Source organism: Myotis yumanensis, unplaced genomic scaffold (genome assembly GCF_028538775.1).
Source record: "Myotis yumanensis isolate MYYU_CA2020_CCGP unplaced genomic scaffold, mMyoYum1.0.hap1 SCAF_8, whole genome shotgun sequence".
Classification (NCBI taxonomy): Eukaryota; Metazoa; Chordata; class Mammalia; order Chiroptera; family Vespertilionidae; genus Myotis; species Myotis yumanensis.
This window is the reverse complement of record NW_027223759.1, coordinates 34,572,609-34,625,912: the sequence shown is the minus strand read 5'-3', so window position 1 is coordinate 34,625,912 and position 53,304 is coordinate 34,572,609. Positions and strand designations below refer to the sequence as shown.

The 53,304-nt window shown below is 47.4% G+C and overlaps 2 protein-coding genes across 7 annotated transcripts; one reads left to right on the top strand and one right to left on the bottom strand.

Moving 5' to 3' along the window:
- The first annotated feature begins 5,686 nt into the window (after window positions 1-5,686).
- ILKAP (ILK associated serine/threonine phosphatase) lies at window positions 5,687-38,194 on the top strand. 5 transcript variants are annotated; one of them, XM_070422511.1, is made up of 12 exons: window positions 5,687-5,802; window positions 16,903-16,968; window positions 17,417-17,473; window positions 21,709-21,828; window positions 23,196-23,322; window positions 24,926-25,032; window positions 25,858-25,951; window positions 26,261-26,348; window positions 27,732-27,853; window positions 35,765-35,884; window positions 37,608-37,689; window positions 37,936-38,194. In XM_070422511.1, exons 1-12 carry the CDS (start codon window positions 5,754-5,756, stop codon window positions 38,074-38,076), a joined length of 1,173 nt encoding a protein of 390 aa, XP_070278612.1. In that variant the 5' UTR covers window positions 5,687-5,753; the 3' UTR covers window positions 38,077-38,194. The 5 variants fall into 5 exon arrangements, with proteins under 5 accessions (XP_070278612.1, XP_070278615.1, XP_070278613.1 ...); XM_070422514.1 differs by lacking the exon at window positions 37,936-38,194 and adding an exon at window positions 29,843-29,885 and having other exon boundaries at window positions 37,608-37,694; XM_070422515.1 differs by having other exon boundaries at window positions 5,770-5,802; window positions 16,903-16,991.
- Window positions 38,195-40,963: 2,769 nt separating this feature from the next.
- ERFE (erythroferrone) lies at window positions 40,964-48,271 on the bottom strand. Of its 2 annotated transcripts, XM_070423374.1 has the most exons (8): window positions 48,079-48,271; window positions 45,790-45,909; window positions 45,251-45,338; window positions 43,810-44,006; window positions 43,629-43,737; window positions 43,423-43,513; window positions 42,650-42,728; window positions 40,964-41,619 (listed from the first exon to the last, which is right to left on the bottom strand). In XM_070423374.1, the coding sequence occupies exons 1-8, from the start codon at window positions 48,265-48,267 to the stop codon at window positions 41,521-41,523; spliced, it is 972 nt and encodes a 323-aa protein (XP_070279475.1). In that variant the 5' UTR covers window positions 48,268-48,271; the 3' UTR covers window positions 40,964-41,520. The 2 variants fall into 2 exon arrangements, with proteins under 2 accessions (XP_070279475.1, XP_070279476.1); XM_070423375.1 differs by lacking the exons at window positions 40,964-41,619; window positions 42,650-42,728 and adding an exon at window positions 42,898-43,212.
- Window positions 48,272-53,304: the final 5,033 nt, after the last annotated feature.

Here is a 53,304-nt window from a genome sequence, read left to right as displayed (position 1 = left end):
ATGGCTACAAACTTGGTGGATTAAAGCACCACACATGTATTACCTTGCAGTTCTATTGGTTAGAAGTCTGAGACAGAATTCACTAGACTAAAATCAAGGCAGGGCTGCACTCCTTTCTGAAGGATTGAGGGTGAATCTATTTTCTTTTCCCTGCTTCAGAGGCTACCTGCATTCCTTGGCTGCTGGCCCCTTCCTCCGTCTTCAAAGCCAGCAACGTTGCATCTATCTGACCCTTCTTCCATAGTCACAACTCCTTCTGGCCCTCCTCTTCTGTTTTTACGGTCCCTTGTGGGCCCTTGTGATTAAATTGAGCTCAGCTCGGTAATCCAGGATGCTCTCCCTTTCTCAAGGTTCTTAATCCTTCATCAGTTTTGCAAGGCCTCTTGCCATGGAAGGTAACATTCACAGGTTCTGGGAATGAGGATGTGCATAACTTTGGGGATCCGTTATCCTGTGTACCACATTCACCTTCGTGTCTGCCCAGGCATTCTGCCTTCCACCACGATGCACTGTGGCGCCGGGTCCCCTCCCCTTTGATCTCTCAGCGACTCTGCTCTCTTCACTGCATCATAAATCTCGCCTTGCACTAGATCATTCTTACCATCCTACAAACAAGCTGTAATACCTCCATCTGGAAAAAGGGGAGACAAAACCTCCCTGGTACCCTGTTAGCTTCTGCCTTGTTTCTCAGTTCTAAAATAAAATTCCTTAAAAGCAACATCTACATTCACTGTCTTCACCTTCCCACCTCTCACTCCCCTCCCTCTCCAGTCTGGATGTTGTTTCCACCTCTGACTGAAACTGCCCTTGTCAAGATCTCCAAAGACACCCATGTTTCCAAGTCCATACCCAACCTTCCAGTGAAGCACTCCTCATGGTACCAACTCAAGAACATCTGCTCCCCAGGTCAGCCAAACTCACTGGCCATCTTCGGTCCTTTATTAGCTGCTCCTCCCCTGCCAGACACGTTCAAGGCTGTGTGCCAGCTCTTCCCCATCACCCCTGCCCAGGAAACCCCATGTGGCCCATTTGGTTTCTTCCATGTGCCCTCCATCCAAAGCCCATTTCCACCCTTGGCCTCCCTCCATCCTGTGTACTCAATGTCTCCACTTAGGTGTCTGGTGGACATCACAAGCCAGGGGTGATTCTCACCCCCAAACGCACTGTCACTGTACTTGTTACCACTTCCAGGCACCCCACTGATTAGGCAAAAAATATAGAAGTCACCCTCGATTTATTTCTTTTTCTGTCATCCCACTTCCACTCAATCAGATCCATGACTCTAGTTCGAATTCCTATTTCCACGTGGGTCATTTTCCCCACCAACCGAACCCAGGCACCCTCATTTCATGCTTAACCCGACTTGGGCAGCAGACCTAACTCGCCTCGCCATTTCCACGCCGAGCACCTGGCCGAAGCCTTTAAGACTCCGCCTGACCTCCCTTCTGCAGCTGTGCTCTAGGCTCGGGCATTTGCCAGCGACCCGACAGCGCGATCCTGCCCGTCTCGCTCAGCGCGCGCACCAGCCCGCGGACCGGCCGGAGCCTGCATTGCGGAAGCCAGAGGGATTTCGGAAAGAGGGTGCCGAACTCCAGGGGCGCGGGATGTTGTAGAGTTTTGGCCACGCCCCTCTCTGTGGGCGCGCCCCCTCTGTCCCCATCCTGCCCGAGGTCAGCCACGGAGCCTCCTGGGAGATGTAGTTTCCACCCTTCGACTTCCCTTTCTCCAAGGCCGCTGCTGGCCAAGCCGGGACTGCGATTCCCAGAAACCTCCCCGGTCCGAAAGCCGCGCCCCCTCCGCCGAGGGCTGGGCGTCCTGGCGGTGTCAACCGAGTTCAGTGACCACCCCTACTCCCATCCCCACCAGGTGGCCTGTGTTCTCTCCAACATCCCAGCCACCGGGAGAGGAAGCCTTAAAGGCTAGTGCCCCGCAGCACCGGTCCTCCGCAGATGGAACCGCACATCTGCGCTGGCTCCAGCCCTGGGCCCCTGGGATGGGTCCCCTGTCGGACCCGAGCCACCGACCGCGGGGTACAGGCGGCCTGCAAGTCGCGGTGGTAAAAGCTCCCCAGAGGTTCGAAAGCCAACAGCGGCTGATGTCGAGGAAGGAGAGGGTTGTTTCAGGCAAGTTTCTCGAGGAGGGAACACGAAAAAGTGAATAACCGTGAATTAATCCCTGTCTTAAGTGAATGAAATATAGTTTTCTGGTAAATTTATTTTCATGGTTCAAAATTTCAGAAAATGTGAAAAGTCAAATCATTTGCGGAAAGTCAAGTATATTCATAAGTAAATTTGTATTGCTCACAGGAAACGCAAGGAACCAGGGGACTGGGCCACAGTCAAGGGATGGGCTGTGGGAGGTGGGACATCCCTATACAGGTGAGAACATAGAGGGCCACGTAAACATGGCAAGGAGTTTGGATTTTATTCAAAGTAAACGGAAAGCAATTGAAGGACATAAAGTAGGGGAGGACAATGGGCTGAGTTAGGTTTTCAAAATATTCCTCCTTTTTTTTTCTGGAAAATCAACTGTAGGAGGACAAGAGTCTAAGAGAGAGGAGGTAGTCTCGTGCATAGTAAGGAAACACGGTGGCACAAAGGGATGTGGAGGTTTTGAGGTGAACAGGCAAGGCCTTCTGAATAGGATGTCTGGGAGGAGGCAAAGGCAGGAATCAAGGGTGTTGCCTAGGTTTTGGCAGGAGCCCCTGGGTGGATGGTGATTTGAGAAAGGCTGGGGAGAACGGGATTTGGGGGAGAGAGCAGGAGTTGTAGTTGGCACATATTTAATTTGAGATGCCTATTAGACATCCAAGTGGGTATGTTGGTAGTCCCCAGAAGAGTCATGAAAGAGATATGCACAAATGTGTCATTAGAATACAGTTGTATTTAAGGCCAAAGAGGTCATAAAGATAACTTTGGAAGAGAATAAATGGAGGAGGCTCTAGGAAAATATGCCCTGGGGCACACCACATTTAGATAAAAAGGAGCCAATAAATTGAATCTGGAAACAGTTCAGAGTGGGCCTAATGTGAAGGGGGTTGGGGGAGCACAAGGCCTCTAGGGCTCTTTCTGCTGTGACAATAGCTGGGTCTGTAATTCTGTGAAATGACTATAGATACCAAACAGGGTGGAAGCAGGAGAGGGTGCACCCCACCCTGCCTTTTTGGAACACTGAGATTTTCTAACTGCAAAAAATGGCTCCCCCGTTGAGCTAAACACTGGTGAAATGATTCCACCTTAACTGTCTCACCCACCTAACTAGCTCCTCTCTGTCCCTTACAGAGGCATGGCAGCCCCACATCCATGCCTTTGTGCTCCACCCTCCACCCTAAACAAAGCCCTTGGTAGTGAAAGGAATTTTAGAGACAGGACAGGCAGTTTTAGGGAAAAGGGGGTTCATGGGAGAGGAATGCATATGTGAAGGACAGAGGTAGCTCCAAGACACCAGAATGCTTACCTTACTTTCACAGAGGATAGAGGAGGATAGAGAAATGTTACAAGAGGAAGACATACTTTCACAGAGGATAGAGAAATGTTACAAAAGATATAGGAATGTTGCAAGATGAGGGGGAGAGAAAGAGGGGGGCACCAGGTGGGCTTTGACCTTTGAAACTGATACTCTGCAGAATGACCAATTAGGAAAGCACCGGGATCATAAATGGGGAAGGGATCCAATTAGAAGGGAGCATAGATAAAGAACTTCCAGCCTTTAAAACCTTACAAAGGGGCTTAGTTGGTTACCAGATTGAGAACCCTGCTCTATGTGGGAATATATATTTGCTTCCAATAAATTTCCACACTTTTACTAACAAGTCCTTTTAGTCCGAGAATTTTATTCTTTAAACTTCATGAGGCAAGAACCCACAAGGTGGAGAGTCTGGGTCCTGAACTCCACGTATAATAGGAGGTTCTGGGAGTGTCCAGCCCAAGTGCCCTCAGAGTCAACAATTTCTTTGCATTCCCAATGTGCCCTGGGCGCATTCCTGCAAACAAACACACACACATACACACACACACACACACACACACACACACACCCCATGTATTATGAGGTTTTTCCACTCTAGTTAGTGGATATAGGAAGCATTCCTGATAATAGACTTTTTACTCCAGTGCTAATGGGATCTCACTTGAAGACTCCAGGGCAGTGGTTCTCAACCTTCCTAATGCCGTGGCCCTTTAATACAGTTCCTCATGATGTGGTGACCCCCAATTTCATTGTTACAAATTGAACATAATTAAAGCATAGTGATTAATCACAAAAACAATATGTAATTATATATGTGTTTTTCCGATGGTCTTAGGCGACCCCTGTGAAAGGATCGTTCGACCTCCAAAGGGGTCTCAACCCACAGGTTGAGAACCGCTGCTCCAGGGGAGCCCCCTGCAGATCTAAGAAAGGCAGCATTACTTTCCTCACAAGCTGTTGCGAGGTTAAATAAAATTAACATTTCCAAAACACCTAACCAGTGTCTGGCCCCAAACTGGCACTGACCGTGAAAGAACGTCCAGCCCTTAGAAAAGTCATAGAACTTTCATTTGAGCCAACTTTTGAGGACATGCCCGGAAGTGACATCTTACACAGGACTGAGATAATGCTCTGGGTAAGGGCAGGTTTGCAGTCTGTGTTTTAGACATTACAATCAAAGGAGGAAGCATAAGGGGAGCTACGTGACATCATTGGTGGTAGATGGGGGAGGCAGGAGAAGGCAAAGCAGGGGAAACTCTGAGATTGGATGAAAAGTAACATGGAGAGACACATACTTCATGTACACATACTTCAATCAACCCGTTCAGCACACGGGGATGGTATGTGTGGGAGACTGCGCCCTGAGGGTCGGGGAGAAGGTCTGCCCTGGTATATAATCCCGAAGGTGTATTATCATTGTCATCGATGCAGAAAGACAGCGGACAGGCTCAGTTGGGGTCAAGATTGACGTCTGTCAAGAAGATACCCACCTAGGAAGTTTTGCTTTCAGGCCACCCCGTGTGGTCACTTATGTCTGAGTTTATGAGGCCCCCGCGCAGTCCCTCCCCGGGGCTGCCCCTTCCCGTCCACACTCGGCGGAGAACAGAGAGGTCCGGCTGTGCGCGCCCGGCCCTCCCTGGGCACAGGCTGCTTTTCTGGGACATCGCGTCCTTCTGTCCCGCTCCCCGCACCTGCCGGAAGGAAGGGTGTGGGCAGAGCGGGGATGCCTCCTGTTCCTCTGACATCTTAGGGGGTTTCAGTCCTAACACACAGGGCCGCTCCCTTCAGCCTCGGTTTCTCGAGCTCTACAATGAATGATCTAGGAGCGAACGTCCGCCCCCCAGTGGGAGTGGGAGGGTGACGTGGCGGACGCCTGTGAAAAGCTCCACGGAGCCTTCCCAGACATCAGGGCTCACTACAGTTGCCCTGGAGCTTAGACACTTCTCTCTGGACAGGCTTTTTTAGAACGGATGCCCAGGGTACGGCACAGCAGGAGAGGCCGGGACTCCCCGGGAAACATGGCGGCCTCAGCATCAGGGCCGCGGCCCTAGAGTCCTGTGCGCGTGCGCGCGGCCCCGCTCCCTCGCCGCCCAGCTTCGCCCGCGCGTAGGATTCTGGGGCGGCCAAGCCTCGTCGCGCGCCAATTGGTGGCGTTCGGGGCCCGCCCTCGGGTGATTGACAGCGCCCTGGCTGCCACCGCCCAGCCGCCGCCGCTGCCGTCGCCGAGTGTGCAGGGCTCCGCTGCTTGCGGGCTGCGTGTCTGCCTCCGCCGACCAGCCTCCGCCATGGACCTGTTCGGGGACCTGCCGGAGCCCGAGCGCTCTCCGGCTGCCGGTAAGTGCGGGGGCGCCCTGCCGGCGAGGAGAAGGGGCCGGGCGGGCGGGCCGGTGGTGGCCTGGAGGCCGCGGCGCCTGAGGTGGTCGGCGGGAGGAGAGGGCGGGCAAGCGCGCTTGCCTCGGCCCGGCCCCAGCGTGCGCACTGCAGCCCCGGAGCGCTCCGCCATGTTCGCTGCGTAGGAAGAAAGGGCTCTGCTCGAGGCGCGGGCCGGGCCGGGGAGAGGGGGGCCCGCGGTCTTTGTGTGCGGCCCCCACGCGCCGGCAGCCCAGCTTGGGGTAGCTCAGCGTCCGCTCGGTGCAGAGTCCCTCCGCCTTCGCACGTGGCGCGGCGTCAGGGGCCGCTAGCCCGCAGCCCTCCGGCCTGGGTCTGAATCGCTTTTCCCTGAAGCAACGTTTTTCCGCGCGGGCGGGTACAAGTTCAGGGTTTTGTTTTGGTTTGTTTTGACCCCAGAGATTGAAGGAATCGCCAGCGTTATCTTTCGTGTTTTAGAATCATCCTCTGTGCGTCTCTGGTTTTTCGGTTGATAGTAGTTTCCCTGGTCTCGGGAAGTCTCCCTCTCCCCAGAGTCAGGAGCACCAGCCCAGGTCCACCCATGAGCCGGGCCCTGACCACAGGGGTGGCGGGGGCGGAGGGTGAGTTCCTGCAGGCTGGGGTTTGAGCCTCACGCAGTAGCCGTTGGAGACCAGTGCCTTGGTTATTGCTGTGTGTCCGGGTTTTAATTGGACAAATCCTGCTGACGTTTCCGTGCTGCATTTGCAGGTGAGACCTTACTTCCAAACCCGACTTGTTGGCAGAAAACCTGGAACACTTGAAAAACAAATACAGATTTCCAGGCTCATCCCCACTAAATCGGAAAGCCTGGGGCTGGGCCCTGAGTCTATTAAGTCCCCAGTGGATTTTGCCGGGCCTGCTCAGCCGGAGCCCGGAGACGGCGGGTTCAGAACTGCTACTGCGGGGGACACGAGGGTGAATAAGAGCCAGCCTTTACTTTCTAAGAGCTTAGTTCTGAATGCAAGTGATTGCAGTGATAACTGGCAAAAGTTAAGGACCGTGGGAACTGCTGAGTGTTGCAGGACAGAGTGGGAAGGAAAGCGGTGCTGGAATTGGGCCTCTGCTAGTAAAGACGGGTAGACTTGTGATTGGCAGAGATTCCAGGCAGGCAGCGATATGCGCAAAGGGGGAACATCTAGCCCTCCAGCCTGAGCAGACCAGTGTGGAGGAGCACTGCAACTTGGGGCACTGGGACGGGGGTGCTCTCTCCTTCACGTGGCCTGGATGCTGGCTTGTCACGTGGGAACAGCCTGGCCAGTCTCTGTCTGCCATTATTCCCTGTAATGGCACCATGCTTTTCCCCAGGGACCATTGTGCTGGTACAGAAGCATCTTAAGTACTCAACTCGGCCATTCGTTTTCTGAATTGTTCTAGTTGTGCATAAAAACTGTGGCTTTGTGTATGCAGTCATTTTTATTTTGTTGTTGGAGTATAACTTGTATCTAACTATGTTTGGGGCAGAGTTTAGATTCACAGATGTGCCTATAAGCTTTTCATTAAAAAAAAAAATATATATATATATATATATATATACATATATATATATATATATGTATATATATATATATATATAAAACTTTTACCTGAAATCAATTTGGGCCTGCTTAGAGGAAGGCATCCTTGAGATGATACAACAACCAGACAACTTTTTAAAAAATGGGTCTTTTTTACTTTCAGTTACAGTTGACAATATTATATTAGTTTCCAGGTGTACAACATAGTGATCAGACATTTATGTAACTTGAAAATGATCCCCCCATAAGTTTATTGCCCATCTGGCACAATGCACAGTGTAGTTATTACAATATTATTGACTATACTAGAGGCCTGGTGCATGAAATTTGTGCACAGGTAGGGTCCCTAGGTCTGGCCGGGGCCTTCCTTCATTTCATGCCGCCCCCTGGTGGTCAGCGCACGTCATAGCGAGCGATCGGACTCCTGGTCTCCAGGTCAAACTCCTGAGGGGACACTTTGCATGTTAGCCTTTTATTTATATACAAGGGACCCAGTGCACAAATTTTTGCACCTTGAAAGGAACTGTGGGCCGCTAGGCTGCGGTGGGCACAGGGGCGGGTCTCGGCCCATCATCTGCGCCCCCGCCTGGCCCCTCCTGCTGTGGTCCCTGGTCCCGCTGGCACTGCTCCCACTGGCTGACAGTGCCGGCCCCGCTCACACCTGCTGATGGCACAGAGCAATTGGGGCTGGCACCAGCAGCTGCTGTGAACAGGGCCAGCACCGTCAACAGGTGCTAGCGCGGCTGCTGCCCTGATCGCCCCTCAGGAGCAGGGGGAGGTGGAGAAGCCATCAAGGGTGATCAGGGCCGGCAGCAGGTGTGAACGGGGCCGGCATTGGCAGTGGGTGCAAGCGATGGCTGTGGCACTGGCAGCAGGTGTGAGAGGGGGCGACTGGGCACCGGCAGTGGGTGCAAGTGAGGCTGGCACTGGCAGTAGGTGCGAGCACCGGATGGGACTGTGGCATGTGGGAGCAAAGAGTTTTCAAAAACCACCAGAGGCTCACCCCAATGACAGGGACCGGCGCCCCACCTTGGTCTGGCATCCCCGCTCACCTCCTCCACCATCCCGCTGCTGCCAACGACCGCCATGGTCCGTGCGTGCCTCCTGGTGGTCAGAGCACATCATAGCGACCGGTTGTTTGATTGTTCCTCTGTTCGGTCTATTTGCATATTAGGGTTTTATATATATATATATATATATATATATATATATATATATATAGATATATATAGATATATAGATAGGTAGATTCCCTATGTTGTAGTTTACATCCTGGTGAAGATCCTAACAACTTTTTAAAATATGTTTTTATTGATTTTTTTAATGTATTTTTATTGATTTCAGAGAGGAAGGGAGGAGAGAAACATCAATGATGAGAGAGAATCATTGATCAGCTGCCTCCTGCATGCCCCCAACTGGGGATGGAGCTTGTACCCTGACTGGAAATCGAATCGTGACCTCCTGGTTCATAGGCTGATGCTCAGCCATTGAACCATGTCGCTGGGCTGTTTTTATTGATTTGGGAGAGAGAGAAACATCAATGTTTGGGATAGAGCCTGCCTGGCCGTGTGCCCTGACTGGAAATCAAACTGGTGACCTTTTGGTGCATGAGACAATTGATGCTCAACCAGCTGAGCCACACTGGTTTACAAGTTGGTAGCCTGTGACCAGCTACAGTGGGGGAGGGCATCTCCAACTCTGGTTGAGGAGCCAGGGGGCTGCATGCATGGTGTTCAAAACCCCCCTTCCCTGGAATGGATTAGTGAAGTCTCCCTGCCTTCCAGAAGGGCACTGACGTAGTCACAGGCCCTGCTTGGCTGTATGTATTTTTTAAAACAGCTTTATAAATAAAGAAGATGTAGATGATGGGAAGCTGAGAGGGGTAAGTACTAAAAGTGAGTGACAGCCGAAACCGGTTTGGCTCAGTGGATAGAGCGTCGGCCTGCGGACTGAAGGGTCCCAGGTTCGATTCCGGTCAAGGGCATGTACCTGGGTTGCGGGCACATCCCCAGTGGGAGATGTGCAGGAGGCAGCTGATCGATGTTTCTCTCTCATTGATGTTTCTAACTCTCTATCTCTCTCCCTTCCTCTCTGTAAAAAATCAATAAAATACATTTAAAAAATAAATTAATAAAAAAAATAAATAAATAAAAGTGAGTGACAGTATTGGGATCACAGTTCTCTTGACAGGCAGTTAGTTAAACCAACAAGGTGCCACACTTTGTTTCAGAAAATCTGTAGTATTGACTGATAAAATTAAAAATGGAATAAGTGAACAGAAAATAATGTTGGCATCATAAAGTGGATGGAAAGAAGGGTTGAACTGCACCATCGTGACCCTCACACATGGTGTGTGGGATCACAAATTTCTGAGCTGTGCAGGAAACAAGGATTGTTCAGGACATGTGATCTGACTAGTTTCACATCCCAACTCTGTTCTTTTTTTTTTTTTTTTTTTTAAGTATATTTTATTGATTGTTTACAGAGAGGAAGGGAGAGGGACAGAGAGCTAGAAACATTGATGAGAGAGAAACATCGACCAGCCGCCTCCTGCACACTCCCCACTGGGGATGTGCCCGCAACCAAGGTACATGCCCTTGACCGGAATCGAACCTGGGACCTTTCAGTCCGCAGGCCGACGCTCTATCCACTGAGCCAAACCGGTTTCGGCCCAACTCTGTTCTTATTAACTGCTTTCTGTGGCTGTTCCTGCCTCTGTCAGGTAGGAGAGCACTACCTATACAGGGCTTAGCGCAGGGTGCAGCACGTGCTCAGTAGAGGTGTGTAAGCTCTTTAACAGCTATTTAAAAGGGGAAAACGCACTCTTAACTGGATTTTGTGAAAACACTAAGTGTCCAATGGGAGGAAATATCACACTGCTCAGATACATCAAGTGTATTTTGTTCTATGATTTTTGTTTTAAATATCACACCTTTAAGCTTCTTAATTATTTATGGTTTGAAAAAAAATATAGAAAGAACACATTATAAGCATACCTCGGAGATACTGAAGTTTCAGATCTAGACCACTGTAATAAAGCATCTCGATAAAGTGAGTCAGTAATCTTTTTGCAGGTGGAGGGTCTTGCCTTCAGTTGGTAAAAAAAAAAGGTAATACCTGTGAAGCCCAATGAAGGGGAGCACAGTGAAGCAAGGTGTGCTTATAAATCTTTTCAGATTTTGTGCTAAATTAGTATTTTTTTTTGTCCCAGTATTTATGGATTTGATTGCTGAATCAGGTTTACACACACACAGTTGAAACGGTACAGAGGTTAGGGGCACCAACCTCCCACACAATGGAAATTTCTGTACCTACATATATGATTACAGCCTGCCCTCTGTGTGTATGGACTCCCAACTGCAGAGGTGACTCTTGACCTGTGCGGGTTAGTTAAAAATATCTGTGTGTAAGTGGACATGCACAGTTCAAACCTAAGTTGTGTGTATAGTTTACCAAAAGAGGAAGTATGTTTGTTGATATCAGACAGAAATAACTTCTCAGGTGTATCCTAGTTCTAGAAGTGCTGACTTGATGTCTTTTTTTTTTTTTTTGACTTGATGTCTTTTAAATTGACTGCTTTCCTGGGCTGGTGTTCTCAGCTGTTGAGCATTGATCCAGGAACCAAGAGATCACCAGTTTGATTCCTGATTAGGGCACATGCCTGGGTTGCGGGTTTGTGGATTTGATCCTTGGTAGGGGGCGTGTAGGAGGCAGCCGATTGATGATGTTTCTATATCCCTCTCCCTTTATCTCTCTCTCTAAAAATCAATAAAAACATTTTTAAAAATATTGACAGCTTATGTTTGATATTTCAAACAAGTTAAAGGTGTCCTGGTTTAAAGTTACTTTGGCAATAACTCAGTTTTAGTGTTATAGAGTAGTTCTTTCTCTTAAGGTTATTACACCAGTACACTTTGCCAGCTGTCAAGGACTAAATACATATTTGCTTGGCAGGCCATTTTCAAAATAGTTCTTTTAAAATTGGACATCTATATATAAAATAAATGTTAAGATATTAGAAATAACTTAGACTAATTGTAAGACTTCAGGGTTAAGCAAGAAAAAACTCTAGTCATAAAAATTAAAATGGGTTTAACTATGTAAAGATAAAAATTTCTGCAGGACAAAATACCACGACAATGCATATTACTGAAGTTTACTATCTCTAATAAGTGAATGGCTCATACAAATAAGAAAAAGGCAGATACCCATTAGAAAAATCATCAAAGGCTATATCCTGATAGGTCATGGAAGAAGAAATGGGAGTAGCCCACAAACAGGAACCAGTCCCGTGCTCAGCTTCCTGAGTCATGGAGGAAAGGAGCAGATCACTGATGTACCATGTTTTTCACTCATCAGTTTTAAGAATTGGCAGCGTAGTGGTGAGGATATCAAGGAATGGACATTTTCGTGAAGTATGTTGGGAGTAGAAGTTACCACAATATTTTTTGGAACAGCTTTTGGCACCTGTTAAATTTAAACTACTCAGACCTTAAGCATTCTAGCAGATGAAGTTGTTTGTCATGTAAAAAAAACCAAAACAGAATCAGCTTGCATGCCTGTCAGTAAGGGAATTTGACAAGTGATGGGCACTACTTCCCCTACAGAATAGTGTGAAGCTATTGGAAAGAATGACTGACCCAGGTGTGCTGGCCTGGACCATGCCCTGATGGCTTACGTGAACAACGCAACATAGAATATTGTGTACAGAATACTTCTACCTTTTAAAAATTAAAATGCACATACACAAGTGTGGGTGCTGGGTGTTAAAATGCCCTTGAGTTGGCTCCGACTTCTGGTGACCCTGTGAATGAGTGATGTCCAGGATGTCCTTTGCTCAACATACTCAAGTACATGAGCATAAAGGAAAATGGAACTTATGCACTCAACTGTTACTGTGGTCCAGGAGTGTGGTGGAGAGGTAGGGCCTTTTTCTAATACCTTGTGTTTGGAAAACATGTTTTGCATTTGTAGTTGAAGAGAAAATTCAGGCATAAAAAACTGGTTAGGCCCTAACTGGTTTGACTCAGTGGATAAGAGCATCGGCCTGTGGACTAAAGGGTCCCAGGTTCGATTCCGGTCAAGGGCATGTACCTTGGTTGTGGGCACATCCCCATTGGGGCGTGTGCAAGAGGCAGCTGATTGATGTCTCTCTCTCATCGATGTTTCTAACTCTCTATCCCTCTCCCTTCCTCTCGTAAAAAATCAATATAAATATATATATTTTTAAAAACTGGTTAGGCAAACTAATCTTTTTATTGTACACTAGGGGCCCAGTGCACAAATTTGTGCACCTTGAAAGGAACTGTGGGCCACAAGGCTGCAGTAGGCTTCGGGGCGGGTCTTGGCCCATCCTCCGTGCCCCGCCCGGCCCCTCCCGCCATGGCCCCTGGTCCCCTGTCTGCTGGCAGCCCCGCTCCTGCAGCTCCCACACACTGACACTCCCACACACTGACGGCACTGGTCCCATTCGCACCTGCTGACAGCACAGAGCAATTGGGGCCGGCACCAGCAGCGGGCACAAGCGGGGCCAGTGGTGTCAGCGGGTGCAAGCCACGGCTGCTGCCTTGATTGCCCCTCAAGAACAAGGGAAGGTGGAGAAGCCTTCAGGGGTGATCAGGGCCAGTAGCTGCTGCTCGCACCCGCTGATGGCGCCGAGTGATCGGGACCGGCAGTGGGTATGAGTGGGGCCGGCAGCAGGTGCGAGCACCAGGCAGGACTGTGGCGCAGGAGCAGAGAATTTTCAGTAACCACCAAAGGCTCACCCCAATGACAGTAACCAGCAGTGCCCCACCTTGGTCTGGCGCCCCCACTCACCTGCTCCACCATCCCACTGTGGCCAACGCCAGCCATGTTCCACACACGCCCCCTTGTGGTCAGCGCACATCATAGCGACCGATTGTTCCGGTAGTTGCACCGTTCAGTTTATTTGCATATTAGCCTTTTATTATATGGGATTATTATATAGGATAGCAACCTTTAGCATCTAAGACTTATTTATTTATTTATTTACTTACTTACTTACTTACTTACTTACTTACTTATTTATTTATTGAATCCAGATGCAAGGTATTACTAAGTTTGATCCTTTTATTGATGCAGAAGATATTCCAGTGATCTTTCAGAGCCTTGGGATTATTTTTATGGGATTGTTGTAAGGTTAAATGAGATGGTCCTTTAACTTGCAGTAGTTCCCTGGAACAGTGCCTATGTGTGGAGGTAATGTAGCACCTTACTGAGAGCATGGATTGGGAAAACCGGGGTGCCTGGCTTTGAGTCCTCACTCATCACTGGCTCTTTTGGGCAGGTATTTATCTTAAAGTGCCTCAGTCTCACCATCAGTAGGTAACAATAGTATCTAAGAGTATTACAGGAATTAAATGTATTAAAATCGGAGAGCACTACAACAGTGCCTGGAAGGCAGTAAATGTTAATTATCATTTTTATAAGTTATTCTCAGTTGTGGCCAACAAAAATGTGAGGTAATCTCATGTTTTTAATGGAAATACCACTCCGTATTCCAGAGTGAGAAAGATGGGGAGAGGAGAGGCTCATTCCATTCAGCGGTAGGAGATAGGCCGTCTTTGGGGTGATGCCCAGTTTGGGACACTATCTTAGTCCAGCGATTTCAACCCTTTTCATGTAATGGCACACATAAACTTATTACCAAAATTCTGCGGCATGCCAAAAATGTTTTTTTTTTGCCAATCTGAACCAAAAATAGGTATAATTTTGATTCATTCACATCGGACAACTATTGTGTTGACTGTCATTTTTTTATTTGACAATCTAAGGAAAAAGAGATCAGTGCCTCTGACTAGTAGTCAGGTATTGCATGTTTTAAAAATTCTTGCAGCACACATATTGAAAACTGTTGTAACCGAAGAAGAGGGGTCAGGCTAATTCTCAAGCTGGAAACTCTTGTGAGGAATTAATTCTTGCAAGACTGAAAATGTGTTACCTGGGTAAAAGAGGACTTCCTGCATTGGACACTGGCAGTGAAAAGACCTGATTTAGCTGAGAAGTTTAATTCAGAACTTAATATGTGACCTGACACAGGTGGAAGGCTTGGCTGTTCTTCAGGTTGGCCTTCTCCTGTACTCCTCGTGAGTAAGCGGTTACACTGAATGCCTTTTAATGGCCTTCTAATGCTGCTTTTGAATTCTTCCCAGAGTCTTTATGTTGCTTGTGAGAAAAATGAAAGTATTTGCAACTACTTAATATGTTAAGGGTAATACTGAGGAATTAGGATATACTTTAATTAGTAGTTATTTTCTTTTTTTATATTTTATTGATTTTTTACAGAGAGGAAGGAAGAGGGATAGAGAGTTAGAAACATCAATGAGAGAGAGACATGGATCAGCTGCCTCCTGCACACTCCCTACTGGGGATGTGCCCGCAACCAAGGTACATGCCCTTGACCGGAATCGAACCTGGAACCCTTGAGTTCGCAGGCTGACGCTCTATCCACTGAGCAAAACCGGCCAGGGCTTAGTTATTTTCCATTTGAGTTAGATGTATAAAGCAGAAGAGTTTTTTTGTTGTTTAATTTTTTAAAAATACATTTTGTTGATTTTTTTCCAGGGAGGACGGGAGAGGGATAGAGAGAAACATCGATTAGCTGCCTCCTGCATGCTCCTTACTGGGGATGTGCCCGCAACCAAGGTACATGCCCTTGACCGGAATCGAACCTGGAACCTTTGAGTCCGCAGGCCGATGCTCTATCCACTGAGCCAAACCAGTTAGGGCAGAAGAGTTATTTTTTTTATTAAATCAAGAATTTATCAGGTATTTAAGGTATTTCTGACCTAAAGACTCCTGAAGAAATTTCCTTCCTTGGAGTTTATAAATTTTAATTAAAGTTTTTGTTTTTAAAAGAATAGAATTGGTACCCAGTTCATATCTATAAGAAGCAAAAAGACAGTATGGATGGCTTTGGATTTTCAGTGAGCACATTTCTGTCCTTGAACTCCAAGGAATAGGAGATGGGACAGAGCCTGTCTTGAGACAGTATGTGGAACTTCATGGGACGTGGGCACCTTCATTTTGAGCCCTGTGGGTGCCAATTCATGTATTTAATAGCATAAATAGAGATTTGGGGAGAAGCTGGAGAAGAAGGAATTATAATTAAATTTTGTGTGGAAAGGGAAAATTGAGTATAAAACATTAAAGACAAGTACTCTGTTGTGTTATCATTCAGATTTTTAAATTTAAAAATTTGCCTGGCTCTCTCCTGCATTTGTCTTGGAGTTTCTGAAATTCCTTATCTTTTCCATGGATTTGTATTGAATTGGATACTGGGCTGGAGGCACCAAGTTAAGGTATGGGGTTCCCTCAGCCTCTTATTTCTGTGTTTGAGATTTTACTTTGTGGTTAACTCAGAATGTTATTGAAATGGGAATTTTTAAGATCTATAGATCTTTGGAGAATCCCTCTATCGCTGAATTTATATCTTTTTTGGGGGATGGGGTAGTTGGTAATCCTTGCCCGAAGATATTTTTCCATTGATTTTTAGAGAGAGGACAAGAGAGACAAACACACTGATTGGTTGCTTCCTGCACAAGCCCTGACCAGGGCCCAGGCAGGGGAGGAGCCTGCAACCAAGGTACGTTCCCTTGACCATAATTGAACCTGGGACCCTTCGGACCGCAGGCTGGCGCTTTATCCACTGAGACAAATCTACTAGGCACTGAATTTATATCTTGAGGTATACATTATTTTCTTACCCTAAAATCAATTTTTGTCTTCCCAGGGTTCATTTAAAAATTTTTATTTTTAAATGTTGATTACTGGCCCAACTGGTGTGGCTCAGTGGTTGAGCATCGACCTATGAACTAGGACAGTGATGGCGAACCTTTTGAGCTCGGCGTGTCAGCATTTTGAAAAACCCTAACTTAACTCTGGTGCCGTGTCACATATAGAAATTTTTTGATATTGGCAACCATAGTAAAACAAAGACTTATATTTTTGATATTTATTTTATATATTTAAATGCCATTTAACAAAGAAAAATCAACCAAAAAAATGAGTTCGCGTGTCACAGGTTCGCCATCACTGAACTAGGAAGTCATGGTTCGATTCCCAGTCAGGGCACATGCCCGGGTTGCTGGCTTGACCCCCCAGGAGGAGGCATGCAGGAGGCACCTGATCTGTGATTCTCTTTCATCATTACTGTTTTTGTCTCCCTCCCTCTTCCCTTCCTCTCTGAAATCAATAAAAATGTTTTTGTTTTTTTTAATGGTTGCTTTCAGTAATGAAATTATGGTATCAAGAAGAATGTTTTTCTCAAAATACCCATTGGCCCTTACAATGCCTGTTGGGTCATTTTTATTGCTTTTTTGTTGTTGATTGTAACTGTTGGAAACAAGTGTCCATATTAAATAGCAGTGAAGAAAATATTTTAAAAATAAATTTTTCCCCATGGGAGGAGAAAATTTGACCTTAACAGCAAACCTATGTCAAAGTCTCCCCCTTTGAAAAGCCATCCTGGCTGATGCCCAAGCGCAGTCTAAGCAGGTGTTCCGTGTCCTAGGGAAAGAAGCTCAGAAAGGATCTCTGCTCTTTGACGACCTCCCTCCGGCCAGCAGTACTGACTCAGGTACAGTCTTCAGGCTCTCCCAGGTGTGTGTCAACGTGTCATCCTGGGATTGTAGTTGTCTCAATCTTTTTCCCTTTCCCCCATTTTCAACACACAGATGTTTTAGGTGTTGGACTGTCTTAAGTTTTGAATCCATGGCATCAGGTAAGGCAGAAAAATCCACTAGTTGCTAGCTCTGAGAAACTGCGTGAAATGTTGAGCAGTTTTCTCTGGTTCATTTGAGTATATTATAGCTGAAATATGATGTAACTCCGTAAGGCAGGTTTTTGTTTCCTTTCAATGATAGGACTTTAAAAGACATTATTTACCGCAGTGTGAATTGCCACTGGATTGACACAGAGTTTTGAGTTTATGTCAGTGACCTGCATAGGCGTCCTGGTGGGATGGATTCTGACACTTAGCCTTCCCCAGGTTTTGTGGGCTCACTGAGTGTCCTGCTGTGTTTCAGGACCAGGCGGACCTTTGCTTTTTGATGACCTCCCACCAGCCAGCAGTGGCGAGTCAGGTAAGTAGTAGGGAAAAATCCAATGTGCTAGTGGAAATAATACATATTTTACTCTTTTGTGAAATTTATTTATAGCTCTTAAGGTTTAGGATGACATTAAATTATACTATAGCATAGATTTATTAAACGCAAGTAGGCATCATCAGATGGAAGGAAAAAGATTAGCTAGATACAACATCACTTTTTGGTGATTTTTTTTTTCTTCGATGGGATTCAGCCTCTTACAGCTGACTAAGAACTAAGAGTTTAGTAATTTACTTTCCACTTCGTTATTAATGTTTTTTAATTAAAAAATCTCTGTCATTCTGGTTTGCTTTATGTTCCTGACCCAAATGTATCCAGTGGAAGTATTTGAATATATGAAATAGAGTTAAAATATTTAGTGTCACCGGCCGGCTTGGCTCAGTGGTTGAGCTTTGACCTATGAACCAGGAGGTCACGGTTGGATTCCCAGTAAGGTAACATGCCCTGGTTGCAGTCTCAATCCCCAGTGTGGGGCGTGCAAGAGGCAATCAGTGATTCTCTCTCATCATTGATGTTTCTATCTCTCCCTCTTCCTTCCTCTCTGAAATAAATGTATGTGTGTGTGTGTGTGTGTGTGTGTGTGTGTGTGTGTGTGTGTTTAGTGTCCCTGAACCCATAAATACTGATACGTAGGTCTTCTGTTTTCTGCCACTTATACTAAAAAGAATTTTGATTTAAGAAAATGAGGTCTGGCCCACGGGCATGACTCAGTGGTTGAGCTTTGACCTATGAACCAGGAGGTCACGGTTCAATTCCTGGTCAGGGCACATGATGGGTTGTGGGCTCGACCACCATTGTGGGGTGTGCAAGAGGCTGCTGATCAGTGATTCTCATCATTGAAGTTTCTCTCTCTCCCTCTCCCTTTCTTGCTGAAATCAATAAAAGTATATTTTTAAAAAGAAGAAGAAAAAAAATGAGGTCTGAATGACATTGGTTTAGTGTTTGGTACAGACCCTGTGCAGGAATTGTCTTGAAATTCAAGACCTAAGTTAGTTATTTTCCAGTCAATTCATATGTTCTTAAGATTCTGTTTATTGACTTAATTTTATTTTCATCAAGCCTGTTAACATTGGCTCTACCAGTTCTGTAAATGTTTAACTTCTTTTCCTGTCCCAATTTAGGAGGTAAGAATAGAGTGGATTCCTCTAGGACAGCAGTTCTCAACATGTGGGTCGCGACCCCTTTGGCGGTCGAACGACCCTTTCACAGGGTTTGCCTAAGACCATCGGAAAACACATATAATTACATATTGTTTTTGTGATTAATCACTATGCTTTAATTATGTTCAATTTGTAACAATGAAAATACATCCTGCATATCAGATATTTACATTATGATTCATAACAGTAGCAAAATTACAGTTATGAAGTAGCAACGAAAATGATTTTATGGTTGGGGGTCACCACAACATGAGGAACTGTATTAAAGGGTCGCGGCATTACGAAGGTTGAGAACCACTGCTGTAGGACCTAGAGCAGTGATGGCGAACCTATGACACAACATGCGTGTCAGAGGTGACATGCGAACTCATTTTTTTGGTTGGTTTTCCTTTGTTAAATGGCATTTAAATATATAAAATAAACATCAAAAATATAAATCTTTGTTTTACTGTGGTTGCAAATATCAAAAAATTTCTATATGTGACACGGCACCAGAGTTAAGTTAGGGTTTTTCAAAATGCTGACATGCCGAGCTCAAAAGGTTCGCCATCACTGACCTAGAGTCTATGAGGAATCTATTACTCTGTCTCACTGAGAACTGACATGGAATTCCCCTGGGGAAGGGAAGGTATAGTGGCCTGGGAACAGTTGGGGATGCATTTTTTTTCAAATGCAATTGTCTTCTGGTAAGAAGACCTTGTCTGTTGTCAAATAGAACACTTGCTTTTCAAATCTCTCTTGTTTTTTTTGTTTGTTATTGGGTTTTTGTTTGTTTGTAGAAAAGCAAATAAGAATGTATTAACTGCAGCAAAAACATACTTTAGGGCAGTGAAACAAAGAAGGGCCTAGAACAGTGGTTCTCAACCTTCTGGCCCTTTAAATACAGTTCCTTATGTTGTGACCCAACCATAAAATTATTTTCGTTGCTACTTCATAACTGTAATGTTGCTACTGTTATGAATCGTAATGTAAATATCTGATATGCAGGATGGTCTTAGGTGACCCCTGTGAAAGAGTCGTTCGACCACCAAAGGGGTCGCGACCCACAGGTTGAAAACCACTGGCCTAGAAGAAGCAACAGGAGAGCCTGGGCTAGGCTGCTTTGGCTCACTGGGAAGTCAGAGAAAAGGGGAGGAAGCGGGGCTTGGAGACATTCAGGGGGTTAGCCTGGGACCACATGCTGGGGGGTGCAGTGGAGGAGAGAAAGGGAATGGCATAAGCGTGCTCCCTGGAGGCCAAGTGCACTTCTTTTTTGTATTATTAATTCATTACCATAAAGTTGTTGGAATTAGTCTAGAAAATATGGATTAAATTATAGTTTCTGTATTTAGAAAAAGTATTAAAGTCATCTTACATACCTATACCAAAAAATTATAGCATACTCATACAATTTAGCCTAATAAAGACTTCCCAATAAAGATAGTGCTTTTAGTTATAATGAATGTTGTGTGCAAGCAGGGCTCCTAACAGATTTAATAAAACTAAGGAAGATTCAGCATAGTTGTGGCTTAGTTGTTCATAGGGCAAAAGACAGTAAATTGGTAAAAACTTAGAAGATTTCAACATTACTCTTAACAAGATTGAGGTATTTTGGATATAGAATCCAATCTTGCATCCAGTATTTTGGATTTATTTCCTTTTTTTTTTAATATATATTTTTATTTCAGAAAGGAAAGGACAGGGAGAGAGATATAGGCACATCAGCGATGAGAGAATCATTGATTGATTGGCTGACTCCTGCATACCCCACACTGGGGATCTATCCCGCAACCTGAGCATGTGCCCTGATTGGGAATTGAACCATGACCTCCTGGTTCATAGGTTGACACTCAACCACTAAGCCACACCGGCCAGGCTATTTTGGATTTCTTGAAAAGATACTCTTCTCAAGCAGGCAAGAAACATTTACTACATTCTAGGACATAAAGTAAAATCCCAACGAAGATAGACCACATTCTCTGATTTCAGTGTGATTCTATTAGAAGTCAAAAACAAAGCTTTAAAATGTTCTGTTTTCCAGTTTAAAAGCAAGGAAGGTTCTTTTACATACACATTGGGAAAAGGGAACACAAGCAGTAAGTGACAGGAGGTTAATGAAGAGACCATTGGGAGATTCTGTTGGAAACACCCAGGAAATTTTGTTAATTTGCCATATTATATGGGGTGGGGTATGTGTGCTGTGTTATACTGTTGTATGAAATAAGAGTCATTTACTTGCAAAAGGACAGATTATAAAATGCAGACATCTTCCTTTTTCCTCAGTACTCAGAAATGCCTGGCAAAGAGTAGTTGATAGTTGCATGCTTTTATAGCTAAATGCAAAGAATACTTAGGGCCATTTATCATGACAGCAGCTACCATTTGTTGGATACTTGATCGACGAAGCGCTGTGATAAATGCTTTACATAACTTGTCCCCATCAGTTTTCAAACAACCCTCTGAGTTTACCATAGTCTTCCCAAGAAGAAGCGGGCTGAAAGCTAAGTAACTTGCCTTAAGGGCAACCCTCTTGTGAGTGGCAGAACCAGGATTTGAAGTTAGACCTTTCTAAACACCCACCACCACCACCACCAAGCTCGCGCCTTGCAGGTGCTCTTAGCTCTGGCTTTGAACACAGATTCATCCCTCTGTCACCGGGAATAGCTTCAGCAGCTGTTCTTAAAGCCTGACTTTTATCTCATTTTAAGCCTTTTTTGGTACTTGTTTTTTTTTTTTGTTTGTTTTTTAACTTGTTTAGTATGTGTCACTTTGCAGATTTTGGAAACTTCCCTAATTATAAATAAGGGCCTGTGGATGTATAACACCATGCATGTGCTACAGCCTGAGTACAGATGTCTCTTTTTACCACTGAGAAGCCTCTCTTGCAGATCCTCTCATGGTTGGTGTGGTCTCCCACTGTGGGTGCCCAGGCACACTGGCCTGGCCCTTGGAGTCAGAGCTATGACTGCTGGACATGACACTTTATCTTTGAGGGCTGGGATGGAGCCTGATCTGCAGGGGTCTTTTTGTAAGTCTACAGCTGTTTCTGTCTGGCTTTTACTTTATTTCCAGGTTCTCTTGACACCTCCATACCCCAGATGGTAAAGAATGAAGGGAAAGGAGCAAAGAGAAAACCCTCTGAAGAAGAGGAGAATGGCAGTGAAGAGCTTGTGGAAAAGAAAGTTTGTAAAGGTTTTCAGACAGTTTGAAAACAAATGTATTAGACTTCATAATTTAAAACAACCCAGAGCTCAGCTTTTTGATGATACTGCTTCCTCTCTGTGTCTGTATTTAAGAATTGGGTAGGGCTCCCTTTTTGCAGACAGACTTCTGAAGTTTACTCCTGCCTTCTCTCTCTCTACTTTCCATGGACATCTCTGCCTCTGACCCTACCTTGGGTCAGGTAGGAAACCTACAGTTGTTCCTAGGCTTAAACAACACAGTTCTCACTTAACCCTTTCTAGTGATCAGGTAGCCTGCACACCATCCATTTCTCTCAAATTCCCTGTCTTTGTTACAGCCTGATGATTGTGATCAGGTAGCCTGCAGACCACCCATTTCTCTCAAATTCCCTGTCTTTGTTACAGCCTGATGATTAGCGTTTTGATTCTATGGTTAACTCAGTAGGCAACTTCCCTAGAAAGAGCCCAAGGCTGGGGAAAGCAATTGAAATTTGTAGTCAGCTTTGTAATTTGTCACAGAGTAAGGGGAATGAAAAGTATCTATTAAAGATAAATAGTTGTAGATTCATTCACTGTCCCAACCCCTTTGGTTTTTTTGTTTTGTTTTTTTTTGTTGTTTTTTTTTTTAACCACAAAGCACCTCAAAGCTGCAGGGTGCACTTGGAGGTATGTGAGAGGACCTACTTTGCTCTGCTGGTCTTCAGCTGAGCTTTCAGCACCCTAGCCTAAAGAGCTCTGCCCACCCACAGCTGCTCTTCAGAAAGTGCTCACTTCATTTGCATGGCCCTAGGGGTCAAAAGGTGAGCTTAAGCTAGCCAGGCTTTTCAATAAAAGGAGGTATCTGTGCCTTCCCTTTATCTTTTTCTCCCTCAATTAGAGTAAAAGCAGCTGATCTTACCAGTTGTTCAAATTCTTCACTAAGCCTCAGGCATGAAAATAACATATTTTCATATGTCCAGCAGGACCTTTGGGATAAACTCTACTTGCATTTCTCTAGAGTAGGAATTTTTCTGTCCTCGTTAAATTATTGACCAGATTAGATTTACTGGAACCCCTTCTCCCCCCATTCAAATGACAGTACATTTTTTAACTCTGGTATTTTGCTTTAATGCCTTAAACGGAGTTGTCCTGTACTAACTTGCTGTCATCTGCCTGTCTCCTCTCCACTGTTTAGCCTTGCAGAGACCAGCCCTGACCATCAGTGGTCTGATTTCAGTTACAGACTTGTAGTGGGGAGATGCCTTGAGGAGAAGAGCTTGTTTGCCTGTTAAGACTGCCGAGTAAAATAGCCAGAGTTCCCTCTTGTTTGCTCTGGGACTAGGGCTTCTGGAGGGCAGGGCACAGTTTTGTATTGGCTTTTTGTTCTCTTTTCCTTAGCCTCTTCAGTGATTTTTGGTTTGAAAGGCTACGTGGCTGAGCGGAAGGGCGAGCGGGAGGAGATGCAGGATGCCCATGTCATCCTGAATGACATCACGGAGGAGTGTAGGCCCCTATCATCCCTCATGTGAGTGTCCCTGCTCTGGCAAGCCTGGTGGGCCTAAAAGTCTCTGGACCAAGCTCTGATTTCAGTTTTGGACTTTGTCCACTTTGTATTTATTAGAAAGATTGACACATAACACTTGAGCTGCTTGGTTCAACAGTGGTAGTTCTCACCGCAGTTGATTTTAGCCCCCCTCCCTTTGGCATTTTTTGTTGTCACAGTGGAAGGTTGTGCTACTGGCATCTGGTGGGGAGGCTCAGGATGCTGCTAAATTCTACAACTCCCAAGGTCGCACCACAACAAAGAATCGTGCAGCTCCAAATGTCAGTCATGCTGAAATCGAGAAACCTGATAAATGAGAAATGGCTCCACATTGGGGGCCTTCAGGGTGTGTTCTCTTCCCCACAATATGAAGAGCTGCTTGCAGGGAGTTTTCTTGTTCTGGGACCCAGAAGCTAGAGCTGGAAACCACTGAACATAGCAGTGAAGGAGAGCTGGTGCAGCTAGTGAGGGCACAGAAAGAGAACCAGATGCAGGAATGGCATCAGGAGAAGAAAAACAGGAATTACCAAACCTGTACAAACTTAATGAAGCCTTCTGGATAAGGTCCTGGGTGTGGTGGAAAAGCAACCCAAAGGTGGGATGTGGAGGTGGTCATTAACTTACATGTTTACGTATATAATAATTACATATATACCACCTAATTTCCATAATTACATAACAATGCGATACATTCATTAACTGACACCAGTTGGTTGTTAACATACAGTGTGCTGGAGCCATTGGTGCTAGTGGCTTTTGTCCAGTAGATGAGGAGGTGATGGCCCTATAAGGTCATCTGTGTATATATGCATGCACTCATGCTCACCAGGATCGGGAGTGTACTATGGAGTTGCTTTTAAAGCCAGGATAGGTACTTCTAAGGAGCCCTCGGGGGGCAAACCCTTTGGTGGGGAACACTAACCCATACCTGGTAGATACCATGCTGCAAGATAGCAATTTTGAGTTCTGAGTTTATTTTTCCTGTGGCTTATGATGTCCCAAATGAAAAGATATTGCAAAAATGTTTGGAAAAAGCAGCTCCGCAGTAAAAATGTTCTTTCTCATAAGGATTTTATTTTTTTCTTGAAACCCTTTATAAATGCTATTTATTCCATATATATGTGAGTTTTCTGGCAAAACTTGAGGGAGGGATAGGAATATGTCTGGTGAGGTAGGCTTTAAGATTTAGATATCTGTCCAAGTTTGAGTAACAACCCTGCCCCCTGCCCTTACAGATATTTTTGATTCTTGGTCAGTAACTGTTTATCTGTGTCTTGGTGTTTAAAACCAAATCTAGTTTAAATAGAAAAAATCCTGAATTTTAGTTTCACCTTCAGTGAAAAATCAGAGTTAATAGACCTTGATTTTTAAAACATGTTTAATTTTGAAATACTATGAAATTTACTTAGACATTTGTCTCAGTGTCATTACCTGTTTTCCATTCATGACAGTGTGACTGGTGTCTTACCGGTGTGACTTCCTCTGTTGTGTCAAAGTTCACTGTTTGAAATAAGGTGGGAAAACTTTAATGGAGAGGAGTAATGTTTGCTGTGAGAATCTCATTGACTCTCAATCATTCTCCTAGTACCCGGGTTTCCTATTTTGCTGTTTTTGATGGACATGGAGGAATTCGAGCCTCAAAATTTGCTGCACAGAATTTACATCAGAACTTAATCAGGAAATTTCCTAAAGGTGAGATAGAAATAAATCAGTTCATGTTCATCTTGGTGTTTGCTGTTTGTGTGACTCACTGAGATGTCGTTTTGGCTTTTACAAAAATCATGACAATTAAAAGAGCAGAGCTGAGCCCAGCCAGGTGTCTCAGTGATTGAGTATCAATCCATGAACCAGGAGGTCACAGTTCGATTCCTGGTCAGGCACATGCCCAGGTTGTGGGCTCAAGCCCCAGTAGGGGCTGTGCAGGAGGCAATGATTCTCTTTCATCATTGATGTTTCTATCTCTCCTTCTCCCTTCCTCTCTGAAATCAATAATAATATATTTAAAAATAATAAATAAGTAAAAGAGCAAACCTGCGAGGAGTGGGCTCTGAGGTGAGCTGGTGTGCCTTGTAGAGCTCCTCAGTCTCTGAGTGATGGGCACCTCTCCTGAAATGTCTGTGATACAAGTGTGTGTCCTGCCTTTATACTTGGGAGTCTACTACCACCAGTGCAAGTGATACTGTCCTGTAGGTGAGGAAATAGTTTTTATTTTAAAAAAAAGTTTTTATTGATTTCAGAGAGAGGAAGGGTAGGGGAGAGATAGAAGCATAATTGAAGAAAGAGAATCATTGATCGGCTGCTTCCTGCACACGCCCTGCTGGGGATCAAGCCTGCAACCCAGGCATGTGCCTTGACCAGGAATTGAACCATGACCTCCTAGTTCATAGTTCAATGCTCAACCACTGAGCCACACCAGCCGTGCAGATTGTTCTTGGTCGTAATTCAGAAACAGAATGACAGTGGGTGGAGGGTAACCTTTCCTCCTTAAGAGTTTTTCTTTTGTTCCTTCTGTAATAGGAGATGTAATCAGTGTGGAGAAAACTGTGAAGAGATGCCTTTTGGACACTTTTAAGCATACTGATGAAGAGTTTCTTAAACAAGCTTCAAGCCAGTAAGTGAAACCACATGAAAACGTATGAATGAAGTTGTGTGTGTGTGTGTGTGTGTGTGTGTGTGTGTGCTTTTCCTGGATGCATTTCAGATCTTCTGATTCTGTTTCATACTAACACTCACTGTCTGAAAAGTACCTGGCACCAAGTAAGTTCTTGTAATTGTTAACTAAATCTGAAACAGAAAAAAAGCAAGGATTAAGGAAACTCTTCATTTTAAAGTTTACACCACTTCCCATTCAACTCTGGAAATTAGTTTAGAAGTGCTAGCATGTTGGTGGTGACTGTATTTCTGATGTCTTTCCCCCCAGGAAACCTGCCTGGAAAGATGGGTCCACTGCCACGTGTGTTCTGGCTGTAGACAACACTCTTTATATTGCCAACCTCGGAGATAGTCGGGTATGCGGCTCTGGAGCCACCCGCTTAGCTAACACCATGTTCTGTGGGGAAGAGTGGCAGCAGGCGCTTGTTGACTAAGATTACAATGACGAAGGCTGGGTCGGAATGTTCTGCGGGATTGCTGCAGGGGCTCCAGTGCAGAGTGTAGATTCTGGGTGGGGAGCAACAGCTGAGCTTGGGTCACTTTGTTCCCTGGGAAGACTTACATCCTGCAGTAGACCTCTTCTGCTTTAAAACCCAAATACATTCCTTTTGTTTTCTATGTTTCCTTTTGTGTGTGTACTCTGTCAGGGTAGTGCTATAGGTTGGAATTTAATTGGTGTGCAGTTACAAATATCATTTAACCTCATATATCTCTGACCATAGGCCCTTGCCTCTCAAAATCATTGTTATGTTAGAATAACTCAAGAGCTGCAGCTAGGAAAGTGCTAGGTGATGCGCCATTCATGCAAGGAGCCCAGTTCACAAGGCTAAGGGAGAAAAGCCAGTCATTTCCCACTGCTGGCAGCCTGTGGTGGGAAACAAAGCTAGAGGCTGGCCTTCTGCAAGGTGGGTTCAGCCCCCCGCCTTCAGCCAGGAGATTTTTCAGCCAGCCTCCGTCTCGTGTTCCTTTGTAGTCACAGTGAGAGAGTGACTCTTCCCACTCATGAGCACCATCTGCAGAACTGAAGACAAAGGCCCCCAGCCCCTGTAGCTTTTAGGGTGATTTATTTCCTGAAGAAATAAACAGTAGGGATGCTGCCGTGAACATTACAGATGACAGTCCCTGCCTAGTGGAGTTTATATTCTGGAGGTCCTCTTAGTAGGCTATCTCCAGTGCAGAAGTGTTTTGACCAAGTGACTTAAAATAGCATGAGTAAAATTGGACCAAGACACAGGGAGAGGGGGGACTTTGGAGTCAAATTTGAATACTGTGTGTGACGTTGGACATGATACCTATCCTCCAGGCCTCAGCTCCCTCCTCTGTAAAATCCAGGTTTATCCAGAAGTTACTACATGGTAAATGTGGTGTCAGGAGCACATGGAGACGCACTTGGTCAGCATGCCCTCATCTTTGCCTCGTGTAGACTTGGGAACTAGTAACTGGGCCCAAAGGGGGCTTTGGTGCTCATTAACTGCCTCCTTTCCACGTCACCCATGAGAGGACAACATCTTAGAGAGGATGAGTGCCCACTCTAGTCACCCAACAGAGGCCCACACCGGGGCCTCTCTCCCTGGCTAGTGTTACTGTGACACCACTTTGTCACTTGGGCTCTTCTTTGAACTCGTGTGTGTCGGCAGGAGGCTGACTCTGAAACTCCATGGTTGACCTTTGTCTTCAGCTGGTAACTCTGGGTACTGGGCTCCTGAATTTTACTGCTGTTGTAATCTCCATCTTCCCAGGCAATCCTGTGTCGTTATAATGAGGAGAGTCAAAAACATGCAGCCTTAAGCCTCAGCAAGGAGCATAACCCAACACAGTATGAAGAACGAATGAGAATACAGAAGGCTGGAGGAAACGTCAGGTAACCAGGGACTGTGGGAACTCCAGGGAGGGAGGGAGGAATGGCCATGAGTCCTCCGAGGGGAGAACTTCCCTTGTCATGCAGTCTTTAGTGTGATGGGACTGAGGTCTGACCTGTGAAGTAGGCGAATGAAGGTTGTAGGATTTCACTATGTCCAAGTGGGAGCAAAATGTGTACAAAAAACATGCCTTCCTAAATTTGCGAAGGGAGGAAACCTGCCTCAAATTCAAGGTCACCATTTGCAACAGTTCTCTGGTCCTAGGAACTTCCATAAATACTATCATTTGTCACAACTGAGTAAGTTACAGTTTAGGGGAGTTGCTCAGAGAACATCTAAAGTATTTAGACAGGAAGTATGTGTCAGGTTGACGGTCTCTGGGTTTCCTGGGGAGCAGCTCCCCTGGCCAGTGGCCTTCTGCCCTGGTTCTGCCCACAGCACCTCCATTCATCTCTCCAAGGTTTCAGTCTTAATACACTTAACAAGGATTCACTCCTGGGACGTGGTGTTATGGATTTGACCAGAAGTGTTTTCTGGTTCATTTTACAGTTTGACCATTAGTCTTACATTTTTGTTGGAGATGAGAGAGAAGTATCAGCAATATAAGGCTGCAATCACTTGTCCTTAGACAAATTTTACTCCAGGCTGATTCTAGCCAGCAGTGCAGAGAGGTCTGGAGAGGAGGCAGCACTCTTTGAGTTTGTTCAAAATTGCTGGAATGGTAGTAAGAGATAACCTTGGTCATAGTGTGGTCATCTTAGCACTGATGGGACTGTGGGCATGGTTCTAGACCTTGGGCAGTGGCACGTGCCCCATTTTCCCATTGTGGCTGCTGCAGAAGTTAATGCTCGAGAATGTGATCCCAGTGTTAATGTCAGCATCATCTTTTCTGCCCTTTCTTATAACTTTAAAATTCTGCTTTGCCTGAACTCCTTGGAAAGGCTTTTGACATTGACAGTCCTATGGGTGAATGATCAGCTCTGTTACAGGTTCTTCCTTTTTCCCAGTACCCACCTTAGGGAGCTCATTTGACAGTGTGCTCAAGGTGAACCCTGCACTTCAGAGAAGAGGGCAAGGAGGCTCAGGTGGCAGTGACCTTGCTCCTCAGCAGCAGGGCCAGGCTGTGACCCCATCTGCCCAAGTCCAGGACTGGTGGGCATTTATTTCCCTCTACCCTTCCCACTTCATTAAAATTATCAAACATTTTATAAAATTAGAGTAAGCATTTCAATATCTACCACCTAGATTTAGTAATTAACATTTTGCCATATTTGCTTCGTGTATGTGTATGCTAGGCAAGAACTATCTGGAAGTTAGTTGCAGATAACACTTAAAAAAATAATTCTTTAGGTTATCTGTAATTCTGTCTGTATTCATATTTCTCCAAGTTGTCCCCAAAGTGTCTTGGTTTGAAAGCAGGGTCCAGCCAGCGCTCATGCTCACCTTGGATTCACATCATTCAGTGTAGAATGGTCTCCACTCTTCCTCAGCTTGGATCATGCAGTTGTCTAGGCCAGTGGTTGTATAGGGTCACGTTCTGAGTTTGCCTGTGTTTTCATGGTATCATTTAAGTTGTTTGCATGTTTTTCCTATAAACTAGAAATGACTAGTTTCACCTGGGATGTCACTAATTCTAAGTCTGTTCAGCACTCTTTAGATGGTGAGCGTAGGCTGCTATTTGTTATTCAAGAGCTATCTAAAGTCTTCTTTAGATTCAGATTAAACATTTTTAGAAAAATATTTATTGGGGGGTGGCCTATATTTGATAATCCCTCACTTTAGTGGCCACGTCAGGTCACTGTTGCTGAGTTCCCAGCACTGGACTTTGGTGGTAATGAGTCCCCACAGGGAAAGGCACAGGTTTTCCTGTGTGATCAGCAGGTGATATGGAGAGATGTGCTTTAGCACCTTGGGAACATTCTGTTTTGCATCCATCTTTCATCTCATGGTGGTAGGTCCCTTAGTGATTCTTGTCTGAATCTATTTCATAGGGATGACAAAGATGATTTCCTGCTTCTGGAATTCCTGCCACAGGTATTAACAGGCATCCTACAAGGAGAGGCTTTCCTTCATCAGTGGGGTATGAATGAACCATACTTGCTTCCCAGAAAGCAGGGTCGATGTTCAATTCTTTCATTATCAATTTGCAAAGTAAGATGGCCCCCTGCACTTATGGAAATTAGTGGGTTTTTCCCTTATTTTTTTTTTTTTTTTTGATTGATGTTTAGAGACAGAGGGGAGGGGGTGGGAAAGAGAGAGAAAGATTGATTTGTTAACTTAATTTAACTTATTCATTGATTGATTCTTGTATGTGCCCTGATGGGGTTGAAACTGCAACCTTGGCCTATCAGAACAGTGCTGTAACCAACTGAGCTACCCAGGTGCCTCGTGGTTTTTCTTTTCACTCTGCTTTTCTCCCTTTCTCCTCTCTCCTTGCTCTGTGAAGCACCATTTGTCAGGGGGTGTGATTTCAGTGCTGATGCTAGTCATAGGGTCCTGGTGCGTTTCCTGCTCACATTACCCCCAATGTAGCCAGTGAAAGGGAGTGCCTTTGAGCTGACTGTTCCATTCATCTTTAAAACCCAGCTCCGTGTGCTGGGGACTCTTGTTTCACCTGGGATGTCACTAATTCTAAGTCTGTTCAGCACTCTTTAGATGGTGAGCGTAGGCTGCTATTTGTTATTCAAATTTAACAGTACAGGGCTTTCTCTTTTGTGAGTCAGTAGTCATAAATCTGTCCTTTTTGCTGAAAATCTTGGTTCCTAATAACAGTACATTTATTTGCATTATCACTATTACGAAGTTTGAGTTCCTTATAGTGTAGTTATCTTGTCCTTGAACTATTTCTCATGAAGGACATGTTTGTAAACCTAGAATAATTGCTTTCACTGTGCTTGTGTTACCACCTTGGTCATTATCACTAGTTTCAATTTGTCTTAGATTTTAGGGCTTGCCGAAACCGGTTTGGCTCAGTGGATAGAGCGTCGGCCTGCGGACTGAAAGGTCCCAGGTTCGATTCCGGTCAGAGGCATGTACCTGGGTTGCGGGCACATCCCCAGTAGGAGATGTGCAGGAGGCAGCTGATCGATGTTTCTCTCTCATCGATGTTTCTAACTCTCTATCTCTCTCCCTTCCTCTCTGTAAAAAATCAATAAAATATATTTAAAAAAAAAAAAAAAAAAAAAAAAAAAAAAAAAAAAAAAAAAAGATTTTAGGGCTTTTCCCCCTATATTATAAGCCATTTACATGGTGAAATCGGAACCTTGTGCACTGTTATTGGGGATGTAAAATGGTGCAATTGTGGTGGAAAACAGTATGGAGGTTCCTCTAATATTAAAAATAGAATTACCATGTGATCCAGCAATTCCACAGAATAATTGCAAGCAAGGATTTGGACGGGTGTGTGCATATACATGTTTATAGTAATACTAGAGGCCCAGTGCATGAATTCATGCACTGGTGGGGTCCAGTCAGCCCACCCCGAAGGGGGCCGATCAGGGGCAGGGCCAGCCAGGGTGAGGGGCTACGGTCGTTCCAGTTGTTGTGCCATTTGGTCGCTGGGCTTTTATTATATAGGATTATTGACAACAGCCAAACAGTGGAAGCAATCCTAGTTTCCATCAGTAGATTAAGCGATAAACAGATGTGATCCATCCATATAGTGGATACTGTTCAGCCTTATAAAAGAAGGAAGTCATCTCATTGGCTACAGCATGGATCAACCTTGAGTGAAATGCTGAGTGAAATGAGCCAGTCACTGAAGGACAAACACTGTATGATTCCATGAATATGAGGTGCATGGAATGGCCAGATTCATAAAGACAGGAAGTGAAATGGGGATCTCTAGGGGAAGAGGGTTTGGTGTGAGTGTTTAACAGAGGTTCAGTTTGGGAAGATGAAGAGAGTTCTGGAGCTGATGGTGGTGATGGCTGCACAATAGTGTGAACTCAGTTAATGCCACTCAACTGTACATTAAAAATAGTTAAAGGCAAATCTTATCTTGTGTATATTTTTATTATAATTTTAAAAATAACCCACATTTACATGGTTAAATAAAAAGGCTTATTTATAGATTCCGTGCCTGTCCCCCTTACTCATAGTTCTGGATTCTCTCCAATGTTTCTTCTTACAGAAAGAAGCAAATCTGTGTACAGATTCTTTTTTTTTTTTTTTTTTTTTTAATATATTTTATTGATTTTTACAGACAGGAAGGGAGAGGGATAGAGAGAAACATCAATGAGGGAGAAACATTGATCAGCTGCCCCCTGCACGCCCCCCACTGGGGATGTGCCCACAACCAAGGTACATGCCCTTGACCGGAATCGAACCCGGGACCCTTAAGTCCGCAGTCCGACGCTCTATCCACTGAGCCAAACCGGTTCTGGCCAGATTCTTATTTTTCCTACTTTCTTCCACCAAAGGTAGCATACTGTGTGCAGCAATGTTTCACACTATCTCAGTGGACTTCTCTGAGAAGGTGCAGTTTTATTTTTATTTTACAAGGAAGGCAACTGGACAGGACAGATGAGGCAAGCTTGCATGTGTAACATTTAGATGTAAATATGCAGTACAGCCCTAACTGGTTTGGCTCAGTGGCGAGCATCTACCCTCGGACTGAATGGTCCCTGGTTTGATTCCAGTTCAGGGTATGTATCTTGGTTGTGGGCTTGATCCCCTGTAGGGGATGTGCAGGAGGCAGCTGATCGGTGTTTCTCTCATTGATGTTTCTAACTATCCTAACTCTCTATCCCTCTCCCTTCCTCTTTGTAAAAGAAAATCAATAAAAATATATTAAATAAACGAATATGCAGTGCATGTGTCTGGGACCAGGTCACATTCAGGTCTCTGGTATCAAAAAGGCGCTATTCTGGAATCCACCTTCAGTTACTTTGTTAGCATCCATCATAGTAAGACACAGGACTTGGGCATCTGAGTCAGAAGAGGATGCAAAAGCATCGAGACCGACTGTGTCCTGCTTTTGCTGGTGTGCTAGAGGAGCTGACGTTAGAGCAGTGTGCAGCTTATCCTGGCCGCCAGGGCAACCGTCTCAGTGCCTCTCTCTCTCATTGTGAAGGAGAAACTGGAACAGAAAGTACCAGCAAAGATCACAGAGATCAGGGCTTCTGTCTGTGTAACTAGCAGGAAAATAGTTGTCTGGCTGAGGAAGCATGAAGCTATGATTGATGGGCAGGTGGGAAAGGGATGGGAACTAACAGTTCTGAGCAAAAGTGGGGAATGCGCCAGAGAAGGTGGTACCCAGGATTGATAGGGTGAGACTTAAGAGCCCCTCACTCCTCAGCACGGTGGTCTGGGGGAACTCTGAGGGTAGTGAAGAAGCATGTAGTCCTGTTGAACTTGTCTGAGCATGAAGGTGGTGCTCCAGCCCTGTGCCCAGGTCATGACACTCGGTCTCCTTGAAACGAGCTGCATTCGTGACGTGGCGGAGGGGTGTCCACACTGGGCACCTGGCCACTTGGTCACTGAAGAAGCACTTGGTTGGATTCTTATGCTTTGAGCGGCTTCCTTAATGGCACTCTTAGGGCTGAGGGACCCCCCCCCAACCCTACCCTGTCCATCTTCACTTCTGCTTCTGTGTACCTCGCCCCCTGCTGTTTGCTGTAGTAATTGTGTGGGGGTACTGCTTAACTTCTTTCAGGTGCCTGGTTAAGTCTGTTGCTGATCCCTCAGCTGTTCCCGTGAGGAGGGGGACTGGGCACAGTGTAGGGCCAGGACCAGGCTGAATTCTGACTCTGAGACAGTGGCCCAGGCCCAGGCGAGAACGTTCTGCCATGTGCCTCCATTCACACAGCATCTCCAGGCCCAGCTTTGGTGTTTGCCAAATGCTCTCCTGCATCTTCTCCAGTGTGGTTTCTCCTCTGGCTGTAGACATGAGAGTCTGAGGGCCCCCAGTGGCAGCTGCCTGAGGTCACACAGTGGTAGCACCACCAGAATTGTTCTTGGAGCCTTGAGTCAAGGACTGCTGTTCCCCTGTATTACAGCATGGTCCCACTTATGGGTCACCTTACTATCTCTGTATCCTTTACCTAAAAATAGGATGGGTAAAAGTGTAATGCTATGCAAAGTGTTACCAATTGTATGTAAGTTAATCATACCCATACCCAGTGGAAACAAAAGGTGCTATGGAGTCTGGGAATGGTCACTTTGAGTATTTTCCAAACCTAATTAGATTGAAATGCAAAATAGTCCTCTGTTCCACCTTTTCTTAACCGTGTGTGCATGCTCAAATCACCTAAGGAGCTTTAAGATAAAACAGAAAAACAAAGCCAAGCCCCTATTCAGTCTAGTTAAGTCCACTCCCAGCTTTGGGCAAATCAACTGGCCATTGCGACCACATAAGTGCAGCCAGAGGGGGCACTGTTCCCTCTAATGTGCAGCCTGGCTGAGGCACCAAGCGCCGCAGGAATATTAATGACCTAGAGCAGTGGTCAGCAAACTCATTAGTCAACAGAGCCAAATATCAATAGTACTTCTTCAAAATAGACTCGCCCAGGCCGAAAACCGACTTCTGCGCATGGGCCACGAAGTTTCAATCGCACTGTACACGTGCCCGCACGTGGTATTTTGTGAAAGAGCCACACTCAAGGGGCCAAAGAGCCACATGTAACTCGCGAGCCGCAGTTTTCCAACCACGGACCTAGAGTAAGCATGTCAAACTCAAAGGCTAACACGGGCCAAATAAACAAGGTTTAAGTTTATGTGGGCCACAGAAGAACAAAAGCTTCAATTTTCATAGAAACATAGGTTTATTTCGATAGAGACATGCTGAATACAAAGGGCTGAAATAAATGAGTAATCGTTAACATAAAATAATGGAACATTTTAATATAAATTAATATTTTTCCTTGAACACTGACTTACCAGACAATGAATAACTGCACAAATTAATAAGTGTAACTCAAATAAACCTATTTTTCTTGTTCTCTGAAAGCGAAATATTTCCTGTAGCACACACCAAACAAGTTAGTCCAAGACTAAGGACATGGCAATTGGCTGCTAAAATATTCGCTGCTAGTATTTTTTTTTTTTTTTTTAAATATTTTATTGATTTCTTACAGAGAGGAAGGGAGAGGGATAGAGAGCCAGAAACATCGATGAGAGAGAAACATCGATCAGCTGCCTCCTGCACATCCCCCACTGGAGATGTGTCCGCAACCCAGGTACATGCCCTTGACCGGAGTCGAACCTGGGACCCTTCAGTCCGCAGGCCGACGCTCCATCCACTGAGCCAAACCGGTTTTGGCAATTCGCTGCTAGTATTAGTGAGAGAAATGGTGCACCTGTGCGTCAGGGAAATGAATGCAACACGATTATAGTAATCAGTCATTAGAACATTGTAGTTCATTATTAATAATTATGTATAACAGGATATTGTAAAAGTTATGAAATTTTTATTAAAACGTTTCTTACATACTGTTGTATTGGCTGGGCAGCAAAAATATTTGTTGTGGGCTGAGTTTGGCATGCTTGACCTAGAGCAGTGGAATCTCAGCACATCTCCTGTGTATTATTTGAGGTCAGGAGATGATGCTGTTTTGTGTTTTTTATTATTTGTTTCATATTTTTATTGATTTCAGAGAGAAAGGGAGAAAGAGATGGAAACATCAATGATGAGAGAAAATCATGATCAGCTGTCTCCTGCACAGCCCCCACTGGGGATCGAGCCCACATCTCGGGCATGTGCCCTTGACCAGAATCGAACCTGGGACCTTTCAGTCGCAGGCTGACGCTCTATCCACTGAGCCAAACCGGCTAGGGCATGATGCTGTTTAATGTGAATTCTGCAGGCTACATCTTTCATTCTGTCCTGTTTTTCTGATTTTAAGACCAGATTCTAAGTACTGTGGCCTTATGATCTGGCCGATGGAGTCTGAATTGTTTTCCCTTTGTTTTAGGGACGGGCGTGTCTTAGGTGTGCTGGAGGTGTCCCGATCCATTGGGGATGGGCAGTACAAGCGCTGCGGGGTCACTTCTGTGCCAGACATCAGACGTTGCCAGCTGACCCCCAATGACAGGTAAAAATGCCCACTAGAGGCATGGGCGTGCACATATATGGTCTATCTATCCCCAGCTCTTGGCTTGTAAGGAGCCGTGTCTTGGGCACTGTGTTAGGCCCTGGAGGTGCAGAGAGATAAAATACAGTTCTACGGTGCTGCTCTAGTGGGCCACACAGTCTGGTTGGGGGCACTCGTGTCCTAGGAGTATGGGCTGCTCTGGGAGCCTGGCCAGTGGGGGTGAGGGGTGTCCCTGTTGGAGGAACAAGAGGGTTTTCTAGTAGAGGAAACACACAACAAAGGCATTAAAATGGGATGGTGTGAAAGGGCGAATGGTGGCAGGGGATGTTGGTGAGAGATGATGGCCACTGACTGAGTTCCATGCTGAGGAGTTTGAATTTTAGCTTCTCATGATGGAGGGTCATGGGCGATTTTTAGGCAGACCAAGCTAGGTTGAGAAAGACGGTCTATTCAGTTGTCCATCGCCATTCTAAGCTGCCTGAAGATGAGGCACCACACTGCCTGGCTGCCTGGTGGCAGGAAGTCCTAAATGTTGGGGGTTGGAGCAGGATGGAGCCCAGGGGCTCATTAGGATATGGTGGTGGCCCTGGCTTGAACGGGGCTGAACTGAGGCAGTGGTGCAGAGGAGAATAGGAAAGAGCTCAGAACAAGGGGCTCACAAGAATGAGTGATGAGGGAAGTGAGAAAGGCTCATTGATCAAGCTGCAGCCTTGCGGGTAGGAGCTCTTCTGGAGCATAGCCCTCCCTGAGCCTTGGTCTCAGTGCTGTGGGTAAGGAGCCCTACTTTGGTCCTCCCTGCTCAGCCTCCCTGTTCTCCATGCCTGCCTTCAGCACGCCATGCTCTTGCTGACCCTAGGGTCTTGGAACGTGTTTCCACTAGCCCCTCCTCTGTTTTTCTGAGTGATGCCCCAGGAAAGTCTTGTCTGCCTGCCCCCAGACCAGGCCCCTGCTGTGATATGCTAGTCCCCCCCATTCTGGATGGTGGTCACCTCACTGGAAGGGGCAGGAGTCTTCTGGGACTTGTGCCCCACACTGTCCCAGGCACAGACTAGGTGCTGGTAAATGCCTGTTGAATGAATGCCCAGTAAGAAGAGGAGAACTAAGACCTAGGTATGACAGTGAGAAAAGAGAGGTGGTTAAAGCCGTGGGGAACATTCCTTGGTGCTTGGAGAACTAAAATCTTTGTATCTGAGCCACCATTGTTCAGAATGACTTTCCTTGGGAAGCCCAGAGGATGGGGGGTTTGGTAGGGAAATAATCCTGTTTTCAGACAGTGAAGGTGGGTGGTGGTTCTCCTGGGGCCTTGGACTCAGCATGGCTTCTAGGATGTTCCATTTAGGTCTAACCACTAGTTTTATGTCTTTGAGAAATGGTTCAAGGCAGGTGGCGAAAGAAATTCTGTGTATATTTACCATAATACCTGATGTTTTTATTCAGTGATGTACCTTTTGCGTTTATATAAGAAAGTGCAATATCTACCTAATGTTTGAATTCATACTTTCAATATTGGTGGACAGAAGGCATGTTCCAGTTTTGATGTATTAGACCCACCTACAATTATTTTTAAGTAGTTTTAATCTTTGTCTCATAGAAGTCAAATTACTTTTTTTAAAGTCTTAGCTTTTTCGTAGTTGGACAAGTGTTTGTTTCTTTTTCCTTTGTTACTGGCGATTTTATAGAGTTTGCTGTTAAAACCCATTTATATTTCTTCCCTGTATTGTAGGTTCATTTTGCTGGCCTGCGACGGCCTCTTCAAGGTCTTTACCCCAGAAGAAGCTGTGAACTTCATCTTGTCCTGCCTCGAGGTAAGAAATTGCACAAGGGAGTGAGTGCCAGTTGTCCAGCTGCACCTTTCTGATACCCCAGTCCTCCCCTACATCCCCATTGTTGGGGGGTATCATTGTGTGCATTTTCAATGTCCGGGAGCCTGGTCAGTTTGTCCTGCCTGCCCTGATGGAGACTGAGCAATTCTTCCTTCTGGCGATGCTGTCTCAGGAGAGTGGTGGGGTGCAGGATTCCCCTATTCACCAGCACCCTTTCCTGCCCGGCAGGATGAGAAGATCCCGAGCCGGGAAGGGAAGCCTGCTGTGGATACCCGCTACGAAGCAGCCTGCAATAGGCTGGCCAACAAGGCAGTGCAGCGGGGTTCGGCGGATAACGTCACGGTGATGTTGGTGCGGATAGGGCACTGAGGGCGTGGCGTGCCACTGGCTTCAGAGGTTCATGTGTGTGTACACATTATGTGTGTTTCGTGTACTCCTGTGGGATTCCCATGGTTGTAAATAAAAGTTTCTCTTTTTTCTAATCTTATCTCATTACATTTTGAGAAACTCGTGACCCTTCAGAAGCTAATTGTGTTTGCTTTTGAATATACTCTGGTTGTCTTGTTAGGACAGGTGGGTCCCAACCCCAGGGCTAATGGAGCACTCCAGCTTCTATCAAATTTCCATACAAAAATAAGGTTACAGAACATTTTATAGCTCGATCCAGACTTAGCCAGGACAGTAAACTGGTACACAAAGTTATCTACTCTAGAGTGGTGTGCCCCTGACGAGCTCTCCAAAGCAGCACGGTGGTTCAGCTTGTTTCTAATTCCTGTGAGAACAGGCACAGTCTGGCTGAAGGGCTCTGGAGGACTGGCTTTTTACCAGGTCTCCCATCGGGATCCCCTGGGCGTGGAATGTACTTCCCAGATGGAGCAGTCAAGCTACTGTGGAGTGTGGCCTCTGAGAGCCAACTGCATTGTAAGAATGTGCATTCAGTGAGCTCTGCTGGGCTGAGTCCACCTTCCAATAACACCTTACAGTGGTGCCCTTCTGTTAAAGATGTCCACAGGGGAAAATGCATGCATGATCAGCCTACCAGGAAGATTAGAAAATACTTTTCAAGCTCTTATTTCTGTATAAAACAAGTCATCGGTATTGCTGTAATTACTTTTTAGGAAAGCAGCTCTAAGGTCGTTTTGGGCAAACACTTGCCTCGGGATGATGTAAGATTTTAAAAAACTTGCCATTCAGAAAGCTGTTTTGTAATGTTCTCTGGCCCCCGCCCAGCATACACACATGGTCTTATCACCCAGTCGGTTGGTGGGATTGGTGTCCTGCTACAAGTACCTCAGGGGAACGTTTTGAGCACACCCTTCCCCAGAGAGTTAATGCCAGGCTCCATTGCTGCTGAGGAGCTGGCATCATTGAAGGAAAGAGCCTCAACATCTCAAATTGGGAAATAAGTTGCTCGATAAATATCCTCCTATAGCAAACTAGGTGTCAACATGTGACTCACATGCCCCTAATTCCCAGCGTGCCACTGTCTCAGAGCTGGAAGAGGCTTGCTACTGTGGCTTCCCTGGCACGTCTCTTCCCCCACCTTCATAGAGTCCAAGCCTCCTCCCCAGCTGGGGGTCATCCCCCACCTCACCTCAAAGAGGTCATTCCTCCCCACCCTCAGTGGACCTGGCCTAAAATGATTAAGATTTTCTATTTTAAGGTCTATACTTTATTTTTGTAACTTTGTATAATCACATAACAATTCTTAGATACTTGATCAATTCATAAAGTCAGTTATATAAATATATTTCATCTGGCAATACTAAATAAATACTCTAATAAATGGCTATACTACTTATGTGGAGAAAATGAAAGAGATCTGTGGCTTTTTCAAGGGTAAAAGATAACTTTCCTAAAATATCTGTGGCTACACCAGCCCTTATCAGAGAGTGTGGGGACACAGGACACCAGGCCAGCTGGCACTTCCTAGTAGGGCGGGTGCAGGTCCTACTGAGAATCATGCCTGTGCCAGGCCTGGCAAGGGGTACAGGGTTTCATGTTGGGAGCCAGCTGGGAGTGAGATGTTTACTTCTGTGTAGGAGTAGAAGCTTTAGGCTCCTGGGGAAGTCATCCTGAGGCCAGCTAAGAGGTTAAGGTGACAACAGCCATATCCTGTGGTAGCAGATTTCATGTGAGCCCATTGTGTGTATGAATGGGGGTTGGGAAACTTCAGAAGGACCACCTGCTCTGGGACATTCTTGCTCCTTAGATCAGCGGTTCTCAACCTGGGGGTCGTCACCCCTTTGGGGTCGAACTACCCTTTCACAGGGGTCACCTAAGACCATCGGAAAACACATATATAATTACATAATTGTTTTTGTGATTAATCACTATGCTTTAATTATGTTCAATTTGTAACAATGAAAATACATCCTGCATATCAGATATTTACATTACGATTCATAACAGTAGCAAAATTACAGTGATGAAGTAGCAACGAAAATGATTTTATGGTTGGGGGTCATCACAACATGAGGAACTGTATTAAAGGGTCGAGGCATTAGGAAGGTTGAGAACCACTGCCTTAGATGGAATGTGCTGTAGGCTGACAAATATGTAGGTGCTATCACTGCTGCAGCAGCACAGGGGACTTGGTGGTACCCAGCCCTCTTAAGACCAGTACTTTCTCAGTATGGTCTCCATCTCTACCTATCTGAGCTTGGAGCCTATTTCCATCTAACTAGAGTGGATGCTTGAAGAGCCCCAGAACCCATGGACCCCGCTAGGCTGGGGTGGGGACCAGGGGCTGCTAGCTTCTGGGAAGCCTCTTTTTAGCCTGGTCAGGTGGGTGAGCAGGGCCTTCAAGGATGTTCTAGCTCTTCCATATGGCTGGTGGGTCCTAGCAGTGAGTCAGCCTCAGAGGGGATGGGAAAGGACTTTGTCTATGAAAAGGTGTACAGCTCCTGTTTGATAAATCATCTGTCTGCAAGTTGAGCGTGCCAGTTAGCTTGTACATGTTAGAAGTGAAAGGGGCTCCTGGAAGCTGGGCCCAGGCTCTCTGCCTTCCACCCCATAAGCCCTGTCTAGTGTCTGTCTGATGTCCAAGGCTCCTGTACCAAGGGGCCACAAAGAGAGTCTTGGATCCTGTGATCAGTACAGGCCAAAGGCGTGGTTGGGAGGGAGCCCCAGGTGGAGATGGGCACAGTGAGAAGGCTGCTGCTAAAGCTGGCCCTCCATGCAGCGCACTTACCCTAGGGGCCCTGCAGCCCTGCACAGGCTGCCTTGCCCCTCTACACAGGGCACCCCAGCAGGCAGACTGGCCGTTCCTCTGTGCCAGCACTCTCAACACTTAGAGATGGAAAGGGCGGAACTTGGCCACAGTGCAGAAGCTGAGGTTTTATTTATTTTTTAAATATATTTTTATTGATTTCAGAGAGGAAGAGAGAGAAAGAAATATCAGTGATGAGAAAGAATAATTGATTGGCTGGCTCCTGCATGCCCCACACTGGGAATCGAGCCCGCACCTGGGCATGTGCCCAGACCAGGAATGAAACCGTGACCTCCTGGTTCATAGGTTGATACCCAACCACTGAGCCATGCAGGCCGATGGAACTGAGATTTTAGACAAGCCAATAGGCCAGCAGCGGGGGGCCCAGGCCTGGGTGCGCTGAACTCTGGTGAAGTGGGATCTTAAAGTCCTTTCTGGTTCTGGGACAGCAGGTTTGCTTGTCACCTCCCCAGGCTGCCTGGAGTGGCCATCTCTGGGCTGAACTGCAGGGGCTACTGTGTGCAGTTGAATGGGCTTTCTCCTGCATGTGGCCTCTGTCACTCCAACACTGCCCAGATTGTTGGGACCCAGCTCGATACTGCTCAGATGCCAAGGAGGAGAGCGCTGAACTGGGAGCCGTCTTGCACAGTGACGAGGGAGCCGCTAGCGTTGTCCAGGAAGACGGAGGTATACTGCCCTATCTGTGAGAAGGGCAGCATCAGCCTGGGCACTGGCACACACCCTCAAAACAGCACCTCTGCCCCTTTCTAGTGCTTTCTCTCCAGCTCCATTGGCCCCTGCGCTTATGGGCTCCTGCAGTCCACATTTGTGGAGTGAATCTCTGCTCAGGGCCAGCAGGGGGTCAAGAGTCCAACATGCTTCTGTGCTGCATATGGAGCCTGTAAGGCTCTAACCTGGGGTGTGAGGGTGGCCCCGTCCCACAGGCCTGGTCTCTGACCTGCAGGGCAGGGCTACTGTGGGACTGATCAGTACTCTGGCATGGCTGCTCCAGATGTGGTTCACACACCAGCAGGATCCCATCCCCTGGGAACTCCCAAAACTGCAGAATCCGGGGACCCACCCCTCCCGCATTTTAGGACTCCAGGTGCACCGTGAGCCATTTGACTCCCCCCATGTGTTTGGTGCCTGGGACCAGACCAGACCACTAAATGACTTTCAGCAACTGGGCCTCCAATCCTGACTGCTGTGTGAGCTTGGGCAAGTTATTTAACCATTCTGTGCTTTGTTCCCCTGTTTGTAAATGGGAATAATGGTAGTACCCACCTCAGAGCGCTGTGACAATGAAATGGGTCACTTAGAAGGGGGCCTGCATAGTGCTATTTAAATGTGAGCTGCTGCTCACACATCCACACTGACAGTTTTTTCTTTTTTAGTGAATATCACCTTTGCATCAATTCCTTGAGTACTTGCCCAAATCCCCAGTGCTAGAAAGAGATTTGTGTAGGAAATAACTACATGTGCTGCTTCCTGCAGTGGCAATGGGCTCAGGTGTCATGAGGGAGGTCAGTCTGGGCCCTGGAGCTGACCCCTGTTCTACCACTAGGAGCACCAGCCCTCAGTGTGGGACTTGGGAGGTCTCAACGCCTCTCCCAGGCCTGGAGTTGGGGTGCTGCACCCAGAGCCCCTTAGTGCCCACCAGCACCCCTCCCTGCCAGGTCACCCATGGCCACAACCAGGTGGTACCCCCCATGCCCAAGCCTGCCCCTGCACCTGCAGATACAGAACACCGTTCACGGAGATGGTGAAGAGCTCACCGCTGCTCTGCAGACCTATGACAGCCTCCAGGGAGCTGCGGCCAAAGCAGAAAGAGGGTCACAGAGCCTCCACCCCAGACCCCACCCGCATCCCTCACAACTGACAAGACCCAGCAAGGCGCCAAGGGGACAGCTGTCTCAGGTCTCCCGGTGGAGGCACTGTCTGAACTGGGCTCCCAAAGGAGGCCAGTCTCCCCAGGGCCAGCTGTGCTGCAGGTTCGGGAAAGGCAAGCCTGGCCGAAGCTGGAGGCAGCTCTGAGGAACCCCACTGCACTGGCTGCTGCAGCTTAGGTGGGAGGGGCCGCAGAAAGCCCTGTCAGGCCAGTGTGGAGGGCTTTCAAAACCAGAATCAGAAGTTTTGAACTTCATTTATTCCTTTCTTCAGCAGCTATTGCCAGCATCTGCCTGGGTCTGGATCTGTTCTGGGTGGGGGGACAGAGGGAGGAACCCCTGCCCTCAGTGACCAGGTGCAGTTGGAAGGTGGGCATGGTCATGTGCAGTGAAGGAAGTTTACAGGAGCTGGTGGGAGAATTAATGGGGAAGGGTCGCACAGAGTGGTCTGGAAATGGCTGAGGTGGTGGGGGTGTGCCCAGGAAGCCCAGTTAGCTCCTGCTGCTGGGATGGGAGCGTGGGGGTCACTCAGGTTAGGGTGGCAGTGAGGATGGAGGAAAGGGTCCAGGTCCAGTGCCCCAGACTGCACTCCCTGCCCCCACCTGCGCACCCACTCACGTGTGGTTCTGGCACTGGGACTCGATGCAGATGAGCAGGCGCAAGCGGTCCCGAGGGCGCTGCTGCTCTGGCTTCCTCTGCTGAGGGAGGGCTTAAGGGAGGGAGGGAGTAGTCACGGTGGGCGGAGTTGAGGCCCCCCCCCCCCCCCCAGCACTCCCCCGTCCCACACACTCTGGCGTCCCACACACTCTGGCGCTAGGTCTTACCCACGTGCAGCGTGGCCGCAAGAGCATAGAAGCCCCCTACTGGCGCTGTGTACTGGCCGCTGGTCAGGTTCAGGCCCAGGCCGCGATAGAAGGCACCCTCAGATTCGGGCTGTGGAGCGCAGACAGGGTCACCTGGGCCCACCACACACCCTCTCCTGGGCCCCTCCAGGCTAGGACTCACCAGGTAGTAGCCACCAAGTTCGTGCAGTGTGCGCCGCTCCACCAACAATTTCTGGCGCAGGCGGCAGTGGAAGGCGTCCCCCACCAGCGGTGGGCTCATGGCCAGGGCCTCTGTCAGCGAGGGAACCCTGTCCCTGTCCCCTGCTGCATCCTCTGGGGCAAGGCCCAGCTCCAAGCGCTCTCGCAGTGGCACCAATTCTGGCAGAGCAGGTGGTGGCTGAGCCCACCCCGCCCTCTTTTCCATGCCCCCCACCCCTCAAACCCCTCACAGAGTCGGCCTGCTTGGCAGGCAGAAACTGCTCCTGACCCTGCTGCTGCTCCTGTTTGCCTTCACACTTTGGCTACCGGGAAGTTTAGGGCAGAGTCACACCCAGTACCCGTGTTCTCTGCCCCCTCCCTATCCTACCCACATTGCCCCCTTCGTGGTGGTGTTTTTTCTGTTTATGGTTTTATTGTATCAGCGAATGCAATCATATCAACCAGCCCTGGTCAACTTTGGAAGGAAGCTGGGTATACATAAATAATCATTGCAACTATACTGGAAATAATATGTAGGTTCTTTAGCCTCTGAAACTGTATCTAATGGACCACTACACTGAATTAAAGTGGGGGAAGGGCTCTGTCACTAGGTTCTTCATAATAAAATTAATCTAGTAAATAATGTGAACTACCCATTAGCAGTGACCACAGTGCAGGGGCATTCCCCAGTCCCACAGCTCAGCTCAGCTCTGCTGTCTCCCTTTATGCCTTCCATCTCAGTTGCCCAGCCTGGGTCAGCTGGTGACCTGGCGATGCTAACCCTGTGCTGCCCCTGGTCCTCCCTGCCCCTCCAGGCAGCCTCTCAGGGGTCTCTCTCTGTGCCGGCAGCTGAGTTCTGTCAGGGGAAGGGGCAGAGGTGATCGAGGGGAAGAAGTTGGGGTTTGCAGTCAGGGCCTGTGTTGACTGGGGTGAGCCTTAAATCTCCCTTGTGTCACTGGGGGAATCAGAGGAGCACTGTGAAAGCTTAAAGAGCCCTGACCCCCTCCCTGACACTCCTCACTTGAGGGGTATGGGTTCAGATCTGGCCTTTCCTGGACTCACCTGACTTCCCAGGTTGGGTGTGGGTGCTGGTCCCCAAGCATCTACTGAGCACCGAGTGGTTAAGTCTGCCTTCCTCTGCAGTGTCCTCCTTACCACACTCCCACCCCCAACTCCTGACCCTGAGCCTGGCACAGTGCAGGGGCCTTACTGGGTGCTGCAGATGCTGAGGACTAGCCTGTCTTGGCTCCTGAGGCGGGGGATTCAAGCTTCCAGCGTGTTATAAGGCGCGGAGCCTGAGAGCGATTCATTCCAGAGGTTTGATTGTATCAGCGACATTACCCGGCCTCCCATCCCACCCGCATGTGAACCCCCACCCCCACTCACACCCGGGGGTATATCTCCACATGGTGTGAATCTACTACCTTCTAGCAGCCGCCGGAACTCCTTCACCAGTTCTGATGAGTTGATGGACCTTGAGTCATTCAGGAGGACAAAGGTTCGGGGGCATGGCTGGAAGGGAAACTTGGCAGTGAAGACATCTGAATTGACAGGCTGGGAACTATGGGCACCTGCTCGGCAAGCTCCTGCCTCTAACAGGCAGGCAAAAGGGGCTCCCACTGGGGCCTCAGACTGCTGAGAAGGCAATGAGGTTCCAGCTTTGAAAGCTGCCCTCCCAGGCCAGCCCAGGTCTCCTATAGCAGGATGTAGAGGGAGGAGAGCTGATGGGGCTGCTTGGCATTCCAGAGGTGCAGGGTAAATGGTAGGAACTGGCCCCAAAGCCACCTGAGCCTCCGGCTTGACACTTTCTGTGCTCTCTGACCCCAGGCCAAAGGTGAGAGTGCTTGGTGAAGTGCTCAGGGTGTGCCAGTGGGGGCCGGCGAGGGGTGTGGTGGGCTGGGGGTTCACGGAGGGCCCACAATTGGAGGCTCCTCGCACACACATCTTGGCTGGCCTTGCTCACCTCCAACTTCCTGCCTTTGCCTCTGTTCTTCCTGGCCTTAGCGTTCTCCACGTTGTGCCTGAGGAAGGCTTTCCAGGTCTCCCAGGGGTCCTGGCTGGGTGTTCTCTCGGTGGTGGACTCCTAGAAAGCATCAGGTTGGTTCCCACCCCGTCCCTTGCAGCGGGTGTCTACCGAGCAGACCAGACAGGACACTTTTCAGGAGGTCATGTACAGGACTGGCCTTCAGTGGTGCCCTTGAAGCACAGCCCCTGGGGGGGACCATGGGGAATGGGCTACACCATGTTCTGGGCGTTGTGGGAGAGGAAGACAGGTGCAGAGCTCTGTAGCAGGTGGCAATCTGGCCCCGCTGCACCACAGGCCTCTTCCAGCTCCCTCCATAGGAGAGCTACCGGAAGGCTCAGAGCACTGACACCCACAGGTGCTCAGGAAGAGGCGACATTACCCAGGTCTCCAGCTATCAGCCGGCCTCCCATCCCACCCGCATTTTCTGAAGTTCCAGGGAAGCCAATTTCAGCCCTCAGTCTGGGGGTCTGGGTGGTCCAGCACTGAGATGGCAGGATTTTAAGGCCTGTGCATGGGGCGTGACACTGCCCACCCTCCTCAGGACTTCCAGGACATTTGACCCGAACAAGGACAGTGACGGGTCCAGAAATACCATTCCCCTGCACACTGCATTCTGACCAATCATGACAGACAGGGAAGTTGCCAGCAGGTACCTTCCAGGGAGAGGTCTGTAGCCCTCTGGGCAGCGGGCCTCAGATGATCTGGGCTCCAGGCAAGTCTGCCAGCTAGGAGAGAAACTGGCCCCAGAGGACTTAGATGAGGTCATGGGCACCGACTCCAGGGCCGATGGAAGGACCCAGGGTTTTAGAGCTGGTCAGGTCCTTTCGTCGGAGACAGAGCTGGTGGTCTCCCAGCCCTGGGCTTTCTCCAGCAACCACTGTGCAGTGGTGAGGTTGTGGGGGCTGCTGTGGGAGGAGCCTCCAAGGGTCCAGGGCCTTGTCTCTCTCTCCAGCTTTCCCATGTCTCTCTGGGTGGTGGGCCCTTCGAGGTGCCAACCTGCTGGCTGCTCACCGAAAACAAGGATCTGTGATGCCACTTATAGCCTCACACTGCCCTCAGTAGAAACACATGGCAGGATTCCACGAGGGCTGCATGAGCATGCCGAGCTGGCCCTCACAGCTGGTCCCGTGTCCTGTCCAGTTTGGTGTGGGGAGAGCAGAAACAGGTGGAGCCATGTTGGTCTGGAGACCTGGAAGATGGGCCTGTGGTGTGAGTGGGTGTCCAGCAGCTGCCTTGGCTGACGAAGGTCTCCAGCCTCAGGGACTCTCAGAAAGGAGCTGGGGAGTCTCTGGTGCAGCCTTGACCCCCAAAGAGGGTCCAAGGCCAGCACCCTGCCTGGAAGCACCCCAGCTCCCATCTGCTTCCTGGCAGTGTAGCCCCAGCATTTGGTGGCCCTGCCCCTCAGGGGTGTGGTTGAGTGTCTGGGAGGGGTCTGCCTTCAATCCATGGGAAGTAGCTGAGCTGGAGAGACTGGATTTCAGGGAGGCCCTCCCAGGGAGCCAGAAGGGCTGGCTGCCTCCACAGGTAGGGGTGTCCTTGGCCTTGGTGGTCCAAGTGTGATGCTGAGAGCAGACGCTCAGGCCTGAGGCCCCACTGCTACTCTCTCCTTTGCAGGGCCCATGAGCATCTTGATAATGCAGGGACTCGACCACCTTCCTGTCGGAAAGGCCCCACCACACTGAGGGCTCTCCCAACACCCTCCTAGCCACCTTCCCCATCCTGATTCCCCTCGCCCCAGCTGGGAAGGAAGGAGCACATCCAGAAGTCACCCTCACTGGGGTTCTGCAGCCCTCACACCTCCTTCCCCCAGACCTGCGAAAAGTAGTTCTGTTTTCACAGGGAATTTCACCAAATAGATTGCGGGAGGGAGTCAGTAATTTGCTTACGTATCTTTCCAACCCCATGAACATCAAGTTATTTCCACGTATTTCCCAACTACCTTCTGACCCCAAATAAACGGCATATTCCACTGGCCTAATAGAATTTTGCTTTAATGCCAAAGAAAACTACCCAAAAGCCAAGGTCAAGGCCGGCCTTTATAATACCCGGCTGTGCAGAGGGGCGGCGTCGAGACCCCTTCTGTCCCCTGGAACACCCACATTAGAAAGGACACCGGAAGTCAGGCAGGTCCCGGGAGCTAGCGCCCTCCTCCCATGGTGTGTCCTGGACCTCAGGGAGGTGCGGACTCCGGGTGGGGAAACTGAGGCTCGGGGGTCTGAGTCTTACCGGCAGGCGGGTGGTGGCACGCCTCATGCGGTGATCCGCGGTATCGGCGGGCAGCTCCGGGCGGTCGCGGTTCCCTGGGGGCGCACCGGCATCCCAGCCATCCCCAGACCCGAGGTCGGCGGCGGCGGCGGCGGCGGCGGCCAGCAGGCCGGCGCGGAAGAGCAGGAGGCGGGCTCCGGCGGCGGCCATGAAGGCGGTGCGCACCTCTGGAATGAATCGCTCTCAGGCTCCGCGCCTTATAACACGCTGGAAGCTTGAATCCCCCGCCTCACCCCGCCCACGTCACCGCGCGGCGCCCTCTCCCGGCTGGGGCGCGCGCTGCAGCGGAAGCCTGGGAAGGAGGGTGGGACCGCTGCGGGAGGCGGGAGAGGCGGCGGGAGGGCCTCCTGCGCTCCCGGAGGGCGTCGGGAGCACTCCCTTGTGGCGCCCCTGCGCCAGTGCGGCTTCGGGGTCCCTTCCTGCGCACAGTCCAGCACTTCTCTGCGGAGCCCCTTCTTCCCATCTTGAACCCGCAGCCCTTTCGACTTTCTTTTCCCTGAAAGAAACCGGGACGCCCACCTCCTCCCAGGCCCGGGGCATTCTTTCTCCCCAGCCTCATTGACAAATGGAGCAGGTGGAGGGGGAAGACACTCAGGCACCTTTCCCAGCAGGCGCTCTCCTTGCTGAAATTGCCTTCTCCCCGTGGCTGCGGTGCCCTGAGCACAGGGATGCACGGTTCTCTCTCTCTCTCTCTCTCTCTCTCTCTCTCTCTCTCTCTCCTCTCCTCTCCTCTCCTCTCCTTCCCTCCCTCCCTCCCTCTCTCTTTTTCTCCTTCCTTCCTTCCTTCCTTCCTTCCTTCCTTCCTTCCTTCCTTCCTTCCTTCCTTCTTCCTTCTTTCTCTCTCTCTCTTCCTCTCTTCCTTTCTTTCCTCTTTCATTTAATTTTTATTTTATTTCTTTTAGAAAGGGAGAGTGAGAGGGAAACATCAATCTGTTGTTCCACTTATTTATGCATTCATTGGTTGCTTTTTAAAAAAAAATTGATTTCAGAGAGGAAGAGAGAGGGAGAGATAGAAACATCAGTTATGAGAGAGAATCATTGACTGGCTGCCTTCTGCACGACACCCCACTGGGATCCAGTCCACAACCCAGGCATGTGTCCTGACTGGGAATCGAACTGGACTCATTGGTTGTTTCTTGTATGTACTCTATATACAGGGATGGAACCTACAACCTTGGCCTATCAGGACTATGCTCTAACCAACTGAGCTACCCACCCAGGGCCGGGATGCCCAGTTCTTCCCAACTCACTCGGGAGCACCTGCAGGGACCTGGAAAGGTGGCACCCAGAGTGAATCCGTTGCCAGAGGCAACTGCCCTGCACTGATGGGCATGAACAAGACCTGGGCTTGGAGTCCTGAGCCCTATGATGACTTCGCAGGGTGTAGGACAGGCCCCACCAGGGACCAGGCTACCCTCTGCCCACTGGATCAGTGCAGGACACACTGCTGGACAGGTGGACCAGACTCTACAGCATAAACTCCAGGTCCATCCCTGAGAAGAGCAAGTTCACCCACCCCCAACTTGGGCTCTCTGTTTTATTACATACTGTCCAGGTAAGAAACGTTGGAACCCGTAGAGAATTTTTATGAGTTTATTTGAGCCAAAATGATGAAAATTGCCAGAAAGATAAAATCTCAACAAATTGACAACAATGCATCCGAGAATGGCAGTTTTACCATTTATTTTATACATTAGAATCAAAGAAGGAGACATAAGAGGGGTTACATGAGATCCATTGGTAGCAGATTAAAGGGGTAGGAGAAAGTAAACTGTGGAAATCTCTGGGATTGGATAACGAGTAAAACAGAGAGACACATCCTTCTTTTGCATTGGTGGATACAGGGTTGCTAACAACATTTACAGCACGTAGAGAACGAAACACAATGAGGAGTTTCGGGTTCCATGCTCTGGTGCGGCAGGTGTGCCCTGAGAGGGTCCGGAAAAGATTGCTCTGACATTCCAAGGGTGTGTGACTTTAGATGCAAAAAGACAACAGACGAGCTCGTTGATGTAAAGATGGACCTTTGTCAAGGAAGATGCGACAGGCATGGGTTATGACCACTGCTTGACCCACTCTTAATTAGGAATTTTAACGTTCAGACTATCTGTTACTTTGGTCTCTGAGTTTGTAGGGCCCACCATGCAGGTCTCCTCTAAACTTGTCAGGTTTGGTATGTAGTCCCCTTTTCACCCACACTTCCTTCTTTAGGTCATAAATCAATCCAAAGGATGCATTGATGACCAACCACTTGGTTGGATAATGTGTTAGGAAGGCTCATTCCTAGGAAGTCTTAGTGTCATCATTTGTCTTGCTGAACAATGGACCACTGGGAATGGGGCACGACTATAAACTTGATGGAAGTCAACGCCAAAATTTTCTCAAAAGGGAAAGATAAATAAATGGGAGGCAGTCAGGTGTTATGGGACTTCATTAAGAGAAAAGCCCTCTTACCCTAGCTGGTTTGGCTCAGTGGATAGAGCATCAGCCTGCAGACTGAAGGGTCCCAAGTTTGATTCTGGTCAAGGGCACATGCCCTGGTTGAGGGCTCGATCCTCAGTAGGGGCATGCAGGAGGCAGCCAATCAATGATCCTCTCTCATCATTGATGGTTCTCTCTTCCTCTCTGAAATCAATAAAAATATTTAAAAAGAAAAGAAAAAGTCCTCTTGCCCAGCCAGTGTAGCTCAGTGGTTGAACATCGACCCATGAACCAAGAGGTCACCAGTTCAATTCCCAGTCAAGGCACATGCCTGGATTGTGGGCTCGATCCCCAGTAGAGGGCATGCAGGAGGCAGCCAATCAATGATGGTTTTTTCTCATCGATGTTTCTACCTCTCTATCCCTTTCCCTTCCTCTCTCTCTAAAATAACCAATAAAAACATTTTAAAGAAAAAATCCCCTCTGCCTGGCCAGTGTGGCTCAGTGGTTGAGCGTCGACCCATTAACTAGGAGTCACAGTTTGATTCCTGGTCAGGACACATGTCCGGGGTTGGGGCTCAATCCCAAGTAGGGGGCGTGCAGGAGGCAGCCAATCGATGATGTTTCTCATCGATGTTTCTATCTTTCCCTCTCCCTTCCTCTCTGAAATAATGAGGTATTTTTTAAAAAGAAATATAAAAAAGCCCTCTGGCCCTAGCTGGTTTGGCTCAGTGGATAGAGCGTCGGCCTGTGGACCAAAGGGTCACAGGTTTGATTCTGGTCAAGGAGAAATCCATAAAGGGGGCTACATGTACCTTGGCTGCAGGTTCCTCCCTGGCCCAGGCCCTGGTCAGGGCTTGTGCAGGAGACAACCAGTCAATGTGTTTCTCTACATCGATGTTGCTCTCTGCCTTTCCCCTCTCTCTTCCACTCTCTCTAAAAATCAATGGAAAAATATTCTTGGGTGAGGATAAACAAAAAAGAGAGAGAGAGAGAGAGAGAGAGAGAGAAAGAAAAGAAAAGAAAAGAAAAGAAAAGAAAAGAAAAGAAAAGAAAAGAAAAGAAAAGAAAAGAAAAAGAAAAAAGCCCTCTGGATCATTTCTAACCTGAAAGCTATCATGATTTAAGTTTTGCTGCCATCTCACTTTCCTGCATTTTGCAGCCAGTATAATATTTACTTAGAGTCTGAGGGCACACCATGCATCTCTTTGGTTTTTACAATCTAACCATGAGATGGGTGTTGTTGTGGTTGTTCTTGTTTTAATATGGCCTATCTACTTCCCATTGGAAGCACTCAACTGTCATTATCATTATTAACCTGATTCCTGCTAGTTGTACAATTGGGGACTGTAACTTTAAGGATTGATCAGGGCCAAGGCTGTAAGAACACAATGGTGTAAATTATTATTACCATCTAAAATTTTCCAGAGGCTAGGAGGACAGTAAGAGTTTCATATGTACATTTCCTGTGCCTGAGCAGCATTATAGAGGACCATGTTTTTATAACCACTTCAGTTTCCATCTGAATTAATATAGTTAGTAATTGGGTTCTAGCATTTGTCAACATAAGAAAAATCCAAACCTGTGCATAATTTTTATGAGTTTATTTGAGCCAAACTGATGACAATTCTTGGGAAGTAAAATCTCAAGGGATTGAGAAAATGCTCTGGATAGTGGCAGTTTTGCACCTTATTTTATAGATTACAGTCAAAGGAGGAATCTGTAAAGGGGGCTACATGAAATCCATTCTCTGGGATTGGATAATAAGGCAAAATGGAGGGACACATAGTTCTTTTACATTGGTGGGCACAGGATCGTTAGCTATCAACATTTATAGCACATGGAGATGGTATATTCGAGAACAAGATATCAATGAGGAATTCTGTGTGTCCTGCTCTGGTGGAAGGTTGTACCCTAAAGGGTCTGTAAAGGAAATAACCCTGACATTTAAAATGTATGTCATCTAGATGCAAAAGACAACAGACAGGCCCTAACCTGTTTGGCTCAGTGGATGGTGCATCGGCCTGCGAACTGGGGGGTCCCGGTTTCGATTCCGGTCAGGGCCATGTACCTTGGTTGCGGGCACATCCCCAGTAGGAGGTGTGCAGAAGGCAGCTGATTGATATTTCTCTCTCATCAATGTTTCTGACTCTCTATCCCTTGCCCTTCCTCCCTGTAAAAAAATCAATAAAATAAAAAAAATTAAAAAAGACAACAGACAGGCTCAGTTAAGGTAAAGATTGCCTTTAAAAATATATCTATTTTATTGACTTTAGAAGAAGAGGAAGGGAGAGGGAGAAACATCAATGTGAGAGAGAAATATCAACAGGCTGCCTTCTGCACTCCCCACTGGGCATGTGCCTTGAGCGGGAATCTAACTAGATACCTTTCAGGAGGAAGTGCCCGTGTGGGGAATTGAACTGGTGACCTTTTAGTACATGGGGCAATGCTCAACTAACTGAGCCACACCAGCCAGGGTGGTAAAGAATGACCTTCCTCAAAGAAGATACCGGCCTAGGACGTGACTTCCTGCATGACTACATGCATGACTCACTTTAGTTAGGAAGGCTTTTGTTTGTTTACTCTTCACCTGAGGATATTTTTCCATTGATTTCTTAGAGAGAATGGAAAGGAGGGAAACGAACACAGAGAGAGAAATCTTGATGTGAGAGAGACACGTCGATTGGTTGCCTCTTGACCAGAATCGAACCCAGGATGTTTTAGTCAACCAACCGATGCTCTATCCACTGAGCCAAAGTGGCTAGGA

Coding starts and splice junctions, on each gene's coding strand:
- ILKAP (XM_070422511.1), top strand. CDS start 5,754: ATGGACCTGTTCGGGGACCTGCCGGAGCCCGAGCGCTCTCCGGCTGCC. Junction 27,854..35,764: donor AAGGCTGGAGGAAACGTCAG/GTAACCAGGGAC, acceptor CCTTTGTTTTAG/GGACGGGCGTGTCTTAGGTG. Junction 37,690..37,935: donor TCATCTTGTCCTGCCTCGAG/GTAAGAAATTGC, acceptor CCTGCCCGGCAG/GATGAGAAGATCCCGAGCCG.
- ERFE (XM_070423374.1), bottom strand. CDS start 48,267: ATGGCCGCCGCCGGAGCCCGCCTCCTGCTCTTCCGCGCCGGCCTGCTG. Junction 45,339..45,789: donor GCAAAGGCAGGAAGTTGGAG/GTGAGCAAGGCC, acceptor TTTCCCTTCCAG/CCATGCCCCCGAACCTTTGT. Junction 43,514..43,628: donor TGCGGCCACGCTGCACGTGG/GTAAGACCTAGC, acceptor CCCTCCCTTAAG/CCCTCCCTCAGCAGAGGAAG.